At 34.3% G+C, this 72089-nt stretch overlaps 4 protein-coding genes and 3 pseudogenes across 5 annotated transcripts; 4 read left to right on the top strand and 3 right to left on the bottom strand.

The window, feature by feature from the left end:
* Positions 1-3312, top strand: part of LOC120154885 — a 4671-nt pseudogene extending 1359 nt beyond the window's left edge.
* A 1657-nt stretch (positions 3313-4969) lies between these two features.
* LOC120154884 (prohibitin-4, mitochondrial-like) lies at positions 4970-5760 on the top strand. The gene is made up of 2 exons (XM_039166522.1): positions 4970-5536; positions 5575-5760. Exons 1-2 carry the CDS (start codon positions 4970-4972, stop codon positions 5758-5760), a joined length of 753 nt encoding a protein of 250 aa, XP_039022453.1.
* Positions 5761-8201: 2441 nt separating this feature from the next.
* LOC120154762 (protein TRIGALACTOSYLDIACYLGLYCEROL 4, chloroplastic-like) lies at positions 8202-12111 on the top strand. The gene is made up of 5 exons (XM_039166419.1): positions 8202-8560; positions 9060-9309; positions 9915-10296; positions 10657-10952; positions 11844-12111. Exons 1-5 carry the CDS (start codon positions 8289-8291, stop codon positions 12039-12041), a joined length of 1398 nt encoding a protein of 465 aa, XP_039022350.1. The 5' UTR covers positions 8202-8288; the 3' UTR covers positions 12042-12111.
* A 956-nt stretch (positions 12112-13067) lies between these two features.
* Positions 13068-15343, bottom strand: LOC120154764 (annotated as a pseudogene).
* Positions 15344-41320: 25977 nt separating this feature from the next.
* LOC120154785 (basic transcription factor 3-like) lies at positions 41321-44432 on the top strand. Its single transcript, XM_039166436.1, has 6 exons — positions 41321-41428; positions 41724-41791; positions 43185-43333; positions 43771-43827; positions 43978-44016; positions 44094-44432. The coding sequence occupies exons 2-6, from the start codon at positions 41724-41726 to the stop codon at positions 44267-44269; spliced, it is 489 nt and encodes a 162-aa protein (XP_039022367.1). The 5' UTR covers positions 41321-41428; the 3' UTR covers positions 44270-44432.
* Positions 44433-48248: 3816 nt separating this feature from the next.
* Positions 48249-52202, bottom strand: LOC120154855 (probable RNA helicase SDE3). 2 transcript variants are annotated; one of them, XM_039166503.1, is made up of 5 exons: positions 52025-52202; positions 50540-51343; positions 50293-50460; positions 48637-50094; positions 48249-48539 (listed from the first exon to the last, which is right to left on the bottom strand). In XM_039166503.1, exons 2-5 carry the CDS (start codon positions 51323-51325, stop codon positions 48369-48371), a joined length of 2583 nt encoding a protein of 860 aa, XP_039022434.1. In that variant the 5' UTR covers positions 51326-51343; positions 52025-52202; the 3' UTR covers positions 48249-48368. The 2 variants fall into 2 exon arrangements, with proteins under 2 accessions (XP_039022434.1, XP_039022435.1); XM_039166504.1 differs by lacking the exon at positions 52025-52202 and adding an exon at positions 51656-51692.
* Positions 52198-69784, bottom strand: LOC120154883 (annotated as a pseudogene).
* Positions 69785-72089: the final 2305 nt, after the last annotated feature.

Raw genomic sequence — 72089 nt, 5'->3', positions numbered from 1 at the left:
GGCCAAAATTGACGAGTTTCAGAAACAACCAAATAATGTAGTAGGGCGACCCCCGGTACCATTGATGTGGAAGAATCGGCTTGTTTATAATGAGGTTCCCCAGAAAAAGTACAATTATATGGAGGGCCACTTCCCAAAAGTCAATTGCGAATCTAATGATTTTAATCAGTCACCAGCAGGTCCCTCCAGCTCCATCAAGCCTGAAAAGGTCTACACTCATGGTTTTAAGCCACCTGCTGGCTTGGATACGTCGAATAGAAATGATACAGTCCGCAATCCTTTGTCTGAAACTAGCGCATCTTTGGCATCCACTACCAGTCAGTTCAATAGCTCACAACTGGATGAGGACGCAAGCTCTAAATTTAAGGAGCAGGTCACAAATGAACATGATTTACAAAATAACACAGGGGATTTGATTAATGAGCAAGATAATGAGATTGGTTTCGACAGTTATAAAAAGCATGCCCATGATAGATACATGGGAAATAATCTCAAATTGAAGGATCCTGAAAGTCCTAACTCATCCTTTGATTCTGGTGTTGGTTCTTCTGGATTATCTAACAGAGGGACCCCTAATCAGTTGGATCATCAACTATTTGATGATGTAGATGTTGGTGAATGTGAAATTCCTTGGGAAGATTTGGATATTGGTGAAAGAATTGGACTAGGTAATGGATTCGACTCATTGAAGTTAATTATATGTGACAATTTTTGTTATGCATAGATAATTTTTTTATGAAATAAATGTCGACTCAGTTAGTCATACTTATATAGTTGTGTTTGTTGTTGTAATTTGTTCCCCCTCTTGCTATTCAAGAGCTCTTCTCATTCTTCTTGAAAACATAAGAATCTAAATAGAATAACTAATTCTGACGCTGGCTTTGCTTGAAATTTTACATTTTCTTTTTGGAAGTTATCTAATTCCTATTAAATTTTGTTTTCTTGAGAGTAGGTTCATATGGAGAGGTCTATCATGCTGACTGGAATGGCACGGTAAGTTTATTAATACTCAGTCAATCACGGTTTTCACCTTGTATTTAACTTTGTGCTGCCCTTGTTTAGTGTTAGTTGAGTTATCTAGACAATTTTTTGCCAAAGGCATAAATAGTCAAAACCTTTAGCCCGGTCTTGAATTTATACTTTTCTAAGTGTGTTTTCCACCGTTATATTTAAGACTTGAGAGTTGTTTGCAAAATTGAAAGAACTAGTAGTTTCTAATTTTGTGGGTGATAATGGTCATTGGACTCCAGGAGGTTGCTGTCAAGAAGTTCCTAGACCAAGATTTTTCTGGTGCTGCTTTGGCTGAGTTCAAAAGAGAAGTAAGTAACTTCAAAGTGTTTATATTGCTGTCTCAAAATCATAGTAGAATGTGTTTTTAGATATATTATTTTATTCATTTATAACTGGCAAATATCCGTGCCTAAAGTTATGCCAGTGAAACAAGTCCATATCCCTGATCCTGGATTATATTTCTCTCTTTTTCTAGGTGCGAATAATGCGTAGACTGCATCATCCAAATGTTGTTCTTTTTATGGGTGCTGTTACTCGCCCTCCTACCTGTCTATCATTACCGAGTTTCTTCCTAGGTAAGAGTCTGTTTGTACATATCCTTTGCTTACCTTTTAACGATTTGAACTTTGTGCACGGTAATGTACAGATGGAATGAGATTGGCAATCTAAATTTTGCTAATGTTATTTGGTTTTACAGAGGAAGCTTATATAAGATTATTCATCGTCCTCATCCTCAAATCGATGAGAAGCGTAGAATTAAGATGGCTCTTGATGTGGTATGGAACTAATAACAGTTGCATTTTTTTTCTTAGCATGTGACCAGCATATTCATATATGTTTCCTTTTGGCAGGCAAGGGGCATGAATTGCCTACACACTAGCATACCTACCATTGTTCACCGTGATTTGAAGTCTCCTAACCTCTTAGTTGATAAAAACTGGAATGTGAAGGTAATTGATGTTTCTATGTTTTAGTTTTCGTGCTTCTAAATATTTCTTACCGTTTTTAAGTTAAATTCTCCAAGTAGTCTCTACCTACCTGTAACCATTGCAAAACGGATTGGATACAGCAGGTCTGTGATTACGATACACCTTGAAGCATAATACCTTCCTATCATCTATTTTGACAAGCTCTGATTATTTACAAAACTGAACTGTGCAGGTCTGTGATTTTGGGTTGTCACGCTTGAAACATAATACTTTCCTATCGTCTAAATCAACCGCCGGAACAGTCAGTATCTTAGCTTGCTGAGCAATATATTATAAATTCTGAAGATATAGATAGAATACGTGGTTTCAATTATATTACTTTTCTTTCCGTCTCTGATTGAGTTGCCTTTCTTGTTTCAGCCCGAGTGGATGGCACCAGAAGTACTTCGCAATGAGCCCTCGAATGAGAAGTGAGCAGTTTCTTTTTATTCAATATTTCATTATATTTCCTTCTCGCCTTTTTCTCCGTAGTTAATCTGACCACTTAATCCACTAGCATTTTGTTGGGTTTCTGAGAATACGAAGATGAGAAAAATCCTTAATTATGCATCTTTGTAACATTTTGTCTGCATAAAATGTGTTAAATTAATTGTGGCTCACTGTTATTGGTGATTAGAGTTGGTGGCTCTGCTACTATCGTCATCTCGGATTTGAATATGCCGAATCAGTAAAATAGATAATTCTCAGAACTAAGATACATCTTTTGTTGGATTTATAGATGTGATGTTTATAGCTTTGGAATCATTCTCTGGGAGCTTGCTACTTTTAGATTACCTTGGAGCGGAATGAATCCGATGCAAGTCGTGGGTGCAGTTGGTTTCCAGAAGCGACGCCTCGACATTCCCAAGGAACTCGATCCTTTGGTTGCGAGAATAATTTGGCAATGCTGGCAGACGTCAGTACACAGAACCTCGAACTTTATAACTCCTCGTTTTGCTATACCGGATCCAATCTATAATCTACTTTCCCTATTGATTTCCAGCGATCCGAGTTTGCGGCCATCGTTTGCGGAGCTTACCGTAGCTTTAAAACCCTTGCAGCAGCTTGTTATCCCGTTGCATCAAGATCAATCAAGCTCACCTATGCCACAAGAGATTCCGGTAAATTCTACACCCTGAAATCAAAATCCTCAGTTCCTCAATTGTGAATAAGAAAGCTTTCTGTCCCCATCCCTTCAATGAGGTAATTAATGTATTTAAATGTTAAAAAGCTGCATTTTTGGAGTTCATGTTCATAGTTTTGTCCAAAAGAACTTGTGGAGTGTATATTTCAGTACTCTCTAAAACAAAGGTAAAACCGTTATTATAATTTTTTTTAAAAATGATTACTATTACTTTTAAATGTTTGGTTCCATTTTACAAGTATATTTTATTATTATTTAACTTTTGGTTATATTAAAACAAAGGTTTATTATTATTTAATTTTTGGTTATATTAAATTTATAAATTTTATTTTATAATTAAAGGGGGGAAATAACCTTGTGTGATAATCACTCTCTTAAACAAGAAGAAAATTTCAATAAGCATGATAACTAAGAAAAAAACACTAAAAAAATAAACAACTAAAACCGACGAAAACCTTCTATATATGTTGTATATGCTATTAAAGAGCATTCGTTTTAGGCCAAAAAGCCTTCATGGGTTCCGATTTGATCCGATTAGGTTAGATTTAAAAAAAAATAGATTTAGGTCAGATCGTGTTTTTTAAGGTTATATTCAAGTTGAGTTAGGTTCAGATTTAGGGTGAAAAATATTTGACCCAATTTAAAAAAATTATAATTTTATTTTATATATATTTAGGGATAGTAAGCCTTCTATATATTATTTTTTTCAATTAAATTTTTATTTTTATTGAATAAAAATAATATATTATTTCAGGTCAAATCGAATCGAATTTAAATTTTATCTCAAAAAGTAGGTCGGATTCGAGTCGGTAGAAAGTGTATATTTTTTGGGTGTGATTCAGGTCGATCCACCTGACTTGAATCGACCCATGTCCATCCCTACCCATGATCAGAAAATATGTTGTTATAGAGCATTTACTTTAGAACTCTATTTTTTTTAGCATTAAACTTCTATATTTTTTATTAATATGAAGTCGTTTGATTCGTGTTAAAATTTTTACATATCTTTTATTAATTTAAGGTAGTTATAAATGGTAGCATTTATTTTACAGATTTAATTATTTAATAATTAACGTTCAAATACCCTATAATCATTAGCATTTAAATTTAAAACTTTTAAAATAACCATAATATTTTTAGATATTGAAATTGTTTGGTTCGCTTTAAACTTTTATATATTTAAATGTACTTAGGTCCGTTTTCGACTAACATGATCTTAAGGTGGGAAAAGTAAGACATTAGTACATGCGTCACATAAAAAGCGGAGGACATATTATATTATATGTTATTTAATTATTGGAATGATGATAATATATTATTAAATATTAATATATTATTAGTAAGTCTTTTAATTAAGAGTAAATTATGTATTTAATATTTAAATTATCAGTTTTAATTATTTTTAATCTCTTTCAAAGTTTTACCTAAAATTTAATTTTTATTTTATTTTAATACTGTAGATACCCATTTTTATTCGGGGAAAAATATATTATATTATTATTATTATTATTATTATTATTATTATTATTATTATTATTATTATTTTGCAGCCTTCCATGCAAATTGCAACATCCCCGGTGATCAACTTGTGTTGAAGGAAAGGACTGCTGAGTCAGCTCAACATCAGCTAAGGCATGATCTAATTGGCCCCATGTTTAACTCCCACGTATCTCACCTACTCCACTACACCCCTAAAAATCCGGCCATAATCTCTGGTCATTACATACCGCTTCCCTTCCCCTATATATTCAACACACACGCTGCTTTAAAAGGGGGTAACCACGGTGAGTAAAGGCCGGGAGAGGCATAAAAACCCAGCTGGAAAGTAAGCAAGAGATAGAGACAAATGGGAAGCAACCAAGCCGCTGTCTCTCTTTTAACCAACTTCGCACGCGCCGCTTTCGGTCTCGGTGCCGCCGCCAGTATCCTCAACGCTTCCATGTACACCGTTGACGGTGGTGAAAGAGCTGTTGGAAGGGAGGTCTTGAAGGCCGTGGTTGCACAGTTCAATGCAGATCAGCTGCTCACCGAGCGTCCCCAGGTGTCGGCCTTGGTTCGTAATTCATTAACTCATCGTGCAAGGGACTTCAACTTTGAGCTAGCTGATGTTGCTATCACACATTTGTCATACGGTGCAGAATTCTCAAGGGCTGTGGAGCAGAAGCAGGTGGAACAACAAGAGGCAGAGAGATCAAGGTACATCGTGGCTAAAGCTGACCAGGAGAGGAGGGCAGCCATTATCCGCGCAGAAGGTGAAAGTGAGGCTGCGAAGTGGATTTCTGAAGATGCCCTACTGCCGGTTCGATTCTCCAACGACACTTCGAAATTCGCTTACGAGAACAAGCAGGGACACCGGTTCGCGATCAGGACCTCGCGGATCATGACGGAGACGTTGAGGATGGAGATGGAAAACGTAAGATGGATGTGAATGAGACTGTGCTTTGGTTTCAGCTTTGCGGTGGAATGGTTTTTAACCACGACCAACCTGGATGTGCTGAGTGCTCGGATTGTGGAAGCCCATCACGCTGTGGAATGGAATGTAGTGCTTTAGTGGCTAAAAGTACTGGAGTGCTAAACAAAGTAGCAAGGCACGCCAAAGCAAATCAATCCTGCTTCTCCCATCAGGTGAACAGGTGATAAAGCCAGAATTATGGAAGGAGAGAACCTAGCCAGTACTGAAATCCCAGTAAAGGAGGAAGCTGTTAATGTAAGAGCATATTTCTGTTCTCTGCATTTTCTTTTTCGTTGCTTTTCATTTATGTAAGATCGCGTTGCGATTCTTGGAAGATCGCGTTGCGATTTTCTTAATCGCGTTACGATTCTTGGAAGATCGCGTTGCGATTTTCTGAATCGCGTTGCGATTCTTGGAAGATCGCGTTGCGATTTTCTTTTCAACGTTGCGCTTTTCTAAATCGCGTTGCGGTTTTGATATCGCGTTGCGATTTTGTTGGTCATTTTGGCAAATCAAAAAAAATTGATTAAAATCGTATATTATAAGACATTTTCGGTCACTGACGCTTTTTTCTCTAAATTAAAATGGTACCGAAAGGGCAGTTCAAGGGTGCTAATCTTTCTTTGACTGTAACCAACTCCCGAATTCGACATATTTCTGGTAAAACACATATCAGTTAGTGTTCGATTAACCTAAATATTTTTTTAAATGATCGGTGGCGACTCTAACGTTTTTATTCAAGTCGAAGCTCAATTCCAGGCCCACCTGAAAGACGGTTCCGACAAATACGTCTTTATTAAAAATTTAATGTGTTTAATACCTAAACTATCAGTTTTGGGTATTAAAATGAAGAAAAATAAAATTTTAGGTATGATTTTAAAAAAAAATTAAAATTTCAGATTTTAAAATGAATTAAAATTGATAATTTAGGTATTAAATATATAATTTACTCTTTAATTAATTATTTGCTGGGCCACTGGAATTTGAAAGCATTTTCAACGTAAACAAAATGTATTAAAAATAAGTGAATAAACTATCCCTCGAAACACGATTTAGTGATTAATGAATTTTTCGTTAAAAATATGTGTCTAATATTTTCAACGTTACATTTTTAGGTGTCCGGGCGTTAACTACAGTTAAAAAACTTCGTTAATGATATGTTCCACGTTTTGATAATTTTAAGAATTTTTATTTAAAATAAAAAATAAATTTAAAAAATATTTTTTTTAAATCTTAAAATACTCAAAACTTTTAAAACCTTAATTTAATCCTTTTGTCACCGTCGGCTGCCACCAACATCGTCAATCGGCTGAACACCCAACGACATGTGATCATCTAACCACTCACGCCCAAAACCCCCCATACTTTCGCAACTGATCGAACACCTAAATATGGTATAAATGGAAGATTGTGTTTTAGGGTTTCAATTCCCTAAAAATCCCTTAGATTGATCGTGATAATTGATTGTTTGATCGGATGTGAAGCTTGGTCATTTATCGTGGTAGTCGACCGTGGCAATCGATTGCGACTGTCGGCCTTTGGTCATTTGCAGGAGAGGAGAACACAGGGGAATAGAGAGGGGAATTTTTTTTTAAAAAAAAAAATTTTATTATTAAAAAAATTAAAAATTAAAAATATAATGGTAGATATATAAAAATATAACAGAAAAAACGTTAGAAATTTATTTTTAGCGATAAGTTCTTTAGGCACCATATTATATTTTGAGGTATAATTTAGACACTTATTTTTATATTAAGCCTGAACAAAAAAGGATGACCAAAATTTGATTTTAAAACTTAATTTCTTCAATTCGACTTGAAACTTGATTTTTTACTCGATTCCATTCTAATTAAATTCAAGTTGTAATTTCATAAACTTGACTCGAAAATTTTTTAAGTCCAAATCGAGCTATAAAATTCAATTCGAATAACTCTGATAACTTGAAATGTTAATAATTAGTTAATTGATTTTCAAGTTTAAGTCAAGTCCACAACTTTGCATAATATATGTATATCACATATGAATAAGGATGGGCATGAGACCCGAACCCGACGAGTTCCAACATGAATTGACCTGATCGGGTCAATTTTTTTAAAAAATTGGGTGGTGCTCAGGTCGGGTCAGATTCAAGTTTAGGGTGAAAAATATCTGACTCAACTAGACCCCGAAAAAATATAATTTTACCTTATATATTTAGGATAATTACAATAATATCCCACTAAATATTATTTTTTAATTAAATCCCTATTTCTATTAAATAAAAATAATATTTTTTTTATTATTTTAGGTCGGATCGAGTTCATATTTTATCTCAAAAATTTAGGTAGAGTGGAGGGTGTATTTTTTTAGTCGAATCCGATCGGATGGAGGGTGTAAAATAATATTTTTATTATTTCGAGTCGAGTTAGATTCATCCCGTCATATGAAAAAGGATATGAATATATATATATATATATATTATAAAAATTATTTAAACTGAAATCAAATAACATCATAATATTATAAATATCTATAATTAAATTCAAAGAAAAACTTAAAATATCATTAACCTATTTCAATTGGACTCAAAAATATTTCAAATTAAGTTTGAAGCATAAAATAAGCCTCCTGCTCAGAACCCTTTCTCACCTATAACCCTCCTTAAAAACTCCAAACAAAAACAATTCAGATAAGGAAAACCCCCCTCAAGGTGAAGCGCAAACCGTAGCCAAAAATGGCGAACCTGAAGTCGGCTATAGATTGTGCATTTTGGGATCACAGTATATCCACCCCACATACCTTGGAAGGCTCCACCAAGTCTGTTCCAGGTGAGCCATTCCCGTTGGACGGAGCTCGAGCCAGCAAGGCCCTCCGAATTCAGCAGCTTTCGCTTCTCGGAAATGGTTTCCCTTTGGGTATCATTCCCTCTATCTGTCCTCCTTCACACAAAGACTTGGGTTTTCTCTCTCTTCAGTCTCTCCTGCTCAGGCCTTCTACTTCTAACTGGTATTCTTCGCTTTATTTATCTTAGAAATAGGAAAATTTTATGTGATGTTGCAAAAATCGATGAATTTGATTCGTATTCAAATTTGAGCATATTTTTCCCATTTGCTCCTATTGTTCTTGGTTTTGGATTTGCCTAGTGGTGTTAGTCACCTCTATGTGCTGAAGTTTACAGAATGAAACAATCACGCAACAATGGGAGAGAGCAATTAGTGTACAGTTCTCTAAGCCCTTGAAGATTAATGTGGGATTGATCCGTCGATATGTAAATCGGCAATGTCAGTAGCGTGCTATTGATTTTAAGCTGCCAAACTCCTTTGAACTTGGCTGGGTTCGGGGTCTTTCCTTTGCTGTTGCTGCGTATCCATCGCAATTCCATGAATTGAAAAGCAGCAGCAGCAGCAGTGGCCCGTCATTATCTGTGTCGAAGTGGTGTTAATAATTCTTTCACTACAAACTGGTCACTTCAGTTCTTAAATGCTTTGATTTTTTTCTCCTGTAGGTGGATTGGATTAATTGGTCAGTTTAAGCCAAAGAAACTGATCTCTGCTATTAAAACGGAACTCCAGAGTGCTGATGAGTTGGAACTCTCTGTTTTCCGGGATGCAGCCAAGCATTTTCTCGACAAGTCTCTGTATTCAATTGCATTAGCCACACAGCTTTCATTGTCTCCTTCTACATCCTTATTGTGGAACACAGAGTGGTTGGAGGGGAAGAAAGGCTATCGCAACAAGTTTAAGATCTATCACCAGGCAAGAAGTTCAAGTCCATTCACCTTAATATATATTGCACGCATTTATACTTGTTTAAATCAGAGATGATGGGTACTAAAAGCTAACTCTGCTAAGTTTCAAGGTACTGCAAAATTGCAGACTACAAGTGTAGAGGAATATCGGTTATATGACAAAGGATAAAGGTGTTTGTGTTGCAGTGGACGCTTTTATATTTCAGTGTCTTGTCTCATGCATCATGAAGTATTATTTCTATTTTTCTTTATTAGATTTGTTTTAGACTTTAATTAGGTGAATTTAAGTGTTATATAGCTAATAGCATGGGCAACTACAACTATTTAACGAGTATTAGTGCTCAGATACAAAATTCTGAATCCAAACTTCTAGTTGCTTTGCTTGTGTTCAAATTCAAAACCCCAAATAAGAAGTTTAGCAAATTGAATTCTCAAGCCTACTTCTGTTTCAGAAGCAAAAAGTTTGATGCTTGTTATATAAGTAATTTCAAAGAGAGCGGTGGTACTTATAACTAGTTTGTCTCATAATGCCAGTTGTTTCATGATGGTGAGTGAGTTTTTGTTTTTTCTTCTTTTAATTATGTTTATGTCATCACTTGTGTGTATTTACAGGTTCCTGATCATGATATCACACTGGATGCTGCATGGCCTGAGCTTTTCATGGACCATAAAGGAAAATATTGGGAGGTTCCAGAATCAATATCCTTAGACATGTCTTCTCTTCCTTCTGACTCAGGGTTGCAATATCGCTTTGGTCTGCACAAAAACAGTGGCCATCCCCTGGCTTTCAATGAACCTGATGGTGAGGCACCTTCTGCCTTAATGCCAGGATTATGTGCAAAGGTTGCATTCTCTTATCAGAAGAGCAAGGATATTTGGAGGCGAAACGAGACAAAAGAGGATCTCATCGTGAAGACAGACAAAGGTTCATTTTGGCGACCGTCATATGATGTGCATCTTAAAGAACCTCATGCTGCTATATCTGGAATTATAGGTATTTTCTGTTTTGCAGGGTATGATTTTTTACTTGTCTTGCTTAACTTTTCCGGTTTTCCCAAACTTCCCCTGTGGTGACCTTGTAAATTTTTGCACCCGATTTGGTAAGACTAGTAGTACCAATATTACCATTTTATGGTACCGTCTGCCATTATTTCATATTATATTTTAGATTATTCTGTCAGACCAGATCCATGAAGGAAATTGTTAATATTAATCTTGTTGGTTGTGGGAAGGGTTAACAGTATTGAGAAACAAGTTATTCACACTCGTGATACTTAAAAGTTTCATTTGTTTGCTCCTTTTGCTTTGTTTTGGAGAAGGTTTCCTATCCAAACTATGCTTTTCTTGCTTCTAGGAGGCACGTGTGCAGCCTGGTTTGGTAAAGACTCCGCAAATGTTGAATCACAGAGGGGGGATACAATACCTACAAGCAATAACAAGAGAAGCCCTTTGAATGCGGATTTATTTGGTTCAGCTTGCTATACTTTTCAGCATGGACAGTTTCGTAAGCTATATGGTGATCTAACTCGAGTTGATGCTCGTTTGGACATATCTTCACTCTCATCATTTTCCAAAAGAATTTTCAAGGGTTCTTCTAATGCAGACAAATCATTATCATCTCCCAGACTGAATTTGATCTTTCAACAGCAGGTAATTTTGTCCAACCCTCTGCCTGATTGTTTCTTTATTTTATCGTGTTTTATTTTTCTAATGGGGACCAGTGTTAAAAAGGGCGCAAGGCGCGCTCCTTATCGAAGTGAGGCACACTTTTTTTTTAAAAAGATATACAAGCCTTTTCCAGTTGTATAATCAAACTAAAAGAACAGTTCATACAATATAAATACAAAAGAGTATTCATTATCAGCATTTATGTTTTCAACATCACTTTTGTTCCATCAACCATTGAACCTTCAGAACCCAAGAAAAAAAGAACCCTTCCTTCCTTGGTCCTCTATTCCACATAAAGAAACTGAAACAATAAAAAAAAATCTAATAATGAGTTGGCATCAAGTTCTTACTTTTCTCCTTCTTGTCCCTCCACCTTTGTTTCTCTTTCAAACTTCAAGACAAACGGTAATTATATAAGATAAAGCACACCCCCTTATCTGGATTTCTCGCCAAATTTTCATACGTCTCCCATGGAACTCTCATTTTCTAATCATCCCCACCATGTTTTACTCTTTTCTTCACTGACATTTCATTTTTACCTCTTTTTTGTTGTTAATATATAAGTTATTATATGAAACATAATAAAAAAGAAAAAAATTGAAAAGTCTGCGCCTCGGTGCCTCAGCGCCTTAGGCTCGCCTTGCTGCGCTCATTGAAATCGCCTTGCCTAGACCTAAATAGGCGCTTTACCCTCACCTCACCTTAGCGTGTAGTTGCGCCTCTGTTGTGTCTTTTTAAACACTGATGGGGACACATCAGATGGATGGATGCAAGTTTATTGTGAAACTGTTGAAATCATTATTGAATTTTGGTAGTTACTGCATATAAATCTCACATGGCATAGGTGAGAAATATTTACAATTTGAGATGCAGGTTGCAGGGCCAATAGTGTTTCGAGTGGATTCAAAGTTGTTTCTTGATTCTAAAGCCGGGAAACAAGGCCCTCATATCGAAGATGTCATATACAGTCTGTGCTACTCATTGAGGCTTCTCCGTTCTGGAAAAGTTGTTGCTTGGTATTCTCCAAAGAGGAAGGAAGGGATGATCGAATTGCGCCTTTTTGAATTCTAAATCATGTCTTGTCATTCTATAGTTTCCTATGATTTCTGTTCAGAACACAAACTATCTTGTTGGGCCAAATACTTTCTAACATTAGCAAATTTCTTCTGAGATTGTTGTCGAGTATTGCAGCTGAAATATCATCTTTATGGCCCTTTTTGTTTAATTTGCTTCAGCCTATATCAAAGGTTTAGGGCAAGCAGGAGGCTGTCGATGAATAGAAAACATATTACTAAAACATGGCCAAAACTATCTTTTATACATCCACCAAAATGCTTCGAGTATGAGCAAAATAATTGTTAAAGCTGTCTGAGTGCACTTGCCAACAAAAAAAATGATGATTTCTAGGGGCTACCTAAGGAGAGGTTCATAGCGGTTTTCCTGGTTATGAAACCACTGCTACTACAGCTTCAAGGACCTCAGATGCGGAGATTGGCAGGTTCGTGTTCGTGCTGAGCTGCTTTAAACTTGTACAGACGGCCTTCCAGATGTTAATGTGCTTAGAAACGTGAAGACGGTTACGCCCTTCGCAGCTCACAATGGTCATTCAAGAGACGTTACGCCCTGTACCCTCGTGTGGCATTTGTGATAAGCGTCGTTGATTTCAAAGGCATCACGATTCCAACATGTTAGAAGACACTGATTTCAGGGGAAATGAAAGCAGATCAAAGAGACATCAGAAAGACGGTTTGTAAGATACTGAATAGAAAACTTGGCCAATGCTGTTACAGATGCATATCAGAAATCAACTGCTATCCATCTGAATAAGAATGGTTCTTCAGTTGGAAGCAATGGAAGGAACTAAAGAAACGATTCAGAATACTCTGCACACTCTACTTCAACGGAAACTCGAGATGTATGCCATAGCTAAGTCGAACACAGTCGCTATTATTCCACACAAACAGAAAACATCCCAAAAATATTTCAATGCTCCATAACATAGTCGCCCATTATACAGATTTTGAGTCTAGTATCAGTTAACCCTATTAACTCATAACTTCACCTTCATGAACATGGAAGAAAATATCAAGAGGGGTTTCAGGAAAGCGAAGACCGGCTCTTGTTACGTTCCAAACGAGCCTCCCTCTGCCAAATGCAATAATTTTTTTTTTTGTAATGTTCAATGCATTGTAGCCATTTGCAGCTTGCTCAAGCATGCAAAGATAAAAGCTATTGTCAAACCAAATGAGGATAAAAACGAGAGAGAAGGAATACCTCCTTTTCTTGCATTCCTTGTAACCATCAAAATGTTCTTGGCGTTTTACTCTTGTCGGAGCTGTATTCTTCTAGACATGAAGATAGACACTTGTAGATAAAAAATCAATTTAACTCTGAACTCTACGAGAATCGGTTAAGGATAACAAATAATCACATTTGGTTTGAAGCACCATACTTTTTCTTCCTTGTTCCATGTGTGAAAGTGATCTGATAAGTTATAAATACAATACTAGAGCAACCAACCTACTCATCAATAGGTAACAAAGTGATGCAGGGGATCCGAGACAGATGATGTTGAACTGTCAGATTACACCTTGATAGCGCTGAGATACCATGAGTTGACAGATCAGCGCAAAAGCAGGAGTTGATTGTGATATGTTCTTCATTGGGGCCGTTTTGAGTGTATTTCAGTCTTTTGTCCATAACTTTGTCTACGAGTGTCGGAATCGCGCATAAGACCCCAATTCGGAAAGCCCCTTTCGACGTGCACGCTGTCCACATGGCTCAATGTGGCCTTTTTTCGACCTCAAATTCTGCTATTTTTCCCTCCGAATCACTAGTTTTATTTATTTTTTACTATTTATGGTAATATTTCGTTTGTCAATTAGGAAGTCATTTTAAATCCGATTTGGGCCTCATTTTTTTCAGATTGCTTAATTTATTTCGAATTTCAATTTAGAGTGATTTCCGAGATTTTGCTATTTTTCGCAAAATTCGGATAAAGACGATTTTTGGCTATAACAGTCCGGCTTGTGGACTGATTTTCACATTGTTTGATTTTAATATTATGTTAAACCCTAGAGACTTGTTTTCTCTAGTTTTGGGTGAATTTTCTCTTGTGAATCATCTGTTGAAACCAGCCTACAAGATAATCGCTATCCTGTCCGGCGTCACCAAGATTATCACGTAAACCATAGGAAGGTGCCACTGATATTCATGTTTCAATCCAAAAGCCAGTGGTAGATTGGTCGGTGGTAAGGTCATAGGTTAAATTCCTACTTGAGGCCTATGTACTAGGACTCATATACAACCATTGCTATGGACTAAAATCTTACATGTACTTATCAGGAGAAGGAAGCAAATGCACTGCAAAGAGAGATGGAAAAAGGGTTGGTAATCTGCTATTCTCAAAGAACTCTCTCTCACTTTCTTTCCTTAGTTCTCCACAAATGACTCTGCAACTCAAACTTCAACTAGATCTTTTTTTCTAGAAACTCCGTTACTACTCTGGCCTTCGAGTTCACGCTTGAAAGATAGCTCAGTATGTGGAAGGCTGCTTGCTCTTCTAGCTAAGAATATGAATTCCTTCTTTTCTTGCTTCTGAGAAAGCGAGGATTGCAGCTCTTGTTGTTCCTGCTCTAAAGCGGTTAGTCTTAGGATACCGCAGGAAAGCGGTGATCGGCACCCAGTCTTCCCAATCATCCTAAACTAAGAAGAAAGCCTCACTCCAATCCTCGCCAGCCAAAGGGAAGTTCTACTTTAATGCCTGTTTTTTAGTGAAAAATGGTATGGGATCACCAACTCCCTTATACATTCAAAAGGCGAAGATAATTTGATCCGGGGCTTTTAGTCGTTGTTGAATTGCTACTGCTACTTAGGGTAAGTAAATATACTCGAAAAATCAATTTTTTTTATTCAATTCGATTCGAATTAACTTCAAATTGTAAATTTAAACTTGACTCGACTCGAAAAAATTTCAAGTTTTACAACTTGAATAGCTAGAAATTTTTAGTAATTAGTAGATTGATTTTCAAGCTTGAGTCGAGTCCTTCAATTTTATATGATATATGTATATCATGTATAAAAAATATAAAATATATTATATTGTATATATGATTATAAAAATATTTAAATTAAAATAAAATATTACAATATTATAAAATCAATAACTTATTATTTGATGATCAGGGGAAATTGAGATCTTTTTTTTAATGGAGTCCAAGATTTAAGGGAATCAGCTTACATTTAAGAGAGGCCGTGTATTGTGGGAAGCATGGGGAATCGGCGATCCTGGCCGCACTCGGGTAAGGCGGTGTTGCAGCTCTTGATGTCATTGTCTCTCCTCTCACTATTTTCCCTGGAAACAAACAAGTTGGAGGGAGGTTGAGATGCAGTTGTGGGTTAGATTGAATTTTTTTTTATCAATCTGTCTTAATTTGGTCTTAAAAATATATATTATCACATAATCAGATCCAACCCAAGAAAATTAATCTCTATCCGATCTCTCGATCCAACCCATATTTTTAAAATATGAATCTGACCTAACCCAAACTGAGTTGATATAAAATTATTTTTCTCGAGTTAAACTATTTTTCTCGAGTTGGTCGAATTGGAGGTTTTTCACTATCCGTCTGAATTCTACCAGATCTGATCAACTCAATTTTTTTTTAAAAAATATACTCTATTAAATTAAGTCAAATCTAAATCTATTGATTTCGAATTAAATCATGAAGCATTCGTTTCGTCGGACTTTAAGAAAGTATTCTCTTATACTAATAGGCCGAATAATTTTCATCTCAAATCCATTTCTAACCTTTTGGGTCTAAATATTCCATTCTTATTAAAATATTTTTAGGTCGAAAATATTATTTGGGATTTTTTTCCCATACCCTAAGTAGGTCAATTATTTAGGGTATTTAGTGGGCCCTATATGGGCTATTATTTTATTATCATTAATATAACTCGTCACGTCGAAGTGACGAGTTCATTAAAAAAATTACAAAATAAAACTAAAATTTATAAATTTTTCATAAAAAAAAAGTAGATGGAACTCGTCACCTAAAGTTCTTTCAAATTCAAAAAAAAAAAACTAGCCGTTGGTCAACAAGCATATAGCAACAGTCACTTTGGAACTCGTCACCTCAAAATGACGAGTTCGGTCAGGTAAAATTTAAAAAATTAAAATTAAAGAAAAATAAATTTATTTATATTTTAAAAATTCAAAGTAAGCAAATAATTGATAAAATAATTGTTTATAGAAAAATTACTTAGAAAATTTATCTATATTTTCTAAGTTCTTGATGATGACAAGGAGTTGTCGAATGATAATGGCGCGGGACTCGTCGATACGTCGAGGTCATAGGCCTTGATCGTTGTCGTCATCTTCATCTTGTCAATGAGTATACTTAACACACTTTGGGATCCACCTTCGAATACGGTGATGGACGTATGGTACTTGACGCCATCATCGTCGTAACTGATTCAATATGGTTGCTACTTTAATGACCATATGGGATATGATCCCACTCACCCGCAATCACATGTTCTGTCGAAGATGCTTGAGTGTATTGTGGTGTATCCCATGAACCTCTAATCCAAGTCGATCGAGTCTCGGTTGAAGTATGATATGGAGGATAGAAATTGAAACTGGCCTAAGATGCATGATAATACTCTTCAATGGCAAATGCTGAAATGGAAGAAGACAACGATGATGCTTTCTTCTTGGACTTGGACTTGGCACATATGGCCTGATGATTTTCCCATTCTTCACTCTCTTCTGGCATCGTCAGATATGGTTTCCCATTTGCTTCATAATTTCGGAGATAAGGAGAATAGTCAAAATCTAGGTCCATCGATGTAATGTCGGGACGCGGGGGGGAGCGATAGTTCACACTGATTCCATAGCTTGATGTAGTAAGTGTGTTTCACCGGCCAATTTTCGTTATTTTTCTCACTTGTATCAATTCTACGGAGCTCGTCCATATCAACCATTTGCGTAGGAATCGACTAGTGCAAAACAAACTGTCACATCACTCTATCAGTGACGTGCCACTCACAATCACGTAATGCAATAATGGCGCCACGATACACCATAAGTGAGACCCCTCAAAAAAGTGTGCCAGCAATAACTGATTGATCTCCTCGTCAACATACGGAAGCCAAGAAAATTGTAAATTTTAAATATCAAAGTTAGTATATAAAGTTAAAAAAAATTGTTTGTCATACCACATATTGACTGGCGATGTTGATCCTCATCCGTATATCTCGTGGAGTGGCACCCGCCAACTTCGTCTCGAATATTTTATGTCGTCATCTAAAATATTTTTAAAAAATATATTATAAATAAATAATTAATTAATTAAATTTATGAAATTAAAAAAAAAAGTTAAATAAATGAAGTTAAACAATTACCTTGCAGCCAACAGAAACTCGACCGGGCTGTTGTAATTGGCGTCAAAATGGGAATCAATACCTAGCCCACGATTGTAGCAGTATCAGACGACTTGATACATCGGCTTTTCGACCCGACTGGATAATTGTAGCCTCGCAAAGCTCTCAGTACAGAAAGACCAAAATTGTTGAGCCCAACTGGTATTACAGCATACAACGAAGTCTTCCAAATATCGCAGATACTGAGTGTGCGCCAAATTATCGGATTCATCTGGTATAATACCCCTTCAATCAGTTGGAGAAGACATGCTCGGGACACGAAAATAACCTCCTCCTCGGAAGAGTCTATCGTCACTTGGAATTTGGACTCCAACCACGTTATATATACCCAATAGCCCTTGATGACGTCGAATGGTGGCATCTTTCTCAAAACTTGGTAGACTAACATCGCAGGGTCGTAAATGTTCTGACTCACCATGGGGGCTCCATTCACAGGAACACTGTGTTGGTAAACGACGTCTTCCAAATTAATTATTGCTTCACCACTTGGAAAAATAACTGTACGTCTCAGGTCACCAACGTTCGATCAGGGCCTCAATCAACACCATGTAAAGCTTGAAGACACATACAATATGGCCAGAAATAGACCGGATTGTTGTAGATTTATCAGTATCCATTGATGAGGCTCTTCGTATGCCATTCCGCACTTACGACTATTTCATTCATCGTTTGGCCGACGTTGGATCAAAAATATGAACGTTATCCAGGCGCAACATATATTCTCGATTATCATTTTTTAGATTTTGACAGAACGTATGATTTTTTTTTTTTTGATTCAGGGTTTAATGAAAAACCAAAACCCTAACCCCTATTTATAACCTTACCCTCTACAGCTATAAACGACTAGTTTTTTTTCTTCAAAATATTGGTTGAACTCGACACCTCGATGTGACTATTGTTGATTGTTGCCCGTATGCATGTTGACCAACGGCTACAAAACAATTAGTTTTATTTTTTAATTTGAAGAAACTCGTCACTCCATCTATTTTTTTTAAATTTATAAATTTTAGTTTTATTTTTGTAATTTAAAAATATTTTTTAAACTTATCATCTCGTCGTGACGAGTCATATCAATGACAATAAAATAATGGCCCACATGGACTACTACGCGGGGACTATTTAAAAATAATATCCGATGAAACTCATCACCTCGAGGTGATGAGTTACATGCACTATAACATTTGTCGTATTTCTCAAAATAAAAATTGGACCGGCCTAATACCCTAAATAATTGACCCGCTTGGGAGTATTGGGAAAAAACCCCATTTTTTGGTGGATTTGATTTACGGGAGAAAAAATGATTCGATTGATGAGATTTGGTATGATACTTATGAGATCGATGATATCGATAAGATTGATATTCAAATATTTCTTCTTAGAACGTATTGATTTGACCCCATAAGTTTGATTTGAGAAAAAATTCTCATGAATTATAATTTTTTTATTAACATAAGTTTTTTCCTTTGAATGATGCGAATATCAGTCTCACTAATTTCTTAGTTATTATTTAATTCTAATCTTTTCCTGATCATATTGCTCTTTCAAAAATGAGTTTTATTCGTTTAAATTGTTTAATTAGATAGTTAATTATTTAAAATATAAATTTATTAAATATTTCGTTTCATATTAGTTTAATATTTAAATGATGTTAGATATATTTAAATAAGACTTAATTAGAAAATAAGTGTCCAAACTATATGATTTTTTTAAATAGGTGTTCAATTTTTTTTCGAATCATCCCGATGCTTAACGTCACAATCGTTATCACTTTAGGTAGGGGTGTTCATTATCGGATATCGGATATTATCCTATCCGAATTTTCAGATATCCGAAAATTTCGGATACCTAAAGTAATGATCCGTATCCGATCCGCAAAATTCGGATATCCGAAATTTCGGATCGGATATCCGAATATCCGGATCCGAATTTTTTTTTGCAAAAAAATAAAAAAAAAATAACATAATAAAAGCATTAATCAACATAAAATTAAAATTTTAAGTACTAAAACTGATAATTTAGATACTAAACGCTTAAATTATCCCATTGTTATTCACAATCTTATACTAAAATACCCTACGGCCTACGCATCCAAATGGTATGGCTATTACGAAGTTAACACTGCGGTCTTAAAAACTCGATGTAAATCTTAGTCTACAGTTGATGCATAAATGAAGGAAGCGACACTTGATCAGGGAGTTCACGTCTAGGGGGTGTATAAGACCAGTTTTCTCACCAGACAATGCCAGCAATACAACACTATTCCTTAATAAACGATGCTAAAATTTTACTCATCTATTCAACAATTAGATAGGGGAAAAGAACATTAGACCAAAACAATCAGATGAACAAAGTTGATAAAAGCATCATAAGATAGAGAAATTAATGAGTTAGTACAGATTGATTTCAAAACTTTGAAATTTAAAAGTCTATAGTGTAATCATTAAGGACATTTATTTCTTCTCCATATATGTAAAAGGTTGCTTAACAATAATAATAAATGCCCCCAACAGCTGGTTTTGGGAATTATGTTGGGGAAGACACCATCACTGTCTCCTGCAGTAAATATGAACATTTTTTTTATGTTGTAAAAGTTAGCCTCTTATCTTCAAAGTATAAAAACCCAGACGTTATGTTTACAGATGAATCAAACTATGAATCAGTTGTTGAAGGCAGAATAATTGGCAATGATATTGTTGGGAATTTTGTCCAACCATGCACCGTTAATTACACAAGAGTATCAAATCTCAACAACACAATCAAATCAACACTAGATGTTCAAAATAAAATACCACACAATAGTATCAAGTCTTAATAACATAAAAAGAGATAGTAGGATCACTAAGTACTTCAAAATTTCAAAGTACAAGTTTTACAAATCATCCAAAGTATTAATTGTCTCGTCAATTATGATCTCCGGTTGCTCTAAAGTTAGATCCTTCATGGCTATATCACATGAAATAAAATAAAAAATATTAAAATATAAATTTTTGTTTAAACTTTAAATATTGAATAAACAAAAAAAAGAAGAAGCAATCAAACATAAAAATAAACTTACCTTCCTCCAACTCTTCCAATGCAATTAAACTTTCTTCTATTATGATAGGTGACCGAGAGGTGCGTAACCAATCTTGAGTGCAAACAAGTGCTTCAACCATTTTTGGAGTCAATGAAGTGCGAAAAGAATCAAGGACACGACCCCCCGTACTAAAAGCCGACTCATAAGCTACAGTCGAGATAGATATGGCAAGTACATCTTTAGCCATCCTATGAAGAATCGGGTATCTTTTTGGTTGATCTTTCCACCATTGTAGGATATCATAATTTGAAACATGAGACTCACAAGCATCTTCTAAATACTTCTCCAACTCATTTTTATTGGCATTAGTTAACAAACAACCCGTATCCCTTTGAAATTTTGAAGCCATAAGTTGTTGAAGATCAATCTTACCCCCACTTTGAGTGAAATTAGGTAAAAAAGTAGAAGTGGAGGAAGACATATCGCTTGTCTTTGAAGGAGGCATTAAAGAAGCATACAAGTCAAATAAAGATTGCAAAACCATATTAATTTTGAGGAACAAAAGAGTGGCTTGTGTTTCATCATAAGAATCATGCACAATCCAATTAACATAATTCAACTTGTGCCTAGGGTCAAGGATCACAACCATAAACATCATAACATTGATATTATCAATGTTCCCATAATACTTATCATACTTAGAATTCATTTGGGCTGTCATTTTCTTAATACCCTCATCATCATCACTTATGTTGGAAATCATTAATCTAGTCCCGTAAATCTTGTGTGCATAATGGTTACAAGTAACATAACGAGAACCAGATAACCTCAATGTTGCATCATAAAAATGCTCAAGAAAGGTAAAACCTACTCACCCTCTTCCAATCACCTTCAATGGGACCACCACCAACCTTTTTAAGCTCCTTGAAACAGAGGAGTCTTTCATGTATAAACTAGCAAATGCATTTTTAAACTTGATAGCATATTCGAGCATTAGGAAAGTTGAATTCCATCTAGTTTCAACATCTAAAGTAAGAAGACTTTTGCTATCCTCTTTCTCCTCTTCTATGCAAGTTTTAAATTTTTGAAGTCTAGCGAGAGCTGTGTTTTAAAAGCGCGCCTGAGGCGCTTTGAGGCGCTAGGCGAGGCGAGGCGTTTAGAAGAAAGCCTCCGATCACCAAGGCGGCGGCGAGTACATGAGGCGGCGATTCAGTTGTCAGAGGCGACGAGAGGCGACGAGGCGATGCTTTTGGCGATTCACGTACAATGACCCATTTCTTTCCTTCTTTCATTTTAGCAGCGCTTTGCTGTTGTTGTTCTTTCTCGTCCTTTGGCTTGGGTTTTCGACCTCTCTTCTTTGGTTGTTGTTGTTGTTGATATTGGGGAGACTCCATTTTTTAGATTCGTAGTGTTGCTGATACTTTAAAAGCAAAGAAAGGGAACCCACGCACAAGGAACTGTTGGTTTCACTTTCAAGAGATCAGAGACCGAACCCCTAGTGCCTCCTACCGGGATTGTGATGGGAGAGAGCGAGAATACTAAAAGAAAAAGTAAAAAAAAGTGGTAATGATTTATCTGGGTAACTCTGTTTCAAAGATGGTGATTCACACCAAACATGTTCGTATATTTTATTCGTGTCTATTTAATTAATTTTTTAATATTTTTCTTATATAATCTGTGTGTGATGTTAAGGGTTAATAATTATAAAAAAATATTAATTGTCATGTGTTTTAATTTGAGATTGTAATTATAATTTTTTTATATTTTAAACGGTTGTGATTAAAAAATTTTATTATAATTTTTTTATTTTTTATTTTTAATAAATTAACAGTTTTTATCTTGTTAAAAAAATTAAATGATGGCTTACGAGGTTATTTCTTATAGTATAAAAACTATATAAATAATTTACACTAAAATAATATTCATGAGTCTTATTTTATTTTGGAAATTGAGATTAATTTATTTTATTACAGATTAAACAATCATTGATGTGTAAAATTAAATCTTGATTTATTTTACACAACGGTATATTATATATATCATACCTCACAAATTAAATCTTGATTTATTTTATATGTTAATAGCGGATTAGTGGTTTGTATATGGAGCCTCAGCACCGGAGTTACAGAAATTTGCAATCCGAGTTCTTAGCCTAACTTGTAGTGCTACGGGTTGCGAGAGGAACTGGAGCGTTTTTCAACAACTTCATTCAAAAAGGAGAAATAGATTGGCACAAAGTCGTTTAAATGGCATGGTGTATGCCAAGTTTAATTGTGCTTTGCGACGGAGATATCAAAGAAAGGACACCACAGATCCTATTCTTTTGAAGGAAATAGATGAAAGCAACGAGTGGTTGATGGGCCATATGGACGATGAAGATGGTGAGGAGGACGACTTTGTCTTTGATGGAGATGATTTAACATGGTATGCTGTTGATAAAGCTTCCGGGGCATCTTAAGCTACTTATTCCACTAGAAGAACATCTACATCAAGTTCATCAAGAGATAGAGGAAAGGGTGTTGCCCAAACCTCCACTCGTAGAAGGCCCTACTGGACTAAATTTGATTGATGAAGACGATGAAGAGATAGAACAAGATATTGGACTTTCCGAAGATGATGGGGAGGAGGAGGTGCTTGGGATTGATGTTGATGACGATGATGATGAAGATGAGTTTTAGGCATTTTGATTATTGATGATGTTTTTTATTTGTCTTTTTGAGATACAATATGACATATTTTTCTTGGTGTTTTTTGCTTATTAAGTTAATTATTAAGTTGTTTTGTGTTTGAGGTATGGTTATAAAATATTTACAAATGTTTTGTAAAATTAAGCGCCTCGCGTACGTGAATCCCTCGCCTCAAAGCGCCTCAAAAATTAAGGCTTTCGGGTAGCTAATCGCCTTGGAGCGCCTCACACCTTTTAAAACACAGAGCGAGAGAAGATCTAACATATCTCACAAGAGTTCGAACTTTCATAATGGAAAAATCAAGTTATTTCAAACCCTCTTTCACAATCAAATTCAAAATATGGACACACATCTCATATGTAAATATCGACCCTCCAATAAACTAGACTCCCAAATAGTAAGTATTCTTCTCAAGTATTCAATTGCTAAATCATTTGAGCTAGCATTTTCTACAGTTATAGTCATAATGTTTTTCAAACCCCATTCAATCAAGCATTTTCAACAGCTCTGCCAATAAGTTGTCCGGAATGATCAGCAATTGGACAAAAATTAATTATCCTCTTATGCAAATTCCATTCATCATCAATAAATGGGCTGTCAAACACATATAACTTAAATTTTGACCCGATGTCCAAGCGTTTGTGGTTAGACAAACCCTAGAATGTAAGTTCTTAAAAATCTTTTTCAACTCATTTCTTTGTTCAATAAAAAGAGCATAACAATCTCTAGTGGCAGTTGTACGAGAAGGAAGCTTAAAGAGAGGATTTAAAGCCTTGCAGAATTCAATGAAACCTTCACGTTCGACAAAAGCAAAAGGCAATTCATCCAAAATAAGCATTTTAGCAAGCTTCTTCCTACACAAATCATGATCAAATTTCCAGCATTTTGGAACGCTAACTATTTCAGTACTTCCATCTCCATTTACCAATGTTTCACTTTCAAAATCAATCAATTTTTGTTTCTTATCCAAATTTGGAGGATATTTTCTGCACCTGCTAATGTGATTTGCTAAAGGTGTAGTGTCATTTTTGGTTTTACAACCAATAAGTTTCTGACAATACTTACAGGAAGTAAAAGTGGGATCCTCCTCGTCAACTGAAAAATGATTCCACCACTTGGACTTTCTCTTCCTCTTTCCGATATTTTTATCGAGAGAATCTTTTTTGCTGCTGAATTTTGTCTTCCCTCCTCATCAGACTCCATCATCGAGTCAACAAATACGGAATTAAAATCTCCATTCTCATCAAAAGATGACATATTCTGTAAACAAGCAATAAAATAAATTACAAAAATGTAATATAAAAGATTTCTAACACAATTAGTTAAACGGAAACCAAATTAAGATTTGTTGCAATCTCCACCGACAATATATTAGCACATGTGCTGTTAGAAAATAATGATGATTCAATGTGTCAATTCAAATCACATTAAAATTTTTTCTGATGCTAACACTTACCTTACAATCAACCATAAATTAAACGTTAAGTAACCACATATGCCCAAAATGGGTCTAGAGCACACTGATGATTGTTTGAGCATACAAGAAAATATAGCATTGGACATAACATCATTCAACAACAGTAAGGAGGTAGAGCTGATTGGAATAGAACGTGAGACATATTTTTAAGGTAGTTATTTAAATAAGCGATGAAGGCCCTCTTATCTTTTACATGCGATTCGATGGAAGATTCCAGTTTCAAAACAAGACGGAGAATACATGGGTAAAAGGATAGGAAAAACCTTACTTTTGCCAATCTTAGTATACGGTCTTGAAACAGCAAAATTATAGAGTTTATAATTCATGAGACCATCATAAAGAAAAAGGCGAGAATTTTGTTGTTACTAGTTGAAAAAGGCGAGGATTTACGATAAAATCCTAGAAATTAAGCATTTTAAGGAAATAGATTTGGATCGGGAAACGAACCTTCAAGAATTTGTAGCAGGCAGCAACAAAAAAATGAGAAATAATCAGGGGAAGGGCGGTATGCGACGACGAGAAACACATAAATGAAATTAGGGTTTGAATTCCTTTGAAACAATAAGCGAAATTTTGGGCGAGAAGTAAAAGGAAATGACAGAACAAGCCTAAACAGCAATGGGCTAATAATATAGCCCAATTTTTTCAGCTTTTCGGATAATTCGAAATTAGATTTTGACCGATCCGTATTCGATCCGAAAATTCGAAAAAAAAATTAAAATATCCGATCCGAACTATCCGAAAATTGAAAAACGGATCGGATATCCGAATTTTCGTATCGTATCAACGGATCAGATCAGTCGGATCGGTTTTTTGCACACCCCTAACTTTAGGTGCCTCGACCATAATGACCGTTAAAATATTTCGTTAAGTGACACATGTCACCTTTATAAAATTTAAAAATTTTATATTTTAAAAAAATTAAAATTATATATATGTTTTAAGAGAAAGTCCAAAAGTTTCTGAAATCTTTAAAAGAAATCCAAAATTTTAAAAACCGTCGTTTTAATCCCTATATTAATGCCCGTTGTTGCTGTTGCCATCAGTCAGACCTCCACATAAATAATATTCTTTATGTATATAAATTAATATATTATTTTGATATTATTTTAATAAAAATTATAATTATTAAAATATATTTAACATAAAATTATTATTTTTCACTTCTTGTTTTCCAATTATAGTTGAAGTTAAGTTTTGAAATATCTATTTTGATACTTATATTACTAATATTTTTTTATTAAGTTAAGCTGGATTATAATACAATATGTGTTCTAAATACTCTAAACTATTTGATAATGAACGCTCAATCACCGTGCTACAGTTGTTGGTGCTCGAACCCATGACCTCTAGGAAGAGCAACAATTTCTTTAACCACTTAGGTAAATTAGTTCGTGCACTAATACTTAAATAAAATAAAATAAAATAATGATATTTTCTTTAACAAATAAAATTAGTAAAATAAAATAATTCTAATAAATATTATTTGATTAAACTATAAAGAAAAGTAAATATTTTTACAATTAAAATTCATCTAAAAACTAAAATATCTAATAAATAATAAAAATTAGATATATATATATATATTGTTTAAAAGGGAATTTACCTTTCCTTCCTCCAATGTTTTCTGGGATTGTCTTAGGAAAGGCGGACTAATATACGGCGTTACTGGATACATTATAATATATTTAACAAATTTGGTTTAGCGCTACCGGAAATTTCGAGTACTAACAATGTTGTAGGTGGAAATCGTGAAGAAATATTAAAAAATTTGGCAACCGGCAAACTTAGCTTGTTGGTTTGTGTCGATACAAATGAAAAATGTATCGCTCCATAGAAATATTATAGGTAAAAATATGACAAAACCGGTCTCGAAATGACAAAACCGGTAAAACGCTACCGGATATGTTGAAAGTGTCGATACTTTAATATAAGTATCGACACTTTCTGAATTTAAAAGAGAAGAAGTTATAGCGCCTAAAAAGTATCGATACTTTATGAAAATGTATCGATCCATAACAATATAACAGCTAAAAATATGACAAAACCGGTCTCAAAATGACAAAACTGGTAAAGAACTACCGTATATGTTGAAAGTTTCGATACTTTAATATAAGTATCGACACTTTTGGAATTTAAAAGAGAAGAAGTTATAGCGCCTATAAAGTGTCGATACTTCAAAAAAAAAATATCGATTCATAACAATATAACAAGTAAAATATGACAAAACATGTCTCAAAAATGAAAAATCGGTAAAAAGATATCAGATATGTTGAAAGTGTCGATAATTTAATATAAGTATCGACACTTTTGGAATTTAAAAGAGAAGAAGTTATAGCGCCTATAAAGTGTCGATACTTTAAAAAATGTATCGATCCATAACAATATAGCAGGTAAAAATATGACAAAACCGGTCCCAAAATGATAAAACTGGTAAAGCGCTACCGGATATGTTGAAAGTGTCGATACTTTAATAAGTACGCATAATAAATTATCAATACTTTCAAAGAAATATGTAAATATCCTATCGAAAGTATTGAAACTTGACATAAAAGTATCGATACTTAGGTAGTTGTATCGATTAAATATAAATAACATATCCAGTGTAAATATAAAGGCATAGCTAAATTTTCTCTGAAAATATATAGAGTTTTTGAAATTGAAGCGTAATTGTTGCTGCATTTCATAAGGCGTTTCTACGGTGAAGTTTGTTTATTTGTTGCTGCAGTCGAATCGAAAGGTACGTTGTTGAAACCCTATTTTTATTATTACAGTAATCAAAAATAAGATTTTTATGTGTGTTATTTGGGGTTTTCGAGGTAAATAAGCATTTGGGACCGATTATATGTAGAAAGTGATATTCTAGGTAGATGCTAAATATCGATACTTTATTTAATATTATAGGTAAAAATGATATTACATGTAGAAAGTGATATTCTAGGTAGAAAATAAATATAGATACATGTATATAATATTATAGGTAGAAAATGATTTTAGGTTGTATAAATGTGCCGACACTTGTTGTAGTGGCCATTCAAATTCTTTTGAAGACCAACCGTTTTATCACAAGAGTGGTTATTGATTTTTGTATATTGAATAAAGTGTATGTAAGCAGTATTTGATTTGATTTGCGCAAACTAATATATGAAGGAAAAATGAAGTCAATGGGTGGAAAGCAACCAAAGGGTGGATATATGTACTTCTAGTAAGTATCAATGTATTTTTGTTATTATTGTTTAAATGATAATTGGATTAAAGTATTTAAGAACTTTAAATTGATTACAAATTTTAAATGTTGACAATATGGCCGAATGCAAAAGGATGAAGGAAGATGACACACACAGCGGTTCGGTATGTAAAATGAAATTGACATTGAGTATTATTTAGCGTTAATGTATTGATTAAGAAACGTTTATGCTTAATATTAGGTGACAAAATATGTGAGGTCGAAATGGAATTCGATGAGTGTTGCTGAAAAGGAACCTTACATCACACAATCAAGGAATGATAGTAAAGAATACAAAGAACGGAGGAAAGCACATGAAAAGAAAGTATTCATTAAACTTGTAAATACGTTGATACAAGATATATAAGAACAATAACATTATATATTGTTAAAAATGTAGGAAGTGTCGACAATGTGCAACATAAAAGGGTGAATTCATTAATTGAATACCTTAAAGAGAAGGATCAGTTGAATGTGCTGAGGGAAATAGGGTTTGGATCGTTTATAGGAGTAGGGGATCGACCAATTCAGAGGGAATTGTGTCGATCCTTGATGGAGCAATTTGATGTCAAACATGTATTGCTAAATATGGTGATTATTCATTCCCTCTGGGGGTATCGACTGCTGCAGCCGTCTTGGGGGTACAAAACAAAGGTAAAAGTATTGTAGAAGTCTGTAGGAGTAAGAACTGGAAAGCACTTGCCTCCAAATATGGTTTGAATCAGAAGGTGACATATGCTGAAGTTGAAGAGTATATCAAAAGTGGATCTTACGGGGGGATGACCTGAAGGCCCGAGTTCTATTGTACCTTGTCAGGATATTTCTTTGTCCAACGAGTGATACGTCAACGAACAATGACAATATGAAGTTCATTTGCGATGAAGGTTTGAAGGGTGAATTCAATTAGGCTGAATATGTCCATTCGAGATTGATTGAATCAATAATCACCTTTCAAATAGGCAACCAGAGATACCTCAAAGGGTGCATAGCAATCTTAGAGGTAACTGAGTTGAAGAATGTTTTTTTTATATAAAATGATAGTATAGTTATTATATAAAATAATAACTTTTATTATAAATGCAAGTTGCACTGTTCGATTTTTGGTCAGGTTATGATAGTTTGCCAGCTTATGAAAGAAACAGAGTGGCACGTATCCGTGCATAGGGGAAGGAAGAGGTGGTTAGAGTGATGGCGAAGTTGAAGTTGGATAGACTGAGGAAGCTAGAAATGGTAATAAATATAATTAAATAATATTAAGAATATAATCAATTTCTTAATACAAATTTAATTTTGAAAGTTATTGTCAAGGAGGTAGACGAGGCAGTGGAGGCAGTGGAGAAGAAAGAAGAGATTGTTAGAGGGGTGGATGATGGTCAAGGGATTACGGTGAGGGAAAACAGAGTAAATTCGACATTTTGATGTCTGAATTGGCTGATATTAAAAAAATTCTTTTTGATATTCATCAAAGACAATCAAGAGTCGAAGAGACACTTGAGAGGCATAAGGGGGAAGTGGAAGGAAAGATAGATGTAGTGGTGAAAGAAATTGAGGTGTTGAGGGAACTTAATCTGTTGACGGGTGGAAAAATTGATGTAGTTGTCAATGAGGTTGTGGAATTGATGAGTGAACTTACGGGGGTGAAAGAGGTGGTTGAGAAAAACTTGGATGAATGGGGGAAAATGAAGGGTGAAATAAAAGAGATGAAGAGCTATGTAGAGCAAAAATATGATGAACTGAAAAAATTTGAAGAAGATAAGATGGAGGAAGAAGAAAAGATGGAGGAAATGGGGAGAAATGATGTCACTAACATTTATACACCAGAGAGTGTTATAGATGCAGATTTGGATTAGGAATGTCCTGCACCCCAGAAGAAGAAGCATAAGGTAAGTTGAATAAAAGAAAACTTAATTTGATTTTTATCATGTTGTTGTGACAAAAATTTGTGTGCAAAACTGTAGGTTGAAAAAGCGGTTATTCCAAGTGGAATTGAACCGGTCGAAGCTGCAATTTGTGATTATTTATGGAATAGTGGGTTAGAATCGGGGTAAGTTAAATATATTTCTCTGTGAGTGATATTTAAATATTTCACGACAATATATTAATCCTAATGATTCATACAGATATTCTATAATCTCAATGGGAAATCAATACGCTAGTGTATCCGACGTTGCAACGTTGAAGCCTAGTGAATGGGTTGACGGTGTGGTAAGTAGAAATCGATTAAAAGTTAAACCTATTGAATATGTTCTGATTATGTAATTAATTTTGTTAGGTTATTGATTTGCTCACTTGGACAGTTTGCTACGATTCTAAAAGTCAGGCCGGATGATTGGCTACATTCCATACCACTTAGCGGTGAGTTAAATTAATAAATGTTGAAAAGTAATGTTATAGACGGTAAATTAATAATGATTGTCACGTAATTGCAGCAACAGGCGTTGGACAACATTTGTAATGTTGAAGGTATTGCGAGTTTTTGGGGTCCCGTGTTACATAACTATGTGAAATTCACCAACTGTGAGAAGGTAAAACACCATACGAATAGCATAAATGATGTTTTTGGATATATAATATTGAATTTTTTTCAAATTGGGTGTGAAATGTATTGCATATCATGATCACAATAAACCATAATAATTCACATTGGTATCTGTTGGTGTTGAATATGGTAGACCGTGTTGAACCTATATATGATAGTCTATTTACATCTGAAGCAACTAAACAGAGAGTGAATGATGCTAAGAGAGTGGTATGTATGAAAGGAAATTAGGTAAATTATAATGCATAATTTGTTTGGATCATAACTTCATATTTTTTAATGCATGAAAATATTAAATATTATAATAAGAAACGCATTTGGGTAGAAGCATGTGGATCTCTAGGAAATTTCCCTTGCAAAGATTCAAATTCGTGGAGCATAAGATGAATGAGCAATCGAATGGATATGATTGCGGCATTTATGTGATGATGTGGATGGAATCGATCGGTTCTAGAGGGGCTACTGGTGATTTTGTAAGTAAAATTAAAAATTAGTTTACGGTTAAATTGTTAAAAGTCATAGATTGAATGTTGTGGTTTACAATACTTAACATACTGACAATTTAAATATAGGTTGTTGGAGAATGGGATCGTATGCGAATATTAAACGATATCATAAGCCACAATCAAAATCAACTAAGAGAAAATATGACAAAGCTGCCATGCTACACAAGAATAACAAAAGGAATGGATGATGTAAATGTAGGGTTAATTTTGTATAAGATTTTTAATTTTGTATACGATTTATAATTTTTTATGTGAATGTAATTATGTATGAGATGGGAAAAGTTATCCAAATGTTTTTTGTACATGTTTCTTATACACAGTAGGAGTCATGTTGATAGTTACGATATATGGAGATCGTTGTCTGCATTATTTTAAATGTCATAATTGCCATCATGTGCGGGACTAAATGGTCATTCCATATTTAAGTATGTTCAATAATTACAAAATCCAATAACTTTAAAGTAATAGGTAAATTTACAATGTACGTGGTAAAATAGAATATAATAATGACAAAATTAATAAACACAAAGATTTGATTCTAACATTTTGTCCAAGTATGGTTCCCAAACTTAAAAGGAAAATATAGCGGTTTAATGAGAGAATAGGTAAACTTAGGAGTCAATACATTTATAATAAGTGTCGATCCCAAAAACATCGAAACCCATAATTAAAATGTAATAGGTAAATTAACAATGTAACCAGTCTAAATATACCGTTTTTTGAGAAACATGTGTACAAAAGTATCGACACAAATAAAACAAGTGTCGATACTTTTTGTCCAGAATGTATTTCTAAACCAAGTGCACGAAAAAGTGTCGATACATTTATAATAAGTGTCGATCCCAAAAACATCGAAACCCATAATTATAATGTAATATGTAAATTAACAATGTAACCGGTCTAAATATACTGGTTTTTTAGAAAACAGGTGTACAAAAAGTATCGACACAAATAAAACAAGTGTCGATACTTTTAGTCCAGAATGTATTTCTAAACCAAGTGCACGAAAAAGTGTCGATACATTTATAACAAGTATCGATCCCAAAAACATTGAAACCCATAATTATAATGTAATAGGTAAATTAACAATGTAACTGGTCTAAATATACCGGTTTTTTAGAAAACATGTGTACAAAAAGTATCAACAAAAATAAAACAAGTGTCGATACTTTTGGTCCAGAATGTATTTCTAAACCAAGTGCACGAAGAAGTGTCGATACATTTATAACAAGTGTCGATCCCAAAAACATCGAAACCCATAATTATAATGTAATAGGTAAATTAACAATGTAACCGGTCTAAATATACCAGTTTTTGAGAAAACAAGTGTACAAAAAGTATCAACACAAATAAAATAAGTGTAGATACTTTTGGTCCAGAATGTATTTCTAAACCAAGTGCACGAAAAATTGTCGATACATTTATAATAAGTGTCGATCCCAAAAACATCAAAACCCATAATTATAATGTAATAGGTAAATTAACAATATAACCGGTCTAAATATACCAATTTTTGAGAAAACAGGTGTACAAAAGTATCGACACAAATAAAGCAAGTGTCGATACTTTTGGTTCATAATGTATTTCCAAACCAAGTGCAGGAAAAAGTGTCGATACATTTATAACAAGTATTGGTCCTAATAACATCGAAACCCATAATTTTAATGTAATAGGTCATTTTACAATGTAATCGGTATAAATATACCGGTTTAATTTGAAAATAGGTCACCATAATGTATCGACACATTATTAATTTGTGTCGATACCTTTTAAATTACTCGTTTTTTTCATTCATTATTTATATGATACAAACTCCAAATCGAAAAACCCTAAACCTAAAGGCATAAGAGACCTCATCGACTCCGACGAATACCAGTGTTCATAACAGTTACGATAAGATATTCAGGTAGATTTGTCGATATTTTGCCATAAATTAGGGTTTGTTTGATTTGCATATTGATCTTTTTTTCTCCTTAATTTTTTTTGTTCCAATATAACAGCATCCACACCCAAATGACTCCAAAACGTCAGCGTCAGAAGTGGGGTCTTTCTCAAAGCTCTTCTCAACCCACCTCTTCCCAACCCAACTCTTCTTAACCACAATCTCCTTCTCAAACAATCGCCCCTTCTGAGGAAATCATGTCGTTCGAAACTAACAACTTTAGATCCGATGCGGAGAAAGAAAGACGACAAAGGAGTTTTAAAGTAAGGAAGATTTGTCCCGAACGTCTCATTGACTTGGGTTTCTTGTTCGATGATAAATATGATTTTAGTTTTAAATCCACGTTTACATCTTGGGGTTGACTTAAATTCCTTGGTGTAGAACCAAAATATTACCCCAACCTAGTTAGAGTCTTCTACAACAATTCTTCCTTCGAGTATGAGCCTAATAAGAGTAATATAATAGGAATTAATACCCATGTCATGGGGAAGGATATATATATCTCCGGAAACTATTGCAAAGGGTTTAGGTGTAGCGAATAAAGGGGATTCAGATGAAAATGATGTAGATTGGTCTACAATTAAACGGGTTGCTAGAAATAGCCCAATTCACCTAGATGTAGAGTCGAGAGTGTTTCACAAAATGCTGACTTGGTTTATTCGGCCTAGTGGGGGAAAATATTCAATGATTCGAGACAGTGATTATTGGTGGATAGTAAAGTATAACTCCTAACCCAAAACGGCTCCAAACATTGCTAAACTAGTTTTTAATACAATTGTATATATGGTCACAAAGGGAACATCAATTTCAACTTCACTACCATATGGATGTGTCATCACTCATCTGTTGAATAAAAAAGAAATTGATTTTTCGTTTGACTCCCCTGTTCGATTAACCCACAAGATTGACATATTATTTATTAAAAAAAACAGGATATGATTTTGTTGAAAAAGTCGGTTGGAAGCGTGTCAAGGATGTCGGATTAGATCTAGAGAGGGAGGACAATGAAGACGACCAACCAATGGGGTCGCAATGATGGAAGAAGCTGCAGAAGCTCCGGAAGCTCAAGTTGGACAGGATCTCACAATTACGATAGTGATGGAATCAATTTTTGGGAGCATATTGATTCCCTTGTGAGCAGAATGTGAGCCGATATTTCATCATTGCGCGATGAAGTCTCCATGTTGCGTGACGAATTACGTCATCGACATCAAACGAGTTAGGTAATTAATTATTTATGTTTCTAAACATTTACACGTTCTGAAATGTATTTTATTTTCTTTTAACAGATGTGGATAACCAAGCGGTCAATGAAGATGACGATGAAGATGAAGATGATGATGATGATTCAAACAAGTATATCGTGTCTGCAACGTCTCCTGCAAGAAAACTAGTAATTTTTTATGTCAATGGTGTCCTTGCCTACATCCCAAGACATCCAGAAGGTTTTAATTCTGTTAATTTGTATCCATTATTTTAACATATAAGCGTACAACTTTAATCTCATTTTCTTCATGTTGCAGATGTTCTCCTCAGAAATGGATTATATGAATTTATGCAATTTTGTTTACAGAATTTTGTTGTTGTCATTTGTTCATCCAAGATGAGGTTAGAACTATTGAGCAATTCAAATTACTATAGCCAAAATCGTTAATATACAATTAAATGTTAACATTCAAACTTGATTACAATCTCAGGCATAACATGGACCGTGTACTTGATAAACTACGTTTGTTCTCTGACCACTTTCTATTCATTTGGGTAAGATGATTGTCATTACACTTTGCTAACTTTAATTTGTCTATGATTCTTACATATTTATGTTCGACTGTTTGTAAACAGGATCAAAGAAAGTGCAAAACAGAATATAAGTTTACCTACTATAAAGATCTCAATGATGTTTGGAACGAGTTTACTGATTTTAACGCCCTAAATACACTGTTGGTCGATGATTCACCGCTAAAAATGATTCATAATCCGGAAAGTTACATTCATGCCATATTTTCATAGTTAAACAGTTGTTCATAGATTGATTGATTAACAATTTATGTTTTTTTATCAGATAAACAATTACATATGTCCACATTCTTTCGACGTTGCTTCCTATTCGGACGACGATGCTCTAAGTATGACACAAATTTATTCCGGATTATTCTCATTTAGTTTCTTCTTAGTAAAATTGCACTTTATTAGTTTGATAATTGAAATTATTTATATATGTCCTCAGAAAAAGTGGTAAAATACGCAAGTATTTGGAAAATTTATTGAAGGCGCCTAATATTCCGGACTTCATTAGCGATAACCCTTTTCCATCGGATTAATTTCATTGTAGGTACATTATTTGAACATTGTTATCTATAAATTTGTTGTGTATGTATGTTTTGGTTTGATTATATTGTGTGTATATTTTTATTCCATTCAAAAAAACTAAATCATATAACACAGTAGCTGTGTCTTTTAATATGAATATTACATTATAACATGTGACTTATACAGTAAATATTCCATTCAGATGGCTCTATCCATTTCTTCCATGTGACAAGTGTGACAACCCCATCAACTCACTACTCAACTTTGTACTGAATCAATATTGTCTTTTACCCGCTTTGTGGTTCATAATGCATGTTAATTGAACAGTATGAATCAATTATGCAATTTCCATGTTCAATTTAACATTGCATTTCATTTTCATTTCATTTATAATTAGAGTTTGAATTTAAATTTCAATTTGAGTTTGAGTTTGAATTTAAATGTAAATTTCGGTTCCACTATAAATATTAGCCCTAAATCGAAATTCCATCCAACCGAAATTCCATCCATCCAAAAAACAACTTACTCAATGGATGCATCGGGAGATAACATCAAATTCCATTTCTAAGGTAACAACTTACCTTTTTCAAATATCAACACTAGTGATAATTTGCATAATTTACCTATTACATTATAATTATGTATTTCGATGATTTTAGTATCGACACTTGTTATAAATATATCGGTTTTTGAGAAAAACAGGTATACATAAAGTATCAACACAAATTCAACAAGTGTCGATACTTTTTGTCCAGAATGTATTTTCCAAACCAAGTGCACGACAAAGTGTCGATACATTTATAACAAGTGTCGATACTAAAAACATAGAAACACAAAGATATAATGTAATAGGTAAAATAACAATGTAACCGGCCTAAATACACCAATTTCTGAGAAAACATGTATACATAAAATATCGACACAAATTCAACAAGTGTCGATACTTTTTGTCCATAATGTATTTTCCAAACAAAATGCACGACAAAGTGTTGATACATTTATAACAAGTGTCGATACTAAAATCATCAAAACACATAATTATAATGTAATAAGTAAATTAACAATATAACCGGTCTAAATATACCAGTTTTTGAGAAAACAAGTATACATAAAGTATCGACACAAATTCAACAAGTATCGATACTTTTTGTCAAGAATGTATTTTCCAAACCAAGTGCACGACAAAGTGTCGATACATTTATAACAAGTGTCGATACTAAAAACATCAAAACACAAAGATATAATGTAATAGGTAAAATAACAATGTAACCGGCCTAAATACACCAGTTTATGAGAAAACATGTATACATAAAGTATCGACACAAATCCAACAAGTGTCGATACTTTTTGTCCAGAATGTATTTTCTAAACCAAGTGCACGAAAAAGTTTCGATACATTTATAACAGGTGTCTATCCCAAAAACATCGAAACACATAATTATAATGCAATAGATAAAATAACAATGTAACCGGTCTACATATACCGATTTATGAGAAAACATGTATACATAAAGTATCGACACAAATCTAACAAGTGTCGATACTTTTGTCCAAAATATATTTTCCAAACCAAGTGCACGAAAAAGTGTCGATACATTTATAAAAAGTGTCGATCCCAAAAACATCGAAACTCATAATTATAATGTAATATGTCACTTTACAGTGTAACCGACTTAAATTTACTGGTTTTATGAGAAAATAGTTCTACATAATGTATCGACACTGTATACATTTGTGTCGATACTTTTTGTCTATAATAAATGCCAAACGATGTCCACGCATAAAGTGTCGATACATTTATAAAAAGTATCGAACCCAAATACATCGAGACCGGAAATTATAATGTAATAGGTCAATTTACAATGTAACCGGTTGAAATTTACCGGTGTAAATAGAAAATAGGTCAACATAACGTGTCTACACTTTTTAAATTCATGTCGACACTTTTTTAAAATTATACGTGTTTTTTCCCCTTCATTATTTATATACAAAACTCAAATCGAAAAACTCTAAAGGCAGAGAACTCTTCCACTCCGACGATGATGACCTTCAAATGGAGCCCTAGTGTATCAATATTGAAGAAAATCGAAAGCAACTAGTAAGTATCAATGTATTCATGTAATTGTTCTTGAAATGGTAATTGGATTCAAGTGTTTAAGAACTTTTAATTGATTACAAATTTCAAATCTCTACAGTCTGACTGAATGCAAAATGATAAAGGAAGCTCATATTCATATTGATTGTATAGCCAATAAAACACCCTTTCAGGGTCCAAATGGTAAGCTAGAAATTGGTAAGATAAGTTTTCTTTAAGGGTTTAGGGATTGAATCCCTACAACGTAAGGAGTACATGATTGAACACTACATATAATAGTTGTATTCAGTTGTTGAAGAATTGTTTTTAATTTTAGACGAATATAGTTGTAATGTTCAAACATGAACTCCTTACGTTAGAGGGATTCAGTCCCTAAACCCCCAAAGGAAGCTTGCCTTACCAATTCATAGCTTACCATTTGGACCCCCAGGTTTTATTGGTTATGCAGTCAACAAGATTAACCTGGATAATCTGAAGTTAATGGTGGATGGAAACGATCGATTCTAGAGGGGCAACTGGTGAATTTGTAAGTGGAATTAAAAATAAATTTGCGGTTAAATTGTTAAAAGTCGTAGATTGAATGTTGTGGTTTACAATACTTAACGTACTAACAATTTGAATGGGAATGTAATTATGTATGAGATGAGAAAAGTTAGCAATAACAATAGGTTGTTGTACATGTTTCTTATACACAGTAGGAGTCATGTTGATACTTATGATATATGGAGATCGTTGTTTGCATTATTCCAAATGTCTCTAACATCATGTGATAGACTGAATGACCATTTCATTCCGTCTTCAAAAAAATCAGTTGAAGTAGGTTGCGTGCTTGTATTCAAACCCAACTTAACTTGAGGACATGTTAGTTTGTTATGTCCCTCACCGTTGCAGAACCCACATCGCCTAATTTTCTTCTCGACCTTGTTCTTTGTTACTTCTTTTCGCTTGCGTTGTTTTCGTTGAGGGTCGCGAACGTTGTTTAATACACTGCTTCGATCGACTAAATCCTTCAAATGAAACGAGTTCTCAAATTCTTATGTTAGTCTTTTCATCTCATCTCTTGCGGTTTTGAAAGACGCGTCTGTCTTTGATGCAGCGTAGCATAACATACTTGTTGTTGCACGTAGAGAAGCAAACCTTGCCATTTACATATTTCTGGAGGCACATTCAAATCAACAAAACTGGGTACAGAAACCTTCACATCCTTAGTCCACCTACTTTGAATCAAAGACCCGAGCAAATATGTGTAATCCAAGTGCTTTAAAACGTGAAGTTGATGGCGACATGGAAGTCCAACGGTCTTGAAATTTTGTATGAGCAATTTAGGGTTTTCGTACGAGAATCAAAACTAATTTTAAATGTCCTATTTTTTTCTTTGTACTTTTTCAAATAAAAATATTGACATTCATCTGATAAGGACTGAATATCTTACTGAATCCGGTATAATATCTCCCGTTGAAGTTCTTCTTGGAACGCATGAAAAGATTCACGCGTAAAAATCTCAGAAGCATGACTTTCAAATTCAACCAGTTTTGTGATCTGTAAGGGCTTCGTCTGCGAACTTAAGTAATCCACTTTCAACTCGTTCAGACGCATTCTACTAACTCCATCTTCAATTGCACGACCAACATCTAAATATGTCTTCTAGTGTTTCAGTGCAATTGCGAGTGAAGCATTCATAGACTCACACATTTGTGTTAAGTGAATATTAGAAAAGAAATGACCGATTAGGTATGCTTGTGCCCATAAGTGCCGAGTATTTCCCTTCTCAATCACCTATGGATGCTTTTCCACGTTGAATTCTAAAACAACTGAACACAATTGAATATCAAATTCGTCGGTTGTCCACCAGGAAGCCATGCATTTTGAGAATGTTGTTGTAAATTTTGGGTCACCAATGTTAGCTTGTGCATTGCGAGAAAGATGCCAAGAACATAATCTGTGCTTAGCATTAGTGATAACAGATTTGATAGCCCTCTGCATTGCCCTATCCCCATCGGTGACAACTAAAATAGGCGATTTGTTCATCATGGCTTCTAAAACATTCTGTAGCACTCACTCGAAAGATTGGGACGTCTCGTCAGCGATTATGGCAGTAGCAAACACAATTGTGTTATGGTGATGATTGACACCGACAATAGGCATAATTGGTCGACCATACAAATTATCTTTGTATGTTGTATCGAATGCAATTACATCACCGAAGCATATGTAATCTGATCTCGATGTAGAATCCAACCAAATAAGATTATGCAATGCCCCTGATTTATCTACCGAGTATGTCACAAAAAACTCGGGATCATCATGTTTCTTATAATCAAAGTAAGCAATAAGCGCATTCACATCCCCATCAACGATTTCCTTTGCTTTACCTCTTTGAAGTGCATTATAGAAGTTTTTATGTGTAAATCTAACATTATGATAACCCCTTGCCTGCTGCGTTAAATAGTTCATTACTTGTGACATGCCAACACTGACCTCTTTCAATGTTGTTGCCTCATCGATATCAGCCTTACTTACAGCTATATTAGAACGCATAAATGGTGTCATAGCAGGTGTGTACAATGCATGATTATGTTTATGATAAGACTTACTTATAACCCACTGATCGTTTGTATGTGTTGTTGTAACTACGACTCTAGCCTTGCATCTTATTCTTGTGACTGGCGTATGAGCACGTTGACGATCAGCGGTATTGACTTTTGATACTTAAAACCCTTCTTTCAAACAACAAAATTCTTATGTCTTCACATTCCCTTCCATGTCAAGTCGTGTTGTTCCCCGACGTACACTAAACCTATGTTCCCGTGCGAATCCCTTGTAAAAGTACCAAGCTTGATCACGTGAAGAGAAGAGCTTACCAACCAATATGTCAGATTCATCAACATTATGTACTTCATGACATTCCTCGGTTGGCTTAACATTGTCTGCATCAGTATGATCCATGGCAAAAATTTTGTTGTGCAATTTTAGTAGTCCCAACAGGAGTTGATGGAGATGTAAGTAAAGGTTCATTGAACAACATGTTTCAGCGGTACTTTCAATAGGATGTGGTATTGGTAGTGGTAGTTGAAGGATATGTATAACATTAAATTTGCAGAACATATTCAGGTATGTAAAATAACTACAAAATTCAATAACTTTAAAGTAATAGGTAAAATTACAAATGTAGGTGGTAAAAATATAATTTTTAATGACAAAATTAGTGAACACAAAGATTTGTTTCGATACATATGTAAACATATGTGTCGATACATTTTCCAAAAGTATCGACCCCAAAAATATCGAAACAAATAATTATAATGTAATAAGTAAATTAACAATGTAACCAGTATACATATACCGGTTAATTATAAAACAAGTCAACATAACGTATCGACACTATTAGAATTTGTGTCGATACTTATTGTCTAGAATGAATGGCCAAACGACAGACACGCATAAAGTGTCAATACATTTACTATGTAACCGGTAGAAATATATCGGGTTAATGAGAGAATATGTCAACATAAAGTATCGACACTTTTTAAATTTATGTCGATACATTTGTCCAGACGAGGTTACAATGTAATATGTTACAATGTAACCGGTAAAAATATACCGGTTAATTAGCAAATATGTCTACATTATATATCGACACTCTTTAAATATGTGTCGATACTTTTTTTCTAAAATGAAAGCATAAACAGGTGCACGCATAAAGTGTAGATACATTTAAAATTGTATCGATCCCAAAAATATCGAAACCGATAATTATAATATAATAGGTCAATTTATAATGTAACCGGTTGAAATTTACCGGTTTTATGAGAAAATAAGTCAATATAAGCGCTACCTATTACATTATATAAATGCTACCTAATATGTTATTATACTTGATAATATTTTCGGTTAAATGTCTATTTTATTATATAAGAATTATCTATTACATTATATAAGCGCTACCTAATATGTTATTGTATTTGATAATATTTTCGGTTAAATAATATAACATAATCGATTTAAATTTTAATTAATACTTCTCTAACTAATCACGCCATTTTTTAGTATTTTTTAGGCGCCGCATATAAGTTCCCATGTTTCCACGAAATTGGATAGAGGAAAATAAAGGCATCTTATCGTACCACAGGAAGAAAAGAAAAAAATAGTTCCAAAAAACCAGTCTTTTACTTTACTTTCTCTCTTCTTCCCTCCATTCAAACACGTCGTAAAGGTACACTATCTTCCTTCTCCGTTTCTCTCTATCATTTTGCGTTTTCTTTCTTCTATTTCTGTGGTTTTAATTTCGATCAAATCGTTTTTATTTTGGGGGAAGCTATTAAGTCTAGAAATGCCCTCACTTTTAGTGCTTGATTGTTTCATCTGCCTCGTCTGTGATGTGTTTCGTTTGTTTATTTTTTTGATTTTGATAAGCTTGTTTCCTCAATTCTATCTCTGTTTTGTGTGTATTTTGAGCCTCGATTTATCACACTTTTAACCGTAAACCCTTTTGTTGATCTTCTGTTTAGATGAATGTGGAGAGGCTCACGAAAATGGCTGGTGCGGTTCGCACTGGTGGGAAGGGTAGCATGAGGAGGTATGCTCATGGTTTGAATCTTCCTTTGTAAGTTAGCTATAGTGTGTAGATTTTTGGGAATTTTTAAGAGTTGGGGGGTGGTCAAAATTGATTTGAAAAAATGGAATTTTTTCGACTCGACTCAACTCAGAAATTTCCAATCCGAGGAGTTATAAAATAGAACTCGAATGATTCAAAATTTTTAATAATTTGTTGATTAGTTTTCAAGTTCGGTTTAAGTCTCTCAAATGTGCATGATATATGTATTTCTCATATGAAAAAAAATGAAGAAATATATTTGTATATTGTCTATGATTATAGAAATTTTTGTACTCTACTCGATTGAATACTCACCCCTAGTTGTAGGAGTTTTTGGAGTGACTATGAACCGTGTCTAGAATTGTAGAAAGATTAACGGGCATTATATTAGTTTTAATGATTTGATTTATTGGACAAGAGCATCCAAGTGTTTGATCAGCGTGATCTGGCTTCAGTTGGCTGGGGCAGAAGGAGGCACTGATTGTCGACTCCATGATGTTTTTTATGTTAATCTTAATGTCGGTATAAAAATATAGAATCAAAGAATGAGTTTCTGTCTTGGCTTCAAAGATGCAACTTTGAATTGCATATATGCGAGTGTGTGTGTGTGACTGCTCAGCTCACTTTAACATTGCACAGATAAATACTTTAATTGTAGAGAAATTAATGAACTTTTTTCTCCTTTCGTATAAAGGGATTAAATCTTGATTTGAATCGACTTTGGAAGACACATCCACCATCTCTCCAGAGTTGCCTTCTACTTGAGATCCAACTGGACCCGTAATTGTTCTTTGTATCTCAAGCACATAAAGAACTCTCCTTGATTAATCTGTGATATGAATCATATGCTGATAGTTTATCTAAGTCGGGCATAGGGTAATGTGGGGTGTTTCTAGTTTGTTGTGTAGGTTGAGTGTTTTTGAGGGTAGAGGTTTTGTTTGGTGGGGAAGGTTTGTATTTAAGGTGGTTTTTACCCTGGATGTATTTTCTGTTTTAGTAAAAAAATTTGGGCACTCTTTTTCTCCTTCCAATGTCCGTTGAGATACCTATGTAGCTTGACGGTTAAGAAGGGTTTTTTTAACAAGGTCATTTTCCTATAAAAAAAATCATATTCTGATTTTAGGTTTTGAGTCTTGGGTTGTATGAACTTTTCTTTTTCACTTCAAATTCCAAAGTTTTTAAATAAAAAAAAATGATTTTAGACAATTTTAAAGATCATTTTCATGTTAATATTTTATTGATTAATATCAGTTTTACATTTTCTCATTGTTATATCCTGATCTTTTTAGAGACTCCCATGTCCCGATTCTTGATTTTGAATTTTGATGTCTCTAATATATAGTTTGCATATTAATTATCATCTCGACTTCAATAGAAAGAAGAAGGCAATCCACAAGACAACAACGACTGACGACAAACGGTTGCAGAGCACCCTCAAGAGAATAGGAGTGAACGCTATTCCCTCAATCGAGGAAGTTAACATATTCAAGGATGATGTTGTTATCCAGTTTCTGAATCCAAAAGGTGCATTTAAGCTTTATTCTAGTGGACTTATTATCTATAATTTTCTCAAATGCTTTTCATGGTATATGAAAGAAATAATGCCAAAAAAATACCCTTAATGTTTGAGTAAATAGTTACTTTGGTCTCTGTTATTTTTTTTAGAGCATCTTGGCACCAGCATTTCGTTTTAAGGAAAAAAGTCCCCTAACATTTGACTAAATAGTCACTTTGACCCTTATTTTTCTCTCTTTTGGAGCATTTTGGCTCCCCAATATTTCATTTCATTTCAGGACAAAAAGGCTCCCATTTTGATGTTTTAACCATTTGTTTCATGGAGGGACCTTTTTGCCCCAAAACGGAACGTTGGGGGCCAAAGTGACTTTATTCAAATGTAAGTCGTATTTTTTGACATTATGCCTGTATTAAACTAACTTGTGATGGTCTTATCTATATTTCAGTTCAGGCTTCTATTGCTGCCAACACCTGGGTTGTTAGTGGTTCCCCTCAGACAAAGAGTATGTTGCATCTCTTAATTTTGAACCCTCTCATAGTTGATAAAATCTTACTTCTTTTAGTTTAACTCCAAAGTAATCAAAGACACTTTTTCTGCAAATTTTTATCTTTGTTGATCTGACGTGTGAGTCCCCCCCCCCCCGCCATTTCAGAGTTGCAGGATATTCTCCCCGGAATCATAAACCAATTAGGTACATGCTTTTCTTTTTGTGATTGTAAAGTGATGACATCGGCTAGTTGTTGACCTTGATTCAAATACTTGTTGTAGGGCCGGATAATTTGGACAACTTGAGGAAATTGGCAGAGCAATTCCAGAAGCAGGGACCGGCATCTGCTACTGCTACTGGTGCAGCCATTGCTGAAGAAGAGGATGACGAGGTACCGGATCTTGTACCTGGGGAGACCTTTGAAGCTGCAGCGGAAGAAGGCCAAGGTGCTAAATAATGTTTTTAGGGCTCATTTAAATATTATGTGTTTTTTGATGAATTACAGATTCTTTTTCACGTTTACTTCTTCTTCCTGTTGTTGTTTATATGGTGTTCTCTATCTTGTACTCTAATAATAGATTGGCTCAGAGTAAGCCTCTCTCTTTTCTGGAATTCCTATTATTGATGGTCTTGAAATGATCATCAACACATAAATAATTATACAAATTATTGCAATCCCTCGTTCAATCGACCAGTCCCGAATGTCGAATGCCATATCATGCTCATCACCGGCATCATCTTCATTCCCGCATTTGCCATTTCTTTCCTTTTCTTAATCGGAAACCTGTCTTCTTTGTCTTGCCGTCAATGTTAGAAAGCTATTGCTTTGGCTGTGTTGTTGCCGATATGTGTATTTTCATGTTTATTATAACGGGAAATTTAAAAGCATAATTTTGATTTACTTCGATTATTTTTCAGAATTGGGTAAATTACGTTTAAGGTCATTTTTGTTTTCAAGTTATCTTATGCTGGTTATTTCGGCTCTGTGTAGATCAGAAGGCGTAAACCTCTAACAGCAGACATAATACACGTTTTCGTAAACTAAGTTCACAAGGTATCTACAGGCAGCATTAGCTCCCATTCACATTCGGCATCACACCAAAATCTTGAACCACTCGAATCGATGCAGTCCTTCATACGATCGACTAGGTGCCCTAATACCACAGCTTTAATATACAAAAAGTGTCTAACGTATGTCCGTTTTTTCAGTTCAATGCCTAAGGTAATTTTAAAAATTTATTTTTAAAAATATTATATTTATAAAAAAAACCTTAGTTCTTTTATATTACAAAAAAGCTCAAATCCTAACACCGAAGTTTACCCATGGCGGCGGACGGCAACTACGACGTGACCTACCGGTTGGGTTTTGAGCGGACGACGACGAGGAAGCTAAATATAGTAGCGGTGAGGCGAACGGAGGTCCGAGGCGACCAGAATTGTCCAAAATCTGAGGTGTTAGGTGTGTTTTCAACGAAAATTCAATGGTTCGATTCCGGCGAACGGCTATCCACGAATTGTTTTGGGGATCTTTTATCATGGCGGTGAGGCGCTTCGATTGGGTTGGGCAGTGACAGGAACGGATGAGCGACGATGGCGGTCGGTGTGGGTTTAGGAATTAAAATGAAGGTTTTGAGATTATTTCAAAATTAATGTGTTCTTAATTTTAAAAAATATATAATTTTTGGAGCCCAGGTGATTGCATTGACACTGGCTTGATGGCAATCCAAAAATTATATATTTTTTAAAATTAATAACACATTAATTTTGAAACAATCTCAAAACCTTCATTTTAACCCCTAAACCCACATCGATCGCCGCCGCCGCTCAGCCCAATCGAAACGCCTCGCCACCATGATAAAAAACCCTAAAACAATTCGTGGATAGCCGTTCGCCGGAATCGAATCCTTGAAGTTTCGTTGAAAACCCACCCGACGCCTTGGATTTTGGACAATTCTGGTCGCCTCGGACCTTCGTTCGCCTCACCGCCACTATATTTAGTTTCCTCGTCGCCGTCCGCTCAAAACCCAACCAGTGGGTCACGTTGTAGTCGCCGTCCGCCGCCGTGGGTAAGCTTCGGTGTTAGGATTTGGGTTTTTTTGTGATATAAAAGAAATAAGGGTTTTTTTATATAAATATAATATTTTTAATATTTATTTTTAAAAAGAAAATTTTAAAATTACCAGATTGTGACACATGTCACATAACGGAGAAAACTAACGGTTCGTTACGGAGTGACACATTTTGATTTATAGAATGTAACGTTAGACACAGCTGGAACGAAAAAAAAACCTTAGACACTTGACTGAAAAAACGGGCATACATTGGACACTTTTTGTATATTAAAGCCTAATGCCACATACCCCATCATGCTCGTCGTCTTAATCCGGCGGTCCCTATGCAACTCGATTCAATCTCGAATCCATCATCTTATCCCGGTACGAGTCGTTCTAAATAGTGTTTTTTTAAGCGTAAGATATGTTCTCAACATAATTGTCTTAATATCTTGGAATGTTGCTTGTAGAGCAAGAAATCGTTTTTATTTGTCCTTTTTTTTCTTAGGAAAAAAAATTAGTAACATATATTACACATTCAATTGTATAATCTTTTATACATATCAAGTTATAAACTTACTGCAATTAACTAAAGGCGGGTGTTCTCTTCTTTTCTGATCCATCAGGCTGTGGAGAAGGAGAAGTTACAGAACCTGCATCCACATAATGTTTTCCATATAAATAAGATATGTGATAATTTGATCTTTTAGTCGACTAATTCATGCAGAAATTATAAAAAAAATAGGGGAATGCAGCCGTCAGAGAAAAAAAATTGTAATATAGGATTATCGTTATAGTGGAAGGGGGAACTCGTCATTTTAGTACCCGTTCAAAATTTAATGTTAAGATTTGAAAAGATTGAAAGCTTAGGTATTAAAACGGACCAAAATTGATAGTTTAGATACTAAACGTACTAAGTTTTTAACGGTGGAGTCCTGAAATGAAATAAAAACTAAACGTTAGATATGGTTTTAAAAAAATTGAAAGGATAGGTACTAAAACGAACCAAAACTAATAGTTTAGATAGTGAATGCGTAATTTACCCTAAAAATTATTATCCACCAAGACAGTCGTTGCGTAAATTAGGGGTGTATTCGGTTCGATTTTTTACCAAAAATTGAACCGAACCGAAATAAACTGGTTTTCAATATTTAAACCGAAACCGAAACCGAATAGTTAAAAAATCAAAACCGTTTTTTTCGGTTCGGTTTTTTAAAGGTTTGAGTTTTTCGGTTCGGTTCGGTTCGGTTTATCGGTTTTTCAATAAAAAAATCACTTGAAACTATAATTTTTTTTATAAAAATTGCCTATTCGGTTCAATATGGAACAAATGGGTTCCATATGAAAAACCCGAACCGAACCGAATAAAAAAAAATAAAACCTTTAAACCGAACTGAAAACCGAACCGTTTAAAGTCAAACCGAATCGAACCGAACCATTTTACTCGATTCGTGTCGATTTTTCAGTTTTCTCGATTTCGTTGCTCAGTCCTAACGTAAATTACCCCCGGAAACTTTCTTTTTGAAAGGATGCATTTCTTTTAAATAATATATATATATTTTTTTATTGAAATTTTTCTTGCTGAGTTCGCCTTCCATCCATTGTAACAAACAATCATCGTAGATTGCAAAAATTTTTCTCCTATGCTGCATTTTTCTTTTTCTTTTCTCTCTCTCATGCATTATTCCTCTAAAAATGCCGATAATTTAAATGTTTGAAATTTCCCAGAAATAACGATACCTGGAGCATGAGTCCTTTTATAGTTTAAAGGGCCAAAGAAGCTAGCAGCGGTAGATCTAAGACACCTCCGTTCACACTTGACGTGACACCCAAATCATGAACCACATGAATCGATGCAGTCCTTCATACAATCGGCCGCCGTCACGACTGTGCCGTGCTTATCACCGTTACTATTATAATCGCCTTTATCCCTGCACTTGTCGTCCCTTTCTTCTTCTTCTTCTTCTTCTTTTCCTAGTCGTCTTCAATGTTAGAAAGCAGCTATCGGTGTGATTGTATTGTCCCCGTTATATATTAAAAAAATATGGTTATTCTAAAGGAAAATTAGAACGGTGGATTTTGTTAACCTTTGTATTTGCATTGAGATTATCTTTTAAAATTTGATGAAGTTGAATGTGGTTGTTTTTATTCTGCATCTATATTTAGTCATTTTTATTGTTAACAAAATGAACAGTATTGAGAAGAAAGTGAATCCTTCCCTGATAATTTAAGGGGGGAAAATTGTGAACAGGGATTCAAAATCGTGTTCGTAATGCAATGTAACGCTCGTATCGTAACACAATGCATAGAAGGAACCACATTAGTTGATGGACCGAAAGTTGTGTTACTCGAACTCGGATGTAAATGTAAAAATACGATCATGCGTCCGATATCGTTATTTTCATTCCTTCTAAGCTTCCCCGGTTTATCTATGTCTGGTTACATATTATTCAAGTAGAAGAAGAAAGTCCTAGCAACATATTTGAGACTAGCTTCCGCTTCAGACTAAATATTCCATGTCCCTTCATCCCAACTTGGATCTTCTTCTACTTCATTACTTGTGCCAGTCCCGGGAAACGGTTCTTCGAATCCTTCGTTCATCCTTTCCGGTGGAGGGCAGCCCTGATACGAGTTGTTTTCGTGACAATGCCATAAGAGTTTTTCCCAGTAAGGATCCTGCAAATTTCGACATCGACAGATCAAGTATTTCCATGAAGATGAAAATCCAAGCTTGAATAATGCGGGTGCGGGTGGGGGTGTATGTGTTTTATACCTTACAAACGATGTGTGGATTTCCGACAATGATGAGCAACGATTTGGCACGAGTGATCGCAACGTTGAACCTTTTCGGGTTACTGAGAAAACCCAGACAGTAAGTTCTATCGAAATCGTTATGTTTGACTGTCGATCTTACCGTAGATACAATAATGACCTCCCTTTCTTGGCCTTGAAATTGTTCAACACTGCCAACTTTTACGTCTACCAAGTCCCAGGTTTCGAGCACTTTCTTGATCTTGATAACCTGCTGGCGGTACGGTGTTATTACTCCGATATCCCACTCATTTAGATCGGTGCTTGCTCTTAACTTACTGATGATGTCGACGACTTTGCTTGCTTCGATTCGGTTAAACCATGATGGATTATTGCCTTCTCTCTCATCACATCCTTGAATGCCGAAGAATAGGACTGGAAATTCCTTATTTGGAAAGAAATCGACATTCGACATTATCGAGGATGAATCATCTTCTTTGCATGCAATCAACTCGCCTTTGTAGAAAAGCCTTGAAGGGAGATCTAGAATTGCCGGATGACAACGGTAATTCCTAACCAACTTCGTTACGAAATTGCTATCTTCGTTGCAGTAGGCTTCACACTCGAAAAGCCTTTCGAGATATGATTTTCCCAATCCAAGAGACTCGGCATCTTTCGAGAATACTACAGGTCCAAGCTGCTTCGGATCTCCAGCAAGGACAACAACTGTTTCCCTTCGGCTAAAGTTAGCTATAGGAACCATGCTTTCTGGTTCTGAGGCTTGGCCGGCCTCGTCAAGGAAAATGTGGGAGAAATGACCACGATTCACACCTTCGGCATAAAGTAAAGTCGAACTCGTATAAGTTGATATGATGATTCTATAACGCTTGAGAGCTTCCAGTGGTGGACACTTGAAAACGGACTGTTCGAAGAAGGTAAAGTGAATATAATCAGGTGAAACATCCTCATAGGAGCGACTAGTGGCGTTTAGCCTAAATATTTCGGTCTCTTTAACCTCCACGTTCTCGTTACTGATAAGTCTCTCTAATATATGATCTGCAGCACTATTTGAAGCTGCACATACAAGAATCCGACCATTTTTCCCTCTCGTATATATCTGTAGAATTGCTTCAACTAAAGTCTTGGTTTTACCGGTGCCAGGAGGGCCATAGATCACATAGGGAGGGGCTCCTTTGCAAGCAAGTATCATCTCGACGGAATGCATCTGTTCCTCATTCAGAGAACCGGAACAAGGCACAATCGGAGCACTTTTAACCAACATCCTTTTGGTCGATTCCGATGGAAAGAGAAGATTGTCTTGTAAAGACTGTGCTGCTTCAATAGCTTGGTACAACCTCCTCATGGTAACCCGATTATACGTAAAGTGGACATTGTATAAGTTTCTGTCCCGGTGAAGGGTGTGAAATTCGTCTGCAAATTTCAAGAGCACCTCATCAGCCTCGACACGATAGATGTAGCCCTGAAACATCCTCAAAAGGAATCCACCAAAGTTCAGATCAAAGAATGCAATAATGATAACAGTGAATACGAAAAAATTAGCATCCTAAAACAAGTTTAAACATGCATCATCAACCAAAGTTTCCCGATGGTATTGAAACGCTAAGACGAGTAAATGCTTCTCTGGATTCAATGTTTTCTGTTGGAAGAAATAGCATACCTGATATACGCGAGAATCTGAATTGTCGGAGGCAATCTTCGCAAAAATAAAATCACCATGTACGAGTGAAGGCCTCCTCTCAGCTAATCCGGGGACCTCAAGAGCTACAAATTGCCGTCCTTTCGTCCTCATCATGACACGTTCCATGTTATGAGCCCTCATTTCTTCCTGCAATGAAGTTAAAAATCAACATAAAAATGGACCACATAATATTACCATCTTCGATAGATCAACCATTAGTAGCTACCTCTAAATGCAGTTCTTCCATTACAAGCAATGTACTGAAGAAAGCAGCATAATTCTCCTTTGTCAAACCTTCTGCAAGAATATCAGGCATATGCTTATTCTCTATCGACTCCCTGATATGTTTCGGGATTGGATATTCAGCAATCTTGCATTTGTATCCTCGTTTTGTTGGCTTAGCTGGGCGAGAGGAAACAACATACTCATCAACGGCAAATTGTTTTCTTCTTCTTGGGGCTCTCCTATAAGGCATGGTAGAAGCCAGAGACTGGGAGATGTTATCTTCAGCCAATAGAAAGACTACTCGTTCAATCCTATTATCGTCTACATCAAAGTGTACTACAGTTGTGTGCAAACCCATGTCATTCGGTTTGCAAGAGAGCCAAATGGTAAGAGTCTGTCGGGATTGAAGTACTCTGTCCTCGAGAGAGTATCCCTCTAAGAACCCTTGCCTATTTTCTGACTTCGAATCGGCTGAAGGTGGTTCCATTAGAGACAAAGTAAACGAATCTGCCGGATTTGAGCAGAATATCCTCACTCCCCATATTTCTACTGGCTCATCAGTGGTGTTCTCTAATGCAATCGGCCACTTCGAAGTTTGTCCAACAAGAACGGATTGAGGCTTCCCTTGATTGAAAGGAAAGGGAACTGAGATAATAACCGGTCCCCCTTCATTTATGTCATAACTTTGCACAGACTTATCATCGGCAAAATCAATAAATCCGATCTCCCCTTTATCACTTATGACCGAGCATTCATCATCCCAACCATCATTCCAACCTGAACTCATCGCTAATGGATTTTGATCCTAGCAAAGATGATGAAAGTATCAAACACATCACATTGTAAACCTCATTACCATAACAAAAATCTCTAGACACACAAGATTACAACATCCATATTCCAATTAATCATAACCCTGGCCTTAGTACCCTAAACAACGAAGATCATTATCTATCACGCAAGACTACCGACATTACTTTTGGCTACAAACATTAATCTGCAGCCCTTGAAAGGAAACATAATTCGCCCAATGAAACACGATATCGCATTGTAGGCCCATAAACAAAAACTACTAAAGCAAATGGGAAGATCTATATATATAATCGTATATACAAACCTGATTTAAGAAACATTTGCAGCAATTCCTACATTGTAAAACTAATTCAAGTAAGGTATTTAGTATTTACAATTCTTTCATGAATCATGAAAAACGATCAAACAAGCATAATGTTACAGATACTATTCCAAGTTTCACACAGTATATATAATCCATCAATGCTACAAGATGTTCTAAAAGGGGAAATTAGAAGTCATACCAAGCAGGAATAATGTTTTTTATACAAATTAAAAAAAATTAAAAATTCTACACAAAATTCCATCGTCGACAAAGCAAAATGGTCATAATCATAAATATAACAAAATTAAACATGGAAGAATTCATATCTAAAATAAAACAAAAGGGAATGAGAAGTAGTGAAGTACACACCTTTGATTGAAGAAACAGCAAAGTTGAAACAAAAAGTAACGAAATTTGGGAACTTTATGTCAAAGAAAAAATACACCCAGTTTACTAAACAAGCAATCTACGCTGAAGAACACTTAATAGTGGGAGTTTTAAGTGAGAATTTGCTGCTCTCTAGATTTCAGAAGAAGAAGAGTGTGCAAGTGAAAACTGATGGGAAAATATGAAAAGAAATTTCGTTTATAATATCAGAAGACTTTTGCTTTTCCGATTGCTACTACTTCGAAACGAAGTTATTGTAAAAAGAAGGCTTAATGTCAAAATAAACGTCACTTATTTAGTACTCTAGCTATTAACGGCGTTAATTATCCCAATATGAGTGATACGTGTCACAATGATTTTAATTTTTTTTTTAAAAAAAATATTATTATATTTATAAAAAATCTACTTTTTCTTAAATTATAAAAACACTCCAAAATATTTAAAATCTCCAAAACCTACTTTCCAGCCACGACCACCGTCGCCGACATAGTCTCTGTCATCCTCTTAATCATGTGTAGCAGTAATTACTGTCGATTGGCCGTCGAAATCATATGAGATCGCGATTTTCATTCTAGGATTCGTAAGTTATAAAACGTCGATTCATCATCGATTAGTCATGATTTTATAGGGGTTGTGGTCGTTGAAGGGAGATGAAGTCGGGTGGAGTTTTGTCGATGGCAAAGGGCGACGATCGACGTAGTTTTAAGAATTGAAATGAATATTTTCAAAAAATTTTGAATTATTTCAAGATGTTTATGTTTTTCTTTAAAAACACGTATAATTTAATCTTTTTTAATTTTAAATAAAAGATTTAAAATCATCAATTTTTGATACGTGTCACTTAACAGAGAAGTTAACGTCGCTGACGGTTCAGGCATTTAAATGGATAACGTTTATAAAATTAAACACTTAAATAAATTAAAAAATAGTTTAAGTACCTATTCGAGATCCTGATTATAATTTGATAGCTTATTTTGATATTAAACCTAAAAAAATTAAAAGGGGAAAGAGGTTGTATCACATGAAAACTGTGGCCTCTTGATGAGACTATCGGGTAAACTGGTTAAGTTTAACCTATTAGTCTTGTAAGAAAATGGGTCGGACCCATACATTGTGAAAGTCCAAATAGATTAAGATGGTGTTTGTTTTTGCAGAAGTAAAATGTTTATAGTTTACAGTCTGCAAGAAGAAAACTATTTACTTTTTAACTTCTGCAGACTGTTAAAATAAACTAAAATATAAATAAATTGATTTTTTAAACTTAAAAGAGTTTTGCAATACTGATATTTAAATAAATTTAGTTTTACAATACTGAAATTTAAATAATTCATACAATTACAATAATAATTTTTTTAGAAAAACAAACACCACCTTATTAATTCTATTATAATGATCACATGTATTATTAGTTTTATAAGTTATATAAAAAATATTAAATTTTGAATTTTATTATCATATGGCGCAACAACATTAATTATCATTAAACTATTATTAATCAATGAATCATACACCTCTCTTTTTTTTAACATTAATTATCATTAAACTATTATTAAATATATAATTATGTAATACTTTTAATTTTTTTAAATATATATTCATAATTTATTTTTTATAATTATATGATATTTTTAGAAAATATTTTTTAATTTATCAAATTATTTTATGATTATTTTTTATTTAATTGTGATTATATTTTAAAATTTTAAAAACATAATTTATAATTTTTTATATTTTAAAATCTTAATTATCAAACAATGAAATCATTTTCTATTAAGCAATGTGGTTTAAAAACTTACATTTCGTATAAAAAGTTTAAATATAATTTAAAAATAACAAATCCAAAAAAATATTATATTTAAACTTAAATCAAAATAATTAAAATAAATATAAAATTTTAATAATATATAAAATAATTTATATGATATAAAATTAAATATCTATAATATAATATTAAAAAATTAATATTTAATTTATTTAAAAACTTAATATTAAAATTAATATCTATAATATAAAATTAAATATAAAATCTCTTTGAAGAGGTTTGAAGACCTTTGAAGACATGGTTTGAAGACATAAAACCATGTCTGCACCAAGAATAGCTCGTGCAGACGTTAGAAGAGCTTCTGTCTTCTAAAAAACAAACGGTCTGCGAAGCCCAATGTCTGCGCGTGGTCTGTGCGGCGCAGACATAAGAGCTTTGCAGATCTTACACAGTAAAAGCAAACACTACCTAAGACACGTCAGATTCCAAAAGAGATTGCTGACAAATGATGACGTGGTAAAGATGATTGAGCTCTAGATCTTTTGGTAAATCACATGAGACTGTGAGAGGTCTAATCGAGGACGGAGATATTATTTTTGGATGACATCTTTTCTTTTTGAAAAAAAACGAACTTCATTAAAAAAACCTTCCTAATCCACACAAATGTTGTACCTACGAGGGGGAAAGAGTGCCCAATTATATAGATAAAATAAGAGAAATGTAAAACTTAGGATAAGCCTGAAAACGTTCCTTTGTCGGTCAAAGATGACACGCCAAGGTAGATAAATCTTCCTCTTCACGGAGCAGCTTATTCACCAAAATAGCACAATCAAACTAGAAATGGGCATTCTCTCATTCGTTGTCAATAGCCAGGTCACCATCACCGCGCATAGCCTGTGCTAGACCACCCAAGATCTTACCCTCGTGGTCATGAGCAACAACCCCAACAGCAGCATAACCAGAACCACTGTCAAATGAACCATCCAAATTAATCTTCACCACACCATGAATAGTATGGCACTGACTGAAAGAGGATGCAGCCGACATCAATTCATCCAAACTAGCAACCCCAGAAAGTCACGATGAATAACCTGGGCAATAGCGACGAGATTCCAAGCAGGTTGCAACATGTCATCATGAACAAACGAGATACAACTGTTCCACAAGTTCAAAAGATGTGTAATCAAGCTAGCAAATTGCTCAAAGCTTAACATAAGCAAACAATCCTCAAACCACAACAGTGGATCATCCACAGTGTTAAGGAATATCCGAGCTGAAAATCCAGCAAGTCGGACAACGGGATTTCTTCGAATGTATAACACTTGTCCCATTGGTTAAGGGAATGTCATAAAATGATTTGATCTAAAATTTATGATGGCATAATCACCTCTCGATTTTGTTCAATAACGAAGTCATTTCAAACGCTTCTATTATTGGGATAGAGAGAGCTCATTTTCCTTTTTGGAAGAACTTGTCTGATAGGTGAAATCATATCCTCTTCCCCTTCCTTTTCTTTTTTTCATTCTCATCTTTCCTTGTATGCTTTCTTCTCTCTAATAGAGAAATATTGGTCATCGGTCGCTATTTCATTTGCATGATTCTTCACTCAAACTAAAAAGAATGAAGCGTCAATCACTGACGAGATAAACTTGTTCCATCAACAAAGAGTAAGAAATTTAGTTCGATTAATTTTTTACTGTACAAATTCTTTTATAATCAAATAATTATGTCTATAAATAAACAGAAGACCCTGGCAGTCACTCTAATTCAAGTAAACATAGAGGGAGACTGTTTAGGCACATTGCTCAGTACATTTCTTCTCTTAAACTGTCGGTGGCTGTCGCAAGCAACTTCTTTTGGCCTGGATATGATTTATACGTGCAGAGCAAGCCATTGGGAAGGAGTAAAGTAAAAGAGACTTTTCCCTTGCAAATATGGATTAAAACAAGGCAGGAATCAAGGCTACTTTCCTCGTATGTTAAACATTAATCAATTGTTTTGCAGTAAAGCTCAAAATACTAAAACAATCCATTTCAATACATACAGGGATCTTGTAAATAATATTTTACTTAAGTTACAGATCCTTCCCACAACCCTGCAAACCACCCTTAATAAAAAATATATGGTGGAACACCTCACTCACAAACCCTTTTTTTTCTGTCAAAAGCATGAAAAACCAATAGAATCAAATCAAAAGACTAAAAAAAAGCAGCCCACACATTTCAGTTTTAACTGTTAATTGTTAGACAAAATCAGACATCCTCCTCCTATGATGGCCAAGTTTAACTCTTAGGTTTGGATCAGATGATGTGACAACCTTGCTTCTTGGCGACGAAGTCGGCTTAAAGGGTGCCGAGCCGTTGCATTTCGGACTCTCTATGGCTTGACCATTCATGTCTTTGAACCTGGAACTCTTCGTTGAGTGTCGTAAAAGCGATCGAAAACGATTGTCCGAAAAGCTAAGGGATTGAAAACCCGGGACCCGCGTTGAACTTCTGGTTCCTGGTCTCAAGGTTCTTGCCCTTGTGATGATATCTCTTTCCGCTGCGATTTGCCTTTCTCGACTAGCCACGGTAGACGTCATGAACCGAGGGAGGGACCGATGAATACTTTGTTGAATTGGTTTCTTAGTTACTCTAGGTGTTTCAACAACTTGAATTTTTGCATCTTGATCGTTTTCGGGATTTTTTTCCACACTCTTGTCTGGTATCCCATAAGCAGTTGCATAAAGTTTTCGGTTTTCGCTTAGTAAGAAATCAGCCTTAATTATTTGATTTGCGAGTTTTCGCCATTCTTCTTTGGCTTCCCTCATGTTCTCTTCGAGCTCCGATATCCTTTTTTCTCTTAGCTTCTTCAAGTCCTAAACGATCATGGTTTTATCAGTAACAATCAAAAGAATGTACTAACAAAAAGCTTGCAAACCCTGTATGATACCTTTGGTAGTCTTCTGTTGGAATCAACTGCTTTGGCCCTCTTTGCAAAGCTTAAAGAACAGATGGTTTCCTCGAGGTCGTCATGACACGGATTTATGTGAATGAGCATCAAAACTTTCGAACCGACACCTAAATGAATCGGATATACGAGTTACAAAGTTTTTCAACATAACTTCAAACTGTAAAAACCCTTATAATACTATACCAATGCAAAGTTTCTAAAGCATTGAAAATCCCCACAATGGAAGGCAAGGCATGTGATAATTTTACCTAGGGAATCTTTGAGGATTTGAGTTAACTTGCTATTTCTGCAACCAAAAGGAAATAAAATATCATGGGAAATGGAAGCATATTTCTATATTTTAAGGCATCTAAGTAGTTCTTACAAACATTCCAAGAACATGACCGGATTCAAAACCGAGAACTTGCCTGTAAGGCACATGTCCCCTCTTCCTTCTTAGAGCTGCAATAACATCACCTAAAGCAGAAAGTGAAAGATTTATGGCTCTTCCTTCATCAAGGGTATGTCCGGTGGCTCCGGTTTTGAGTAATCGTTAACTCCCTCCGAGATCAACCATCCATAATTTGTTTACTTTCGGTTTAGCATCCGGAGTATCTCCACGTCGAGAAATGACAATCCTTATTAGCTCACCACTCCTTTATCAGATTGTAAAGCGTCCGTTCGACAAAGATAATGAATTTTATGAAGTTCACTAGATTGTTTTGATAATTGGGAGGTTTCATTCTCTTTGTATCTTTGAGTTTAATATTTTTATTTTACGTATGAGTTTTTGGTGACTACTGTCTCTAATTTTCTCTTTAGATACGTAGTAATTTTGATTCTTCCATTTTTATTAATGAACTTCAGTTGTTATTGTTAAAAAAAATCTGAATAAATATTACCTATAAAAACAATATATTGCAACGTTTTAGATTATTAAATAAATATATTGTTGTCTTTACTGCTAAACAAATTCCCTACCTTAGTCAAACAATTAGTTCGTCTTTGGATCTTTGATCCTATTACACAATTTAATTTTTTTTATAGTTTTACATAGATTTAAGATCGTTTGATGGGTGAAAACAGATGATTGAGATTAAAAATAGGAGTGAAGATATTTATTGGGGGAAAAATAAAGAGTCAATCTCAACCATCTATTTTCACTCCTCCAACAAGTTTTTTCATGTATCAATTCATGTGATGTGTGTTCTGCCCACTTTAAAGAAAAAGAACTAAGTAAAAGAAAAAGCAAACGATGCTAACAATATAACTAATTCCCACTTATACATAAATACCGTATGTTTTATCCTTATTATGGGCTTGAAAGTGTTGAAAACATTTTGATATTTCGATATAACAAATTAAGTTAAATGAATTTTAAGATTTTCTAAAATGATTTTCTAAGTATATTCGATATAATTATTCGAATATCAAAACATTACTCAAAATATTTCAAAAATCATTTTTAATCCTTACTTAAGTGTAAAATTAAGTTTTAATCTTAAAACAATTTCAAAATAATCTTTCAAAGTATTTCGAACCATTTCAAAGCCAAAATTTCCAGATTGCTCAGAGGGAACCGATTCCCCCCCATAGGGGGTACCGATTCCCCCCTGAATGGTTTGACTCCGAGATTTCCAGAATGCTCGGAGGGAACCGATTCCCCCATAGGGGGTACCGATTCCCCCTGTTCAACGGTCGAAATATTTGAATTTTTCACTTAGGGAACCGATTCCCTATGAGGAGGAACTGATTCCCCCCACGCTCTAAGCTGTTTTATTAATTGTTTTCACACTAAAACGCTATATTATCTTCATTAATTATCCCCAACGTTCAGAAGTGATTGAAGGTGTATTTAAACAAGTTCTGAAGCCCTTGATCAACAAGAAATTATAGAGAAACAAGAGAGAAAGCATCAAACACAAAGTTTGTGCAATTCAAGCCAATTTTCATTCAATATTCATTTTGCTTTCAAAGAACACTTATTGTGCTCATTTGTAATTTTCTTTGAGTGTTCTTTTCTTGTTCTAGAATTGTGCAAACATCTTACCTTGTGAGGTTTTCTTGTAAGTTTGTAAATTTGTAATCTTCTCTTTGGGAAAAAGAGTGTTCTCAAGAGTTGGGGTATACTCTTGAGGGAATTGTAAGGTTATCTCTTTGGCCTCAAAAGAAAGAACAAATTAGTGAATTTGTTGGAAAATCCTTAGTGTGGATAGCTAAGGTAGTGGACGTAGACTTTGTTTGAGAAAGTTGAACCACTGTAAATCGCTGTGCAATTACTTTCAATTTTCTGCAAAAGCTTCCACAAAAATTTTAATTGCCAATTCACCCCCCTCTTGGCCGATTCCGTCAATCGATTAACTCAACAATTGGTATCAGAGCCTAACTCATTTGAAGGTTTAATCGCCTCTTGAGTCGATTCGGGAAGAGTTACATCGATTATTAAAGTCATCAATGGCCTCCGCTTCAAACTTCGACTCCGGTCTCGATTCGATGCCCGTCAACAAGCCTCCTTTCTTCAATGGAGCTAACTATGCCTATTGGAAGAATAGAATGATGTACTTCATTCAAACAAGTGACATGGGAGCATGGAATGCTGTAGAAGAAGGATACATCAAACCTCTCACTCATCCAAGGTTGTGGAGTGAAGGAGAGACAAGAATGTTCCAGCTCAACTCCAAAGCCATCCATATTATTTTTTGTGCTCTTGGACCAGATGAATATGGAAGAGTTTCATCGTGTACAACCGCCAAAGAAATATGGGACAAACTTCAAGTCACACATGAAGGTACAAATGAGGTAAAGAAATCAAAAATTAGTATTCTAACGCATAGCTATGAAAATTTCAGGATGAAACCAAATGAAGACATCAAAGCTATGACGGATAGATTTTCAACGATTGTCAATGGTCTCAAATCATATGGAGAGATCATCTCAAATGAAAAGCTTGTGAGGAAGTTAGTCTACTCCCTCCCAAAATCATGGCAATCAAAGAAGACGGCAATCATCGAGTCTAAGGACCTATCGTCCTTAACTCTTGAAGAACTTATCGGTTCACTCCTCACTCATGAGATGATGCTTGAAGATGAGGTGGACCTTGATAAAGTTGAAGAGACACCAAAGGAAAAGGAGAAGAAGAAAAATATTGGAGTTGCTCTCAAATCCACAAAAGATGAGAGTGATTCTAATAATGATGATGATGATGAGGAAATGGCATTGTTTGCCAAACGGTTTAGAAAAATGATGAGACCTTACCAAGGAAGAAAATTCAAACGAAACGAAGGCCTCAAAAATGAACCAAAAGAGAAGGACCCAATCATTTGCTATGAATGCAAAAAGCTGGGGCATGTCAAATATGATTGCCCACAATTGAAGAAAAAGGGTCAATCAAAGAATAAGCACAAGGCTCATGTGGCTACATGGAGCGATGAAGAAAGTTCCGATGAAGAGGAACAAGAAGTAGTAAACTTGTGCTTGATGGCATTCGGGGAAGATTCTAAGGTAACCTCTAACTCATCCGATTTTGATGATTTATCTTATGATGAGTTATTTGAGGAGTACAATGGGTTGGCTTCGGATTATGAGAAATTGTTTTTAAAATATAAAAATTATGTTTCAAAATTGAAAAATGAAAACAAACTCATATCCAAAACCAACAACGATCTTGAAAGTAAAATCAAAGATTTGCAAATCAAACTAGAAGAGTTTGAAAAGAAAAATTTAGATTTGCAAAATTTACTTTCAAAGATCAATGATGATCATCAAAAGAAAATTGATGATCTTAAAACTTCTTTTGATAAAGTTGGAACAAAACATTTTGAAAGAGGTGGAAATTCAAAATCCAACTTTGTTAGAAAAAGTTTTAGAAACTACAATCATAGAGGTCCCCAAAGAACATCTAATGGAAAAATCATTAGAAGTATGTGGGTTCCTAAAGAACTCATTACTACTAAAGATAAAAATATCCTACACAAATGGATACCTAAGGGGACTAGGATTTTGGAAACTGATGAATATGGACCCAAAAGAATTTGGGTACCAAAAATCAAAAATTAATCTATGTTTGTAGGGAAAGGAGCATTGCTACAAGGCACGGGAAACAAATTCAAACTCATGGTACCTTGATAGTGGATGCTCAAGACATATGACCGGAGACAAAAGCCGGTTCATTGAGCTTAACGCCAAAAATGGAGGAGAAGTGACTTTTGGAGACAATTCAAAAGGTCACATTGAAGGTATTGGTACAATAGGTAATACCTCTTCCATACAAATTAAGAATGTTTTATATGTGAATGGATTAAAGCATAATCTTTTGAGTATTAGTCAATTATGTGATAAAGGATTCAATGTCTTGTTTGAAATTAATGGTTGTAAAGTTATTGACATTGCATCTAATCGGATTATGCTTATTGGTCATAGAATAGGAAACATTTACATGGTGCATTTAGATTCTATTGATATGACTAATTTATGCCTAGTTGCTAAGGATGAGCATGATAGTTGGTTATGGCATAAGAGACTAGGTCATGCTAGTATGAGTGTTTTGCAACGGTTAATTCAAGGAGACTTAGTAAGAGGGTTGCCTAAGCTTAAATTTGATAATGATAAAATCTGTGATGCTTGTGCTAAAGGAAAACAAAAACGAGTTTCTTTTAAATATATTAATGATGTATCAACTAGTAGAGTATTACAATTGATCCATTTAGATCTTTTTGGGCCAACTAGAACTACTAGCTTGGGAGGAAAACAATATGCATTTGTCTTGGTAGATGACTATTCTAGATACACTTGGGTTCTATTCTTAAGTACTAAAGATGAAGCATTAGAAAATTTCATCACATTTTCAAAAATAATCCAAAATGAAAAAGGTTACTCTATCACTAGTGTTAGAAGTGATCATGGAACTGAATTTGAAAATCTTGGATTCATTGAGTTTTGTAATTCTAATGGTATTAGCCATAATTTTTCAGCACCTAGAACCCCTCAACAAAATGGAGTTGTTGAGAGGAAAAATCGAACTTTAGAAGAAATGGCTAGAACCATGCTTTGTGAAAATAATTTGCCAAAATATTTTTGGGCGGAAGCCACAAATACCGCTTGTTATGTTGTAAATCGAGTAATGATTAGGTCAATTTTAAAGAAAACTCCATATGAAATTCTCAAAAATAAAAAGCCTAACATTAGCTATTTTCATCCTTTTGGATGTAAATGTTTTGTTTTAAACAACGGTAAAGAAAATCTTGGCAAATTTGATGCTAAAAGTGATGAAGGAATTTTTCTGGGTTATTCCTTAAATTCTAAAGCTTATCGTGTATTTAATAAAAGAACTTTAGTTGTATAAGAGTCTATACATGTTGTTTTCGATGATAATCCCCTTCTGAGGAAGGATTCTTCTGTTAATGATGATGTTGGTATTGTACAAGCAAATGACGTTAGACATGACGTTGGAGAATCATCATCAAAGGAAGAAACAAAAGATGAGGAAACTCATGATCCCCTCGAGAATCCAACCATTGAAGAAAGGGAAGTATCTTTTCCAAGAGAGTACAACTATGTCAAGGATGGTGAAATTATAGGTGATCCATCAAAAGGGGTAACTACTCGATCTTCTCTTAGAAATATATGTAATTATGTTGCATTTATTTCATGCATAGAGTCTAAGAACATCAAAGAAGCATTAAAAGATGAACATTGGATTATGGCTATGCAAGAAGAATTAAATCAATTTGAGAGAAGTAAAGTATGGACATTAGTTGAAAGGCCTAGTAATAAATCTACTGTAGGTACTAGATGGGTTTTTAGAAATAAACTTGATGAAAGTGGTATTATAGTGAGGAACAAGGCTAGACTTGTTGCTCAAGGCTATACTCAAGAAGAAGGCATAGACTATGATGAAACATACGCTCCTGTAGCTAGGATGGAAGCAATTAGAATGTTATTAGCATTTGCATGTTTCAATGAATTTAAATTATATCAAATGGATGTTAAAAGTGCATTTTTAAATGGTTTTATAAAAGAAGAAGTGTACGTGGAACAACCTCCAGGTTTTGAAGATTCAAATTTTCCGGATCATGTTTTAAAATTGACAAAAGCTCTTTATGGTTTAAAACAAGCTCCTAGAGCTTGGTATGAAAGATTGTCAAATTTTTTAATTGAAAAAGGTTTTTTAAAAGGAAAGGTTGACACTACATTGTTTTTAAAGAGAAAAGGTAAAGATTTATTAGTAGTTCAAATTTATGTTGATGATATAATATTTGGTTCTACTAATGATGTTCTTTGCCAAGAATTTTCTAAGCTAATGCAAAGTGAGTTTGAGATGAGCATGATGGGGGAGCTCTAATTTTTCTTGGGACTCCAAATCAAGCAAAGAAAAGATGGCATCTTCATTAATCAAGCTAAGTACATCAAAGATATGCTCAAGAAGTTTGGACTGGAAAATGGGAAACCTCATAACACTCCAATGAGCTCTTCAACAAAGCTTGACTTAGATGAAGGAGGTAAATGTATAGATGTTAAATTATATAGGTCAATGATTGGCTCTTTGCTTTATCTAACCGCAAGTAGACCGGATATTATGTTTAGTGTTTGCTTGTGTGCTAGGTTTCAATCATGTCCTAAAGAATCACATTTACTAGCTGTTAAGAGAATCTTTAGATACCTTAAGGACACTCCTAGTTTAGGATTTTGGTATCCTAGAGACTCTACCTTTAGCTTGCATGCTTTTTCTGATGCGGATTATGGAGGATGCAAATTAGATAGGAAAAGCACCTCCGGTACTTGCCAATTCCTTGGAAATATGTTGATTTCTTGGTTTTCAAAGAAACAAAATTGTGTTGCATTATCTACCACTGAAGCCGAATACATTTCAGCTGGTAGTTGTTGTGCACAAGTTTTATGGATGAAACAACAACTTTTTGATTATGGAATTGAAGTAGGTACTATTCCTATCAAGTGTGACAATACTAGTGCTATTTGTCTCACTAAAAATCCCATCCAACACTCTAGAACTAAACACATTGAAATAAGACATCACTTCATTAGAGACCATGTCACTAAGGAAGATGTAGTTCTAGAATTTGTTGATACTTTGCACCAATTAGCGGATATCTTTACAAAACCCTTAGATAAGGAAAGATTTTGGACACTTAGGAGAGAATTAGGTTTAACTGACCTATCTTCACTTAGTGTTTAAAATAATTTTAGCATTTTTAATAAATCTTGAAAAATGCTTATAATAATATTTTTTGATTGCATTCTTGCTATTAGTTAGGGGGAGTTTATGATTCTTAGTGAAAATTAATTTTATGTTAAAAAAAACGATTAAAGATTAATTTAATTGTTTGAACATAATTATTTTTCAATATATGAGTTGCCAATACCACTAAAGAAGATTAATTTAGCATTTTGGATGTTTAAAATCGGATTTTAGCATTTTTGTGCAGAGGGAATCGATCCCCCCATAAGGGAACCGATTCCCCCTTTGAAGGGGAACCGATTCCCCCCACAGGGGAATCGATACCCCCCTGGGGTTCTGTTAAATCGGGCAGAACACCCCCAAAAACCCCAAAACCCTCATTTTTCTTCTTTTTCCACTGTTTTTCACCTCTAAATCTCTCAAATCTCCATTTTTGCCTCAAATCAACGATATTAATTGGAATTCATCTTCTAAACCTGTTGGAATCATTAAAAACGTGCAAACAACTTCTAAATCTCCTCAATCTTCATCTTTCAAGGTAAATTTTTCTAAACTCTCTATTTCATTTTTTTTAACATAGGATTAGTTTTAATTAGTTCTAGGTTGAAATAGTGATCGGGCATTGATTATTTAGTGATTAGAAACTAGATGTTACAACTAATTTCATCAAAAACACAAGAATTTTTCAAATTTTTAAATTTTCGAAATAAAAAAAATGTGTTAATTTTCAAATTATTGTGTTTTGATTAAATTATGTTGTTGTTATGAAAACTATACATATATTGTTTCTCAAAACCATATTTTTCAAAAGTTTTTCAAAAACTTTACCCATTAGGATTGATTTAGAGAACCTTGAAATATTGAGGACTCAATTGAGTTTTGGGATTAATTGAATTGCATACATTTGTTTTTAAAATTGCAGGTTATCAATTCTATTCCGATTTCCTAAACCATGTCCAATCCTAAACGTGCTAGGTCTTCATCTAGTCGTTCTAGTCGTCAACCAAATCCTCCTCCTATTCCTCAAAATCCTATTCCAAATATTGATCCTAACTTGACAATCCAAAATTCTTGTTTCAATCAACCGGGTCCTAAAGATTATCGTTATTGGTTTTACCAATATTTTGACTCGTATAAGATTAGGGAAGAACGTATCCCATCTCTTTAAACTATGGTTGATATTAACTTTAAATATCTCCCTATCTTGCACGAATGGAAATTTGATAAACTTTTCGAACTTGAACCCATTGTCTATCATCAACTTGTTCGTATCTTCTACTGTAATGCCGTTTGTATCAAAAATCGTGACAAAACCAAAACCATAGGAGTGCGTTCCTACCTCCTAGGTCAATATTTCCATCTTGATCCGGATTACATAGCCAATGCCTTTGGCTTGGATAATGAAGGTTTATCAAACGAAAAACAAGTTTTAGGCTCACGATATAAACGGAATGATAGTGCAAGTGTTTTAGATCTCCATGAGCGTTTTCTTCATCTTATGATCACTTGGTGGTTTCGACCATCCGGGGGTCGTTATTCTACTCTTAGAGCTTTAGACCTTTGGTGGTTGCATTGTTTTGAAAACAATATAAAAATAAACCTTTCCGAGATTATCTTTGCTGAGATCGTTGAAACCGTTAACTTAGTGCCAAATAAGAAACTCTGTTCTTCACTAGTTTACGGTTGTATCCTTAGTAATCTCTTTTCTAAAGCCGAGCTTCGAGTTGGTCTAGATGCCGCTTTTCCTCTTAAGAAACAAATCAATCTACTTTCTTTAACAAGAGCGGGATGGGTCAAAAATAAGGAAACCGGTGCATGGGTTCGATCTTCTGCAAATACTCCGGGAGCAAGTTCTTCACAAGCTCCACCCGAAGCTGACGAAGATCCCGAGTTTGAACAATTAATGAGGGATATTGATGAAGCTGAAGAAGAACCTGAACAACCCGAGGAGCACGCACAACAATCGACTCAAATGTCTCCATATTTTCAATCCTTTATGGAGACATTTGATTTCCGTTATGCGACAATGGATTCATGCTTTTCCTCTATAGAGTCTCATTTATCCACAATGGGAGCTCAACAATTACAGATTCTTCAGGAGATGCGTGCAAACAATGAAGCAACCAATGCTCGTATTAATGAACTAACTCATGAAATGGCTGCTATGCGAGCCCGTTTTCCTCCTATCGATCCGGATGCTTGATTTTGTGTTTAGCTTTAAAACTTTGAACAAAATGAATATTGTTTCAACATTTTGAATTGTTTGATTTTGTGGATTGTTGGATTTTGGATTTATGGATGGTGTGAACTTATATGTTTGGTGTGTTTTATTCGTTATTGCATCATTTACATCATTATTAGCAATATGGCCAATTTTGCCATATCACATTGTTTATGAATATTGATTACGGAACTAATGGCTAACGTTTCTCTTAATTGTGATCTTAGCATCTTATGCATACATATACCTAATCAAATGGCTTAATATTTTTCACGTTTATTTGAATCTTTTTGATTTAACAAAAAGGGGGAGAAGGTGTTTTAAGTGTGTGTTTTTAAAATGATAAATATGGGAGAAGTGTTAAAGTAAGGGGGAGTAATTTCAAAACTTGATCAAAATCTTAAAATTACTAAAATGTTTTGTTATATCAAAAAGGGGGGAGATTGTTGAAAACATTTTGATATTTCGATATAACAAATTAAGTTAAATGAATTTTAAGATTTTCCAAAATGATTTTCTAAGTATATTCGATATAATTATTCGAATATCAAAACATTACTCAAAATATTTCAAAAATCATTTTTAATCCTTACTTAAGTGTAAAATTAAGTTTTAATCTTAAAACAATTTCAAAATAATCTTTCAAAGTATTTCGAACCATTTCAAAGCCAAAATTTCCAGATTGCTCAGAGGGAACCGATTCCCCTCTGAATGGTTTGACTCCGAGATTTCCAGAATGCTCGGAGGGAACCGATTCCCCCATAGGGGGTATCGATTCCCCCTGTTCAACGGTCGAAATATTTGAATTTTACACTTAGGGAACCGATTTCCTATGAGGAGGAACCGATTCCCCCCAGGCTCCAAGCTGTTTTATTAATTGTTTTCACACTAAAACGACTATATTATCTTCATTAATTATCCCCAACGTTCAGAAGTGATTGAAGGTGTATTTAAACAAGTTCTGAAGCCCTTGATCAACAAGAAATTATAGAGAAACAAGAGAGAAAGCATCAAACACAAAGTTTGTGCAATTCAAGCCAATTTTCATTCAATATTCATTTTGCTTTCAAAGAACACTTATTGTGCTCATTTGTAATTTTCTTTGAGTGTTCTTTTCTTGTTCTAGAATTGTGCAAACATCTTACCTTGTGAGGTTTTCTTGTAAGTTTGCAAATTTGTAATCTTCTCTTTGGGAAAAAGAGTGTTCTCAAGAGTTGGGGTATACTCTTGAGGGAATTGTAAGGTTATCTCTTTGGCCTCAAAAGAAAGAACAAATTAGTGAATTTGTTGGAAAATCCTTAGTGTGGATAGCTAAGGTAGTGGACGTAGACTTTGTTTGAGAAAGTCGAACCACTGTAAATCGTTGTGCAATTACTTTCAATTTTCTGCAAAAGCTTCCACAAAAATTTTAATTGCCAATTCACCCCCCTCTTGGCCGATTCCGTCAATCGATTAACTCAACAGAAAGCTTCTATATAGTTTTTGGTACATTAAAGTTTAGGTCGGGGTTAAGTTCCCGTCTACCCGTATAGGGTCATACGTTCTTGCGACTCAATTAAAATTTACATAAGAATTTATAAATTGCTCATAAAGAGTGACGGTGGTAAGATTCGAACTTCTGTATGTTTCTTGAAAAATTGTATAAGAAATTATTATAATGTGATGAGGTTCCCAAGATTCCTCGGTTATGTATTAAAAAAAATGCACATATAATTAGGTATGAACGCATTCAGAGTTTAGGTACTAAAATAAGCCAAAATCGATAGTTTAGGCACTGAATGCGTTAAGTTTTTAACGACGGACACTAAAATGAAATAAAAACTAAATGTTGTGTATAATTTTTAAAAAATCGAACGTTTAGATTCTAAAATAGATCAAAACTGATAGTTTAGGCATTAAATGTGTAGTTTACCCTAGATTTTTGTAGTCATGGTTTATAGTTTTGCTGCTCGTGCTCCTTATCTTGGGAAGTTCTACAGTGCGACACCCTTAATATAAAACTAAAAAAAGGTGCTACTGGTTTTGTTATTATTTAAATAACAAAACCGGTAAAAAATTATATAAAACATTATTATTTATACCTAAAACATCAATGTTTTTTAACATTTCCGATAAAGTGTCCAATAATAATAAAATCGGTAGAAAAAAATAACAAAACCGGTAAAACGTCCAATAATAACAAAATCGGTAGAAATAATAATGTTTCCAGTAACTTTTTATCGATTTTATTATTTAAATAATAAGAAAACCGATAGCGTCTTTTTTTAACCTATATTAAAACTGTCACAAGTAATCATTTCCTCATTATCGTGTGTTTTCATGAAGTTGTACACTATGTTTGTTATTCTTTTAAACATGGTATTTTATAATTTTATATTTCATAATATTATTTTCAACCTTAATTTTATATTTAGTTCATAATTTTCAATTTAATCATTTTAAATCATATTTGAGTCATATTTTTCTTATATTTATTTGGATCATATTTGAAAAATACATGTATTAAAATGACAAAAATTAAAGTATAAGGACTAAACATTGAATTTGACCCAAAGTCATAAATAGAAAAAGAGAAACCCTACCGCTTAAATCGTAACATTCGGCCAGCAATATACGCGGTGGCTTAAATCCCTAAAATCTAGGGATGGACATTAGTCGGGGATGGATCGGATTTTTTGTCCACCCGACCTGATATTAACTTAGAAACCCTTACTTGACTCGACCCGAAATAATAATAAAATATTATTTTTATTTAATAAAAACAGCGGTTTAATTGGAAAAAATTATATATAGAGGGGTATTATTTTAATTATTCCTAAATATATAAGGTAAAAAATATATATTTTTGTTGGGTCGGGTCGGATTTTTTTATCCTAAACCTGAACCCGACCCAACCCGAACATCATACTTAAAAAAATCCGACTCGACCGACTACGAAATTTTTTAAAGATCTAGGTCAAAGGAATTTAGGGTTTTCTTTAACAAGCTTCCGTTCCCTCGCTGTTCATTTGCTTGTTTCTGTGGTTTTGCTTTGCTATTTTGTTTTGGAGGTGGGTTCTGTTACCGTTACTTAAATGGGATACTTTAGAACCGCCTAAATGTTGATTCCTTCGAGCAAATATTGCTTCTTGATCATGTTTGGTGCCAAGTTTAATGGTCTTGAAGTTTGATTATGTTGTTAATTAAGTTTATTGTGATATGTTTTTAGGTCTTTCTTTTTGGGGAAAGATTGAGAAATGCTTGTGTTGTTCGAGACTCCCGCGGGCTTTGCCCTTTTCAGAGTATTGGATGAAGGGAAGCTAAATAAATCCTTTTGTGATAAGGATCAGCATAATTCATCTTGTTCATGCATGTGAGGGCAATAATGATGGTAATGCTTATGACTTCTCTTCTTCGGACTCTTCTTTCTAATATATTGGTTCTTTTTCTTTCACTTTTCGCCTATTATCATGGGGATTGAGGTCAACGATCTTGAGCTGATGAAGGGTCACCATGATGCCTGTGATTCCATGTCACCACTTCTGCACTAAAGTTTCTTAGCTTCATGGCCCATTGTTGCTGCTGCTTGAACACTGTAAACCAACTAGCCTGGAAGCGACATTCAATTCTCGGAGAGCAGAACATGCCCATAACTACGATACCCAAAGTCTCGTCCGAGGTGCGGGTACGAATCGAATACGGATATATATAATACTTCATCCCATGTTCAAATACATGTTACTTTAAGAAGTATAATACCCCTCTCGAGATGGTCTCGAAAGTTCTTCGCCAGTCGAGACTTTCGTGTAGACCCTTCTGTTTATCGAGCCTTTAAGAAACCCACATCTTCCTGGTATAATAGGTCTCCGAGTCCTCCCCAATGCATAGACAAAACATCTGACAAGTTCACATGATCTATCAGATCAAATTTCAATATCTAACTATCATATCTATTTAGTGCATGATCAATCATAATTACCACCGGATGAATCCTCGACTATCGACGAAATCAATTTGTTTCCATTAACAGGAAACATAGAAAAAAAAAAGCCCGGATTTGAGACAAAGCATGCGGTTCATATTTGCATATGCTTATTAGTTTACCATGCAAGCATCTATGGTGTCTCAGGCAACATGAAAGCTCAAGGGATAATTAATTCTGTGGGTCGTCAAAATAACATCTGGGACAAGCAAAACATGTCTTTCCAACACCTCTCATTCTGTTTTTCTGGTTATTATGCAACCAAAACATGTTACTCGTTTAGGGTAAATTCCGCATTCAGTACCTTAAATTATCAGTTTCGATCCGTTTTAGTATCCAAACTTTTAATTTTTTCAAAATTGTACCTAAAGTTTAGTTTTTTTTCTTCTAATTTTAGTACCCTTTTTCAAAATTCAACGTTTTGTTTTGAAAAAAATTTGAAAGTTAAGGTACAATTTAGTACTAAAACTAATAGTTTAGCTACTAAACACATTAAGTTCTTAACGGTAGGATATTAAAATGAAACAAAAACTAAACGTTAGGTATGATTTTGAAAAAAGTAAAAGTTTATATACTAAAACAGATCAAAACTGATAGTTTAGGTACTACATACGTGATTTACCCCACTGTTTAATGAAAGTTATGACTATTTTTAAGTTTTTGAACATGGTTTTGGAGTCTTGAACTACAACCCACAGATTCTACTTTGTTTACAATTAAAGGCAAATAGATATCAATTTTTTCAAACTCATCAATTTCTCAGATTCGAGTTAAAAATATTAAATTGGGTTACGAAATAAAAAATGGATTGTTACTTAGTATTTGGCTCTGTCCGGCCATGGATAGATTCATTTGCCCTCTTTTTCTGGTTTGACCCAAAATGGATATAAATGAAAATTTTCTTCTTTCTCATTTGGTTGTACTCCCGGTTTTAAGGTCTTACTTTGATTAATTCAGATTAACTCACATCGCACACTAATTTTGGTGGGTGAGTCTTCCAGCAGAGATTTTCTGCATACACAAGAACTCGAACTCAAACTCGAGGCATTGCTTAAATGATATCAAGCTGCCTACCACTTGAACCAACCCTCTTGATAAATTCCAATTTCCTAATATATATAAAATATAATAATTATTTTTAATAGATTTGGTGTTGAACATTCTATTTTATTGGAAAAATTCAAACTCTCCTAATATTAGATATTGTTTAGAAAATAATAATATTTGTTTAGAAAAAGGCAACAAAATTTAAAAAAGAAAAACTAATCCCATCACGTTGAATTTTGGACTCCCCCAATTTGATAGAAGACAAAGAGAATAAAGATGTATTATTATTTTTTTAATTATTGATATTTAATTTATTGATGACTTATTTAAATTAATTATTATAAAAATTTATTATATATTTTTAAGTTCATGAAAAGATTTAATGTAACGTCCTACTAAACCAACTAATTATAGGTAAAAATGTATTATTATTTTGATTTCAACCTAATACTTATTTTTTATACATGATAATTAATTGATATATTAAAAATATATGAAAAATAGTGTTTTAAGTTTATAGATGAGATAAAAAATTATCATGTATTTTTAATTGATTTTTTTTCGAGAAAAATAAAAACTAAATAAATGAGAGGTATGAAGTTTCTTAATTTGTTACTATTTTTATTTCATTTATTTTGATAATCCAAAAAGAAAAGAAAAACTAAAGTAGTAATGTTTAAGAACTAAAAATACATGCTTATATATATATAATATGTAAAATTAAATAAATTTTATATATCTTTATATACTTTTTATAATTGATATTTAACGGTGAATTTTTTTATATAAAAAAATTATTGAATATTTTTAATTTACTTAAAATTTGGCATGTATGACAAAGATAAATAGAACATGAAATTCAACAGTTGAATTGGTAAAAGAAATTCACAGGAATAATTTACATAAATCAAACTTAAACATTTTTTT

The sequence above is a fragment of the Hibiscus syriacus genome, unplaced genomic scaffold (genome assembly GCF_006381635.1).
Source record: "Hibiscus syriacus cultivar Baekdansim isolate YM2019G1 unplaced genomic scaffold, ASM638163v2 tig00111151_pilon, whole genome shotgun sequence".
Taxonomy (NCBI): domain Eukaryota; kingdom Viridiplantae; phylum Streptophyta; class Magnoliopsida; order Malvales; family Malvaceae; genus Hibiscus; species Hibiscus syriacus.
This window is presented reverse-complemented; position numbering and strand designations above follow the sequence as displayed.

Excerpts from the sequence above, each read along its gene's own strand:
- LOC120154884 (XM_039166522.1), top strand. The coding sequence starts at position 4,970 with ATGGGAAGCAACCAAGCCGCTGTCTCTCTTTTAACCAACTTCGCACGC. Across the intron at positions 5,537-5,574 it reads TGAGGATGGAGATGGAAAAC|CTTTGCGGTGGAATGGTTTT; the intron begins GTAAGATGGATG and ends CTTTGGTTTCAG.
- LOC120154762 (XM_039166419.1), top strand. The coding sequence starts at position 8,289 with ATGGCGAACCTGAAGTCGGCTATAGATTGTGCATTTTGGGATCACAGT. Across the intron at positions 8,561-9,059 it reads AGGCCTTCTACTTCTAACTG|GTGGATTGGATTAATTGGTC; the intron begins GTATTCTTCGCT and ends TTTCTCCTGTAG. Across the intron at positions 9,310-9,914 it reads AGTTTAAGATCTATCACCAG|GTTCCTGATCATGATATCAC; the intron begins GCAAGAAGTTCA and ends GTGTATTTACAG.
- LOC120154785 (XM_039166436.1), top strand. The coding sequence starts at position 41,724 with ATGAATGTGGAGAGGCTCACGAAAATGGCTGGTGCGGTTCGCACTGGT. Across the intron at positions 41,792-43,184 it reads GGGAAGGGTAGCATGAGGAG|AAAGAAGAAGGCAATCCACA; the intron begins GTATGCTCATGG and ends CGACTTCAATAG. Across the intron at positions 44,017-44,093 it reads CGGAATCATAAACCAATTAG|GGCCGGATAATTTGGACAAC; the intron begins GTACATGCTTTT and ends TACTTGTTGTAG.
- LOC120154855 (XM_039166503.1), bottom strand. The coding sequence starts at position 51,325 with ATGAGTTCAGGTTGGAATGATGGTTGGGATGATGAATGCTCGGTCATA. Across the intron at positions 50,461-50,539 it reads TGGAAGAACTGCATTTAGAG|GAAGAAATGAGGGCTCATAA; the intron begins GTAGCTACTAAT and ends ACTTCATTGCAG. Across the intron at positions 50,095-50,292 it reads CAGATTCTCGCGTATATCAG|GGCTACATCTATCGTGTCGA; the intron begins GTATGCTATTTC and ends AGGATGTTTCAG.